The sequence below is a fragment of the Pseudoliparis swirei genome, chromosome 24 (genome assembly GCF_029220125.1).
Source record: "Pseudoliparis swirei isolate HS2019 ecotype Mariana Trench chromosome 24, NWPU_hadal_v1, whole genome shotgun sequence".
Taxonomy (NCBI): Eukaryota; Metazoa; Chordata; class Actinopteri; order Perciformes; family Liparidae; genus Pseudoliparis; species Pseudoliparis swirei.
Window position 1 is genome coordinate 4812025 of NC_079411.1, and position 72089 is coordinate 4884113.

At 43.9% G+C, this 72089-nt stretch overlaps 2 protein-coding genes across 2 annotated transcripts in view; one reads left to right on the plus strand and one right to left on the minus strand.

Moving 5' to 3' along the window:
• The first annotated feature begins 2763 nt into the window (after positions 1-2763).
• On the plus strand, positions 2764-52851 carry mad1l1 (mitotic arrest deficient 1 like 1). Its single transcript, XM_056410096.1, has 18 exons — positions 2764-2840; positions 3291-3457; positions 3555-3695; positions 3803-3982; positions 4699-4823; positions 4916-4997; positions 5435-5565; positions 6093-6207; positions 6623-6684; positions 11991-12077; positions 12737-12881; positions 17236-17376; positions 18463-18519; positions 20085-20176; positions 20367-20457; positions 32051-32267; positions 37172-37365; positions 52140-52851. Exons 2-18 carry the CDS (start codon positions 3314-3316, stop codon positions 52287-52289), a joined length of 2154 nt encoding a protein of 717 aa, XP_056266071.1. The 5' UTR covers positions 2764-2840; positions 3291-3313; the 3' UTR covers positions 52290-52851.
• Positions 52852-71662: 18811 nt separating this feature from the next.
• The window catches only part of elfn1b (extracellular leucine-rich repeat and fibronectin type III domain containing 1b), a 7268-nt gene continuing 6841 nt past the window's right edge, over positions 71663-72089 (minus strand). The window contains exon 5 of the mRNA XM_056410243.1: positions 71663-72089. This exon is cut by the window's right edge and continues 404 nt beyond it. Coding sequence (XP_056266218.1) covers positions 71974-72089 — 116 coding nt within the window. The 3' untranslated portion in view covers positions 71663-71973.

Consider the following 72089-nt stretch of genomic DNA (forward strand, 5'->3'; position numbering starts at 1 on the left):
CTCTCTCTCCCCCTCTCCCTCTCTTTCTATGTTTGCGTACGAGCATGCGCGTCACCCATAAACTAATATTGCTGAAGTGTTCCCTGGGGCTCGACAAACACAGGAAACCTGAATCAGCTATTGACTCTGTCCTCTTTCATTAGAAACAGATACAATCTCCACTTTATAGATTCCTGTCTTTAACCTTTGCCTCGGTTAAACTCTAACTTTGTTTTTCAGTCCTTCCCTGCAATTTCTTTCTTTTCTGTCTCCAATAGTTATCTTCCTTTATTTCCATCTTAGCCCGCCTTCCATCTTATGGACCCATCGTGAAATGCAAATTCCCATTCTCCTCTGCTCCCTCTCATATATTTAATATCTTTTTTTGTCGCTCCCGAAATGCCCACTTTCCCCCTCAGTCCTCCCCTCACACATTCAGAGTTTTCACTTTCGTGATTCAAGCAACACTTTGTGTCCGGGTGACCTTGAAGTAACCTCTCTCTCTCTCCCTCTCTCTCTCTCTCCCTCTCTCTCACTCTCTCTCTCTCTCCCTACCTACTGTGAGCGAAACATGATTGGACTGACTCGCCTTTGTGCATCAGCTCCCGTGAGGAGAGCTCAAAAAACGACAGAGAAAAATAAAAGTGACGCGTGGTAATTGAGTTGAAAGACTTAACTTTACCACCTCAGACGACTGGTGATGCTAAAAGCTGCTTCTTTTTTTAAATGGCTATTTGCATCATTTTGAACCTAATTGCTACCAACAAGACGACAACATAACAACACATCGAACCACTGCAGCCTCCATGTTCATGGGTGGGAAAGCCACTGAATGGAGGATGACTTTCTGCGAGACGCTTTCAAATTTGTTTCACAACAGATGGCGATGAAGGGCACATCTGCAGGCACTTCTGCTGATTTACTTATTATGATGTGTGTGTTGGTGTGTCAACATGTATGTGCATCTGAATGTGTGTGTGAGTGTGTGTTTTTGTGCACATTTTGCGTCATCTTTTCAGCGATCGCTGCATCCAGGTCGACCTCGGGAGGGCCGAGGTATCCAGGTGGAGACGTGGAGGAGGGCACCGGGATACCCGAGAGGGAGAAAAACAGGGGGGGGGGGGTGACTGACTCACACCGTGACAGATGAAGACAGACAGTGGGGCGAGCAAAGTGTCATCGCGCCACTGAGCACGGGGAGATATGGGGTCAAGAGAGGAGCGAGGCCCACGGAATACTCTTGGGGGCGAAGGGATGAGAGAGGAAGAGACAGTGACAACGAAATCGGGAGCTCTGATGTCACTCGGAGGAGGACGTGTCTTTTTCGTCTGACCTTCTCAGGCGAATTCACACCCCTCCTCCACCCCAGTCCCCCTGTGGATCACGCACAACTGCTCTCTGTGGCTCCCTCTAGCTTTTATTCAGTGTGGCCCAGCTCTCTTTTCTCATGAATATTTCCGGAAGGAGGGCATCGGCTCTGACCTGTTGACCTGCCGCTCTCCACGGGAACTTGGTGTCGCGGTTTAGTCGTTGAAGGTCCTTCTACTTGTGCTGCAAATCGCTCTGGATAAGACGGCGAATGTCAAGGGCGTAAAGCTGTTGCTGCTGAACACTTCCTGCGAACAGGAAGATGATTAAATCATGTTAAAAAAAACAACAGAAGTTACTAGATAGATTGTTTTCTTCTTAAATGAGGGATTGTACTTTGGTGCTTTTATTATTATTTCAGGTTATATTTGCCACATTAGCTCAGAGGGGTTTGGGTTTGTCTTGTTGACATTTAACCACCCCGAGTTCTGCTGACCTTTGAGCGATGTTTTATCAAAGATTGTAAATACATCCAACTGTTTGCACATACAGTGACCCGTCTCTGTGGCTGCTTGGGACTTTGGGAAAGACATTTGGATGACTTCTATCAATGTAAATCGACCTACTTCATGTTCTCTCTGTTTATTCTCTGCTTATACAGCGGCTCGGTGTTTAGTATTCTCATCTTACGAGTGCGGCCTTGGTGCTCTCTATGGATTCTGATGCCTCTGGCCATAACATTGTCGCTCAAATCAGCCCAGTTGCCATCTTCAAAACAAGGTTGTACGCGCCAGGCTTGGGTAAATATGAATGCCAGTGCCAAATGAATGCCTGCAGTGCTTTATCACTTTGCAATGTGGGCACAATACCTAGATATATTTGTCCACACTTACTGTGTTTCCTTTTCATAATGAAGAGCCAGTCACAGCTCCCTCACCATGCTGTTACACACTGACTGATGAATATAGCGGTGCTGCTCTCTGTGGGACAATCTATGCAACTACATGATGTCTATTACGTCACATACCTTCTTGTAGCATCCATACAGGTGCCAAGCTGATGTTGAATAGTATTAGTAAATTATTCTAACGTGTTCTGTTGGTCTAATATCTGTCAAAAATGTTGTTGATGGTGATCTTCATTCCTTTAGTCGACTTTGACTCCATCCACCTGAGTTGACTGACATAGAGGCTAAATCATGTTTTGTCTCCTCATAAAAACCTATAAGACTCCCATCACAGTTATTTTTTATCTGGACTAAGCTCCAGAACCCTGACATACTTTTACCTGAATTAATTTCACCCGTTTTCTGACTCATAAACATGTGTTAAGATGTGTAAAACAACTGTGTAAATTGTAAAACGTATTCTTCGTCTCAAGCGGTCTGAAACTGACACTCTCGCGAGACTGCTTTACGTCTCGCGATACTTCACGCATTTCATTTGAGCTCAACTGGAGGGATTTATGTATGCAGTGTGTGCAGCTAGCGTGCTAGCAGTGCGGAGATAACTTATCTCACGTTACAACTCTTCACTCAACAAATCACTTCCTCGGTGAGTGTTTATGCTTCAAAGAGATAACGGTATTCACGTAAATACTAGCTGGTCCTCTTAGGAGTGTGCGCATGCTAGAACCTTCTGAATATCTGTAGAAACTAACATAGCGTTAGCACACACACACTCATACAGATACACACTTTAAATATAACTTAGCGCTACGACACGGGAGCAAGAACAACAGTTTGAACAGATTAAAATGTACCAGAACTACTTTAACGTTTCTGTATCGCCTACACGTTAGCTTTTGTTTTCAGCTCGTTTTAACTTCTGTTGTTGTTTGTGTTGGTGAGCAAGGAAGCATTTATTTATTGTTGGCTAACGGCTATCATAACGTTGACCTTTGACCCGTAGAGCAGTATGATCTGTCTGTCATGTATTAGCTTGCATAGCTATGTTGTGTTTCTATAACTGCTCTCATCTCTGAACTTTCCATTCGTGCATTAGGACACCAGTGGCCCCAAAACAAAATGGATTTAGAAGACGACACCACTGTGCTCACAACCTTGAAGTCCTTCAATTCCTTCATCAGCCGCAATGAGCCTCCGCAACTGCTGTCGGAGCACTCTGTGGGGAAAACACATCTGCAGAGTCGGTACAAACGCAGCATGGAGGTATACAGAAAACTGGCGTCTTCTCCAGGAAGCATTGCGAAGGCGGCGTTAACGTGCATCCTCCTGCACTGACTCTCCTGTCTCTCTCTCCCTGTAGTTGTCGGAGGCAGCAGAGAAGGTTCAATCCAAGAACCGCTACCTTCAGTTGGACCAGGAGAAGAAGCAGATGGAGCTGAGTCACAAGCGAGCGCGATATGAACTCGAGAGGGCTGCGTCTGACAGCGCGCGAGACTTGGAGGTACGGGCCTCACACACACATTCGTATAAAGCAAATGAACGTCGGGGAAGACATTGGGTAAAACCTGTATCTCACTCATTAAAAAAAAAATTGTTTTTATGCGACAGCATGAGGTTGACCGGAGGCAGGATCTCCTGGGACGAATTAAAAAGTTGGAGGAGAGGGAGACTGAGGAAGCTAAGAAACTATCGGAGCAGGTGGAGGGAAATCGTTCTCTACGCAAGAACCTGGACGGCCTGAACAAGAACCTGGAGGAGAGAGATGCTAAACTGAACACCGCTAACCAGGTACACACACACACACACACACACACACACACACACACAGGCACACACACAGGCACACACACAGGCACACACAGGCACACACACAGGCACACACACAGGCACACACACACAGGCACACACACACACACAGGCACACACACACAGGCACACACACACAGGCACACACACACAGGCACACACACACAGGCACACACACAGGCACACACAGGCACACACACACACACACACACAGGCACACACACAGGCACACACACAGGCACACACACACAGGCACACACACAGGCACACACACACAGGCACACACACAGGCACACACACAGGCACACACACAGGCACACACACAGGCACACACAGGCACACACACAGGCACACACACAGGCACACACAGACACACACACACAGGCACACACACACACACACAGGCACACACAGGCACACACACACAGGCACACACACACAGGCACACACAGGCACACACACACACAGGCACACACACAGGCACACACACACACACAGGCACACACACACAGGCACACACACACAGGCACACACACACACACACACACACACACACACACACACACACACACAGGCACACACACACACAGGCACACACACACACACACACACACAGGCACACACAGACATCCACATTTACTGCATTTCTACTCTGATCTCTTATTTTAAGTTGTCTTACTTCTGTCATCTGTTCCCAGACCATCAGTGCTTTGAAGGATGAGATCAGAGAGCAGAAGCAGAAGATTCAAAACCAAGACTCAACATTTTCTCTTCAAACCCTTGAGAACCAGGAGCTGCAGGAACAGTTGGATTTACAACGCAGGTACTGGTCCATACCGAGAGCACCAACTCGCCCGGTTCTGCTTCATACATTACGCTGGCCGAACACTTCTTTCTGCTTGGCTTTATAATCAGGAAGTATCAGGAAGTCTCTCTGCTCTGCCAAAGTCTCCAAGCTGCCCAGTCCACCTGCTCAGAGCACATCCTCAAGATTAAGGTATGTTGCACACAGTGGAGAAGACTGATCGACAATCACAAACCGTGATGATGGACGGATATTGTAAATATCAGGATATACAATGTGTGTTGTAGACAGCAGCATGGTGTTTACATGCTACTCGGAGTGATTATATCTCATATCATTAGAAAACAGTTGAATAAACATTCTCAATGTCACATGTGTTGTTTATCATTTGAGTTATTGGACATGTTGTTTTTTAAATTTTGTAACTTTTTCACTTTTCATTTGCAAATTGTAATATGTTGGTTGGAAAAGTTTTTATTCTTCACACATTTCTAATTGACAACATTCTAATAGCGTCATTCACAGGTGTCCCCGTGTGAAACAAAGGGCGGCGAATGCTTTCGCAGTAGCCTCGACACGCCTGTGCTGTTGATATTCCCCGTCGGCTCATTTCTCTCGTTGTCTTGCAGGAGTTGGAGAGGCGTCTCGCCCTCCAGGAGCAAGACTTCGCCATCGTGAAGAATATAAAGTCAGAGGTGGCCAAGGTCCCAGACCTGGAAAAGGATGTGAAGCGCCTCAGAGAAGATAATGCCTTTCTCAGGTCAAATACATTTTTTAAATGTTTTAATTGCCTTTCAATAGAATAGACCGGCTATCACTTTTAAAGACTACAGCCTGTGCTTCGAACCTCTTGGCATTTCAGTGTGACTTTGGGTCATCATGCTGCGCACTAGGAGGCGTTGGGTGATGTGTAACTCTTGAGGGAAAGTGGGAGAAAAGTCGCGGCACATGAGAAATATTAATCTCATCATAGATGTAGTTTCTGTGATCTCTCAGACGGGTCATCATCATGTCGCAGTGTGAATGTAGCGTAGTGGGAAGTATGCCACTTTCTACACCAGATTTTTTATGTAATCTTATGTTTTTAGGTTTGTTTTATGACATCTCCCTCTCGGGACTACAGATGAAAAATAGCCTCTTGTTTCTAACTGTCACATTTCCAGAAATGTTTTTATTAATGTGCACTGTCCCTTATCAAATAAACCAAAGAAGAAAAAGATACAAAGCCCCAAGCCGTGAAGCTAATTTTGAGTTTTGTTTTCGCTCCCTTCCCTCCCGTCTGTTCAGGGAGAGCAGGGAGAACTGCAGCCTGTTGAAAGAGGAGGTGGAGGGGCTGAGGAGGAAGCTGGAGAGGATGGAGAAAACGAAGGAAGAGCTGGTGAATATGGAACTGGAGAAGGAGGTAAACCCCAGACTACGTGTGTAGTTGTGAGATTGTAAATTGTTGTTGTGCTGGGCATTTCACTCTGTATAGTATCATCATCCCTTCCCACCAGCCTTCACATGACTCCCTTCACAATGAAGACATGTTAATATTGGCTGAATACACCATATCTGGTTTTTAAGCTGCATTTTTGAAGTTTAAAATCTTTTCTTTGTAGTTGGATTTTTAAACACATATATATATATATATTATTTTTTGTATACATATTTATATATATATACATTTTATACACAAATATATATTATTTATATATATTTATACATATAACATATACACACACACTTTCAATTTTTCACAATTATAGTCATACATCTTATATTTTTCTTGCGCTTGGCTGCTGCCACATGTGACCTAATGTCTCTTGAATCCTTAGAGACTGGTGGACAAGCTCAAAGCCTGGGAAAACATTGGGCAGTCTTCTGGCCTCAACATCAGGTCAGACTTGGTCAACGTGTGTGAGTGTGATAGTGACGCAGAAAAACCGAAGTCGCCATGCGTTTGTTTGTTTTTGAACATTTTGATCAGTATATTATTTCCATTACATCTGATTGAGTACCACTAGGTGGAGCTGTGGTCTCTCCAAATAAATGTGCCTCATCACTGTGGATTGATTCTACCCGCCTGTAGAGGTGTGCAAGTGTGTTTGTTTTCTCAAAAGTGGTAATGAGAGAATGATTGCATGTTTCCTCGTGAGCAGCGGAGCCGATCTGACCGATTATAAACACTGCAGCCTTGTCTCTCACATGCATGCAAGTGCACGCTCATCATTTTCATGACGATTAACTCTGGCTGAACTGTAAACAGAATGTTAAATGGAACCCTGTGTGTGTGTCTGTGTGTCACCTTCCTCCATGTTAGGAAGAAAAAAGTAGATGTATTATGAATTGGAAGTATTTATTTAATTTTTGGCTTGCGTAAAGTGTCACGGGAGCCCGTAGCGTTTGGTAAATGTACAGTTATCAAGAGACCCGGGAGGATCACAGGAATGAAATACCAATCTCAGTTTAATACAGGCAATAAATTCTCCGGGCTGTCCATCATTTCTCTGAAAATCGCATGTCAGACTATGGCTGTCCCCCTGGGTAAATTGAGTTTAAAAATTGAAAACCCTTCCTGAAAATTCCAGTCTTCAGACCCCCCGTGTCATTCGTCGGCTGCCTGAGTGCTTCTGCTGAAAAAACAAAAAAGCAACCCAACTGCATTGCACATGCGGCTTCTAAAGGGCAGCCGTACGTGGGAGGCTCGTGCCGAGTAAAGTAAAGGTTAATGCAGCCCACGAATCAAGAGTTAGAAACACCTTCCAGCTGTTTTTCCTGTTTCCTAAATGGCCAACTTAATTATCAGGATGTTGTTTTCCTGGGATGTGGAGTTAAAATGTAAAGCGCCAGTGTTTCATTTAGCGGTCTGTTCACTTTAATCCAACCGTGTGCAACACTGCTGAGGATTGATTCTCATTTGTGCATTAGCGGCATATTGGGATTGCCTTTGGGGCCGTTAAACGGACATTATTATCATAATTTGTAATGTGCTGAATCCTTTTCAGGTACGTTTGATGCGTTTAATGAGAAAGTGGAAGAACGGTGGCGCAAGTGACATTTTGATCGGGATTTGTGTCATTGTGCCTTTTTTTGGGTCTTTTTTTGGAGTTTTAAATTATCAGCAAATTTCGATAGAAGTAAGTTGGTGACACTGGAGCGACGTGATATCGCGCCATCGCCAGTAACGTGGCGGCGTCCGCCTGAGTATTCACATCAAAACAAAGCCTCCTCGCGTTGAGGCCGCTTCTTGTTCCGTCATTAAATATGAAATATCGCATTAGGGCGCCGGTGTTTTGTTTTTTTGCACACGAGTGCGTATTTGTATTATTGATTTGTGAATTATTTTTCTGGCGGGCCCGCGAGTAATTTCTCACAGATGCTCCACACCTTTTTTGTTTTGCTTTAGTTCACATATTATAACTCCCTTTGTGTCGCCAGAAAATGTTGTGCCGCCGCCGTTAATGAGGGGCAAACACATCGGGGCCGTTTGATCTCCTGCAACACAGCATTCGGACATTTTTGTTTTGCCACGTAGAGGAAAAACAAGGAGGAAGAAGAAGTAGTTTTGAGAAGTTTCTCCTCCCCAACAACAATCCCTGCGCCTGGCGGAGAGGGCGAGCTTCACTCGCAGCTCGGGTTTGCCAGCAGTTGGCCGGCTGCCGGTGTTTATTTCCTTTTCTTCTGTTACGCAGGCTGATTCCATTGTGTTGCTTCTGTGTGGTTCACAATTGAATAGAAGAGGGACAGAAAAGGCTTGAAGATATTTTTGGGGAAAATAAGGGTGTTAGGTGGTCACCCGACGGGACGGACGTTGAAGTGTTGGAGGTTTTCTATGAATGAATTTTCAGTTCTGAAGACGGACAAACGGACTGTTTTGGTGCGTTTGGGTCTCTAAGAAAAGAGATAAATACAGATTGAGGTGTGTGTTTGTGTGTTTGTGTCCACAGTATGTCTCGTGTGTCCTTGATCTAGTTTCCCCACCAATATAGTTTTTGACATTTTTTCTTTATGCATCTCTTCTCCTGCTCCCAAAGTAAAACAGTTTGATCCGTCCTCTCGCCAAAAAGGCCTTCTGTTAGAGTTCAGCACGATGTTCCACGCTACCAAATGACCAGGAAATGCAGTTAAGTTTCTCCCGGAGCTTAATATATTGTTTCCTAAAAGAGTAAAGCTGGAATAATGTTCATTTGCAACCATTTTTAATTGATAAAGTCAAAATGCCAAACGACCGGTTCCATTTTCCAACCACTAAAACGTGAGGATTTACTGCCCTTTTCCTGTCATTATAACATATTTTTAGGTTTTAGAGTGTTGGGTGGGGAAAAACAAGCTATTTCAAGATGACAAATCGACGATAATGATAATCATTATTTGCGGCCCGAGAGTGCACAAAGCCTGACGTTGGCACGGTTTAATCGTGTGAAAAAAGGAAACATTTGGTGGAAATGTTAGAATTGCACTTGCTAGTTTAAAAGATAATTTGCTGCTTTGTCCAAAAAACACTTACCACCACAAACCTTTTCTAAAAGAAAACCTGCAACGCTTAAACGACACTTTAGAGTTACTTCCCACTGAAGTGCACTCTTTAGAAACTAGACTCCCTGTTGACCTTCGATTTCCTCGCAGTGGTTAACATCTAAACCAAATATTATCCAACCGGTGGGTTATTTTGCAGCACTAACAGTCGCCGACCAACTTTCATAAGGTCTTTTTGTTGTTGTTGGTTTTTCAGCCGTGGTGTATACCTTGACTGCTCAGCCTTAACTTTCCATATATATATGTATATATACATATATATATATATACACTACCGTTCAAAAGTTTGGGGTCACTTAGAAATGTCTTTATTTTTCAAAGAAAAGCACTGTTTTTTCAATGAAGATAACATTAATCAAAAATACACACTATACATTGTTAATGTGGTAAATGACTATTCTAGGTGGAACGTCTGGTTTCTAATGAAATATCTCCATAGGTGGATAGAGGCCCATTTCCATCAACTATCACTCCAGTGTTCTAATGGTACATTGTGTTTACTAATCGCCTTAGAAGACTAATATCTGATTAGAAAACCCTTGTGCAATTATGTTAGCACAGCTGAAAACAGTTATGCTGGTGATATAAACTATAACTGGCCTTCCTTTGAGCTTGAAGTTTGAAGAACAAAATTAATACTTCAAATATTAATCATTATTTCTAACCTTGTCAATGTCTTGACTATATTTTCCATGAAATGTTCAATTCATTTGATAAATAAAAGTCAGTTTTCATGGAAGACACGAAATTGTCTGGATGACCCCAAACTTTTGAACGGTAGTGTATATATATACACATATATATATATACATATATTTGTTTTTTTGTGTTTTTAAAGTTACTCTGACCTCCTCACCCAGTCGTCTTAATGATGTTTGGGCAAGCTGCGTCACTGTTTTCAGGTGTGTCCTCATTTTACCTGCGAGCCGCAGAGCGTTTCTGAACTGAAGCTCCCCTAATGCACACCCGTCTCGCCGGAGATAAAGAGATAATGGCTTTCGTTTGGACAGAGATTCAAGATTCAAGATTCAAGATTCAAGATGTTTTATTTGTCACATACACACACAGGGTGTGCAGTGAAATGAAAGTGGCAATGCTCAGCAGGAATGTGCAAGGGCAACAAGTACACACTATTTACAATAAAAAACAACACAATATTTACAGTAAGTGTGTGTGTGTGTGTGTGTGTGCCTAAGAGGGGCAGTTGTGTGGGTCTATGTGGGGGTCCTGGTGAGGTCGGAGTTCACAATCCTGATGGCCTGAGGAAAGAAACTCCGTCTCAGTCTCTCTGTTCTTGCAGCGTGACTACGGAGGCGCCTGCCTGACCGCAGCAGCTGAAACAGTCTGTTGTTGGGGTGGTGAGGATCCTTCATGATCCTGCGGCTCTGGTTCTGCACCTCCTGGTGTACAAGTCCTGCAGGGTGGGAGTGTAGTTCCAATAGTGCGCTCAGCCGAACGCACTACTCTCTGCAGAGCCTTCCTGTCCTGAGCGGAGCAGTTGCCAAACCAGGCTGTGATGCTTCCTGTCAGGACGCTCTCTACAGCTCCAGAGTAGAAGGACTGAAGGATCCTCTGGGAAACTTTAAATTTCCTCAGCTGCCTGAGGTGGTAGAGGCGCTGCCTTGCCTTTCTCACCAGAGTGTCTGTGTTTGTTGACCATGTCAGATCCTCGGTGATGTGGACTCCCAGGTATTTATACCCGCTCACCCTCTCCACAGTAGTCCCGTTAATCCCCAGTGGTGAGTACGTCCTCTGTTGTTGTACCCTCCTGAAGTCCACAATCAGCTCCTTAGTTTTGGTGACATTCATGAGGAGGCTGTTGTCCTGGCACCAGAGTGACAGATCAGCAACTTCCTCCAGGTAGGCCTTCTCGTCGTTGTCGGAGATCAGGCCCACCACCACTGTGTCATCCGCAAACTTGATGATGGTGTTGGAGCTGAACCTGGCCACACAGTCATGTGTGTACAGGGAGTACAGTAGGGGGCTGAGGACGCAACCCTGGGGGGATCCTGTGTTCAGGGTGAGGGGGTTGGAGGTGTGTCTGCCCACCCTGACCACCTGTGGCCTGGCGGTCAGGAAGTCCAGGATCCAAGCACACAGGGGGGTGTTCAGTCCCAGCTCAATCAGCTTGCCGGCCAGTCTGGAGGGGACTATGGTGTTGAAAGCTGAACTATAATCAATGAACAGCAGTCTCACATAGCCCCCCCTCTGGCTGTCCAGATGAGATGGCAACGGCCAGGATTTTTACAGTTTGGAGGTCGTGCGGTGCATCTCTGTTCGAGGATGTGACCTTCAGCTTAGTTGCATGCTCATTGTACGAGTGTCTGTGTGTGTGTGTGTGTGTGTGTGTGTGTGTGTGTGTGTGTGTGTGTTGTGTAATCTGTCAATCTCTCCCATGGAGTGAGTTTGTTTTGCAGAACTGTGACCAGTATTTAGGCCACTATCCTCCTCATCTCCCCCTCTGCTGCTCATGTCATTTTATTTCCCAGCTCCCCACTGGCCTGAATAACAAAAGACGATGAAAACGCCGCCGTTTCCATCTGTTCTCCGTCCTTCGCTGCTCTCTCAGTCGTATTGATTTTTCATTGTGTGTGTCTGCGTGTACACGTGTGAATGATAACTGTTCTGTCTGTGTGTGTGTGTGTGTGTGTGTTTGTTTGTTCATAGGAAACCAGAGGATCTGTCCAGGGAGGTGATTCAGATCCAGCAGATCGAAATTTCCCTCAAGGAGCAGAACTACACACTCAATAGCCGGTAACACACACACACACACACACACACACACACACACACACACACGCACACAATCCCTTCTTTAGCTTCAGACTTTTTCCTCTCTCATTCTCTCTGCCTCCCTCCCCATTAATCTGTTAGAGCGTATCTCTGAGAAGTCCTTAATTGTCACAAAGTTAATTAAACTGGTCCTGATTCTGATGGCACTCCTCACAGTAACCACTGCTGTGTGTGTGTGTGAAGGATTGTGAGTGAGAGAGAGGGGGAATTTGCTAATTAAACTTGTCCTGTCTGGGCCGAGGTGACGTCTGTAGGGAGGGCTGCGTGCACGGCGGAGAAGGAAGCTTTCATTAGCTAACGAGCGTCTCTCTTCTGCTCGGTGTATTGGGCTCATTATGAAATATTAGAAACGGCCGAGTGGGAGAGCAAAACGGGTCGGGGGGGAGCGAGCTTGTGGTAATAATTATTGTCCTATTGATCAGACCTGGCGCAAGTCGCTGCTGCAAATACTGCCGCCCGGGAGTTATTTGGCAAGGCTATCGGCGAGGAGCATTGTTTCCGAATTAATTGATTTCTCTCGGCCGGTCTGAACATTCAGCGCCCAAGCGACCCGTTCGCCCCGGTTTCCCCCCGCCACCTGCTGTTAACCCTTCGCACTTTCCTCTGTCTCCTCTCCCCAGCTTGAGGAGCGCCGAGCGGGCGCAGACCGAGCTCCGCGCCGAGCTGACCCAGCAGCGCGGCAAGGCGCTGGAGGAGCAGAAGAGGAGGGAGGCGCAGGACTCCCTCGTCCGCCGGCTGCAGAAGAGGGTGCTGCTGTTGACCAAGGTGCCCGACAATCGCACACCATAAAAAAACCACACACACGAACCCAGAAATGCAGACGCGTTGACGAGCGTGCGGACCCTCGCCGCCGATGTCGCTTCAACCCATCTGTGCCTGCAACCGACTTGGCTCGCCTATGAAAACAAAACTACTCTAACTCACTCTTAACAGTTTGGCTGATAAGTGAGTTTTTCCTCATCATACTTTATATTTCATTTAAATTTGTCCAACGACTAAAAAATTATTGTAAGAAAATGTCTCTCGGACTCTTAAAGCAGCTCAATCAAGTATTTTGTGTCTTTGTGCCCGTTACAAGTTAAACTAGAACGGGCACTCGGTAGAGCGCATACCTTCGCATATCACAAGATTGGGCATTGAATTATGAACATGTTGGCATTAGTTTCATGCCAATTGGATAGAAATTGACCGTGCTATGGTAAAAAGAAGACTTTGACCTTGACCCTTGATCCGATCGATCCCAAAATCTAATCAAATGGTCCCCGGATAATAACCAATCATCCCACCAAATTTCATGCGATTAGGTTGAATACTTTTTGTGTTATGCGAATAACACGCATACAAATAAATAAATAAACTAGAACGGGCACTCGGTAGAGCGCATACCTTCGCATATCACAAGATTGGGCATTGAATTATGAACATTTTGGCATTAGTTGCATGCCAATTGGACAAAAATGTATCGTGCTATGGTAAAAAAAAGATTTTGACCTTTCCATGACCTTGACCTTTGACCCGATTGATCCCAAAATCTAATCAAATGGTCCCTGGATAATAACCAATCATCCCACCAAATTCCATGTGATTCAAGAAGATTTGACCTGTTCATGACCCTTGACCTTTGACCCGATCAATCCCAAAATCTAATCAACTGGTCCCCGGATAATAAACAATCATCCCACCAAATTTCATGCGATTCGGTTCAATACTTTTTTGCGAATAACACGCATACAAATAAATAAATACACGACGATCAAAACATAACCTTCCGGCATTTTCAATGCGAAGGTAATAAATAAATACACGGCGATCAAAACATAACCTTCCGCATTTTCAATGCGAAGGTAATGATAAGATTAGCACACGTGTGCAGTGTAAAGGAAAAGATCACAATGAAGTCATTCAAAATTCTCAATGTTGGCGTTCTTTCCGAATGTTTCAAAAATCCTCACTTTTATTGTTGATAAAAGTATAATTTGTTCTCGTGATCTAAACATCTCAACGGTGTATTGTCAGATACTTGCACAAAGTATGATTTAAGACCAATCGGAAGACATATTCTATGGTGTTTGGGTACATATAGGTTCACGGAGGGGATCATGAAGGCCCTCGAATCTCAAGGCCAGCACTGAATTCCTAATCCGCCCTTTACCCCCCCCCCTCCTGAACTCTGATTGGTCGATGGAAGTCACGTGCCTCCTATCTATTTATCTATCTATCTTGCTTCCACCCGCTCTGCAGTTCCTGACTAGACCGCCCCGTGGTATCGATTTCTCACTGTGTGTAATTCCCGAGGTCAACATACACAGTCTGTTAGTACACACACACACACACACACACACACACACACACACACACATTCAGACACCACCATAATTTACAGCTACAGTTATGCTGAAAATATGACTCAGCCCAAGATTGATTTGGCAGGAACCGCATTCTACCATCTTCCCTTCACGAGCTTTCAGAGGACGTTGTTTACCTTCCAGACACGATGGAGTGAAATATGTGTTTGCTGTGCCGACGATCGCCGAGCCGATCAAAAGTATATTTAGTCTTTTATTCTTCCGTTTTTTCGTAATTACTTTGGTAAGGCTGCAACCAATCGATGCTCTTATTATTGTGTTATAATCAAACACACCTGAAGCTATTGTCATCGTTACTCTCCAAATCAAAGTAGCCTCTTTTTCCACGTGTTCACATCTTGATTTTTAAGACGTAGACTTTTTTTGTACGTCGTACAATAACAAAAGAATGAATGAATGCATTTGAGACTGTGGGTCAGAGGTCAGCAGGCCCGTCTTTGCAATCAGAGGATCGGCGGTTCGGTTCCCCGCTCACGGCCCGGCCTCGTCGATGTGTGAGCAAGACTCTTAACCTCCCCGTAGCTGTGTCTACGGTGTATGACTGTAAGTCTGCAAAATGCAATTCGATGTAATGTAATTTGGTTTCTGCCCAAGTAGGAAATAAAAACAACAGACGGCTGCAAATCCTCACATTTTACAACGAATGGACTCGCACTACAAGTCCATCGACGACGTTGTTATCAACTAGTCGACTAATCGACCAACCGCTTGAGCTCTCTACAGATCTCCTGTCCACACACACACACACACACACACACACACACACACTCCCGCCACCAGTGCCAGGCTTTGGCTCCCAGATCGATGGCGATCGAGCGCCCTGCTCGGCCGCGTCTCGACGGCAGGTTGTTAAGGCAGCGGAGAAGAGAACAAACGTCATCCTTCCCTCGGCGCCACAAGGCTACGACTCCCTTTAATGCCGCCGCGGCCCCTCGCTCGCATGTTTCCTAGAAATCTACTTTTCGGGCGGTGACGGGCTCGCTGACCCGCCGGAGGCACCGTCGCGAGATAAAAACCGGTCGACACCAAAAGCAATATAAAGAAACGGATGATGAAGACGGTAACGGTAGTTTCATCGGGCCTGTCCTCCGAGCGCCCCGTTTTGTTTGCTTTTTAAAATTAGAGTTTTTATCGGGGAGGAGCCGACAGATTTTTGATTTAGATTGGGTGAATTTCATTGCATGTAAATAGACTGTAAATAGCCAAAGGGCCTCGCCGGTTGGAATTGGCAGCATGCACACATACACACTGACCTCTAAACACGCCTCTACCGTTTTGACTTCTGTTCGGCCGGTCTTCTTCCTCTTCTTCCTCTTCCTCTGCCGCCTTCCGAGGTTCTCGCAGGATGGCGACCGAGGCTTCTTCGGGCACCACAACTAATAAAGTTGAATTAAGTATGATTTCACATCTAGTGTTTTTCAATGAACCCGACTGAGTCCTCGCCGAAGTGATTACGGCGCTCTTGGTTTTGGCATCGGGGCAAAACCAAGCCGAATGTGATTAGTGTAATCACGGTTTGTTTTTCAGATGCAATCCTACGAGCTAACGTGATTAGGTTACATCCAGGAATACCAAGGTGCTTTCAAGTCGTTAAAAACGGGGCTACTCTGCAATCCACATGCACGACCTGAAATACTCACCGCCGGTATTTATTCCCTGAGTTTCAATACGCGTAATAATAACAGTCTATGACGGTGAATCAGCATTGCCAAACGGGCTGTATGCCCTTTTTTATACATTCATTCTCTCTCCTCATGTTGCCAGGCAACCAGTGCAGATGTGCTACGCAACGCATTAATTCAACGCGCTAATCCTTTTTATTACTGTCGCAAGTTAAAAATGTTGTCGGGTACGCGCTTCACTCCTTTAATTGATTGTGCAATTTCTTAAATAGTTAATTAATAAGTGGTATATTAAAGTGTCACAGATGATTAACCAGTGGGAGATGGCATTGTTGCTTCACAATATACAGATGAACTATTAGGTAAAAGAAATATAAACTTTTCCTTTCTCCTCAAACTTCAAATGTAAATTTAGTGTGTATATATATATATATATTTGTGTATATATATATACATATATTTGTATATATACATAATTCGTATATATATATGTATCTATACATGATTTGTGTATATATATATAATCTTTTATTTATATATATATATATAAATAAAAGTCTAGTCAGGAGCACGTCAGTCTGATGAACGTTGAAAAAGAAGCACCTGTTTGATGTGTTTTTAAGTAAAACGTCTTTCATTTAAGTATTTAAATTTCTTCATATAAGTGAGATGAGGCAGCATGATATTGCATGCTTCATTTGCCCGTGAGGCGCATCAGATTTAATTTAAAATATATTATTTATCCTTCATCTACAAAGACGTTTGTCTTTTTTTGATTTGAATTCATGACAGGAGGAGAGGGAACCCGGACGAGCTCGACCGTGACGCTCCGCTCGCATGAGAAAGGCGCAGCTGCCTCGTACTTTGTTCCTCATTTACAAAGGCGGTTGCCCGTCCATATTAACACACCAAACGGGCACGCAAACTCAACGCAGGCGAATCGGAAAGGACATCAAAGGGCTTTGATATTCTCATTTCGCTCGCTCTGCGACACGGACTGAAGGCAAAAACAGTCTGCTGAGCCATGACTCGCTTCCTCCTTGGCGCCATGGAAATGTGTTCCGTGTACTGCAGTATTCCCTTTTTGTAGTTTTATATTTTAACGTGTGTGTGTGTGTGTGTGTGTTACAGGAGCGTGATGGTATGCGTGCCATACTGGAGTCCTATGACAGCGAGCTGGCGCCCACCGAGTATTCTCCTCAACTCAGCAAGCGGCTCAGAGAGGCAGAGGACGTGCTGCAGAGGACCCAGAACCACAATACAGAGATGGAGGTGTGTGTGTGCAAGCTTGTACACACACACACACACACGCACACACATTTCAATACGCAGCACTCACTTCTGCGCCTCGAAGCTGCGGGAGAGTTTATTTTGGGCTTTGTGGGCAACACTAGAACGAAAATGAGAGAAAAGGCTAAAGTGTCATTGTTTAAAAATGTAATGTAATTCACCCTTTTGGAAAGAATGCGGCTGCCTCTGCTCCGCGCTCAGCCTCTGATTCTGTCAAGACTTTATCTCTGCAGGATGAGGCCAGGAAGACCTTTTTTTTTCTCTCCATTTGTACGGCTCCGCTCTGAGGACGGCCGTGGCTAGAGGCGCTGTGTTTTTAGGTTGTGTGTCCGTCTGTCTGTCCATCTGGTCCGTTCTTGTGAACGTGATATCTCAGAAAGGCCTGGAGGGAGTTTCTTTATAAAAGAAAAGAAGAAGGATGAATTGATGAGAACCTGGTGGTCGGAGGTCAGGGTCCCTGTGACCTTGCGTCCGTCCCACTTTCGTGAACGCGACAATCGCAGGAACGTCTAGAATCAGAATCAGAAACATTTATTTGCTACGTGTGTTAGACACACAAAGGGTTTGACTTGGTGGCTGGAGTGTACATTAGACAAACGACAACAACAACAAACAGTCAACATGTGTGCAAGAATGTAAACATTACATTTACAATGGAATAAAATAAAGTGCACAAACCCACACAGTGCTATAAACAGGGTGCTGTAAGTGTGTGTGTTAAAGGGACGTGAAATTAGATGTTAAATATTAAGTATATAGAGGAGTGCAGGGGAGTGACCGGAAGGAATTGTCCTCGGTCAGTAAGAGGTATTATCCAAATTGGTCACAGACACCCATGTGGAATCAAGGATGAACCGGTGGGTATTTGGTGGTCAAAGTTCACTGTGACCTCTAAAAAATTAAAGAAATGCTTCCACACACATTTCAAATAAAGTGATGAAATGAAGACTTTTCGGACACGCACACGGTCGATGTTACCTGCAACGTGACTTATGACCGCAAGGCCGTAATTCCAGTTTTGTATTGAACTTTTCTTCAACTTTTTGTTTTGTCCGTTGTTGTTTTTAGGCCCACCTGACCAAAGCGCAGGAGGAGACGGGGACTTTAAAAATTCAACTGCAAACGGTAAGCATACATGTTCACTCGCACCCTCCCACTGTACCACACTCTTTACCAGGTGACCCTAATTAGCTTCTACACGTTCCCCACCAGTTACAAACAACAACAACAAAAGAAACAAGGATGCAACAACAAAAAGGTTTGAAGTGACACTAATCGACAGGCGACGAGATCCATACGACCAATACTGGAAACAGCTCACTGAGGTCTGGAGCTCGATAATTACTTTCTTTAAAAAACCCACCGTCTCCCTGGATCTAAATTATCAATTTTATTCTGAAATCAAAGCCAACAAGAAGATGAACAAAAATTAATATAATATACATATATATATATATATTTATTGATTTAATTCTATATACAGGACTGTCTCAGAAAATTAGAATATTGTGATGAAGTTCTTTATTTTCTGTAATGCAATTAAAAAAACAAATGTCATGCATTCTGGATTCATTACAAATCAACTGAAATATTGCAAGCCTTTTATTCTGATTTATTGCTGATTATGGCTTACAGCTTAAGAAAACTCAAATATCCTATCTCTAAATATTAGAATATCATGAAAAAGTATACTAGTAGGGTATTAAACAAATCACTTGAATTGTCTAATTAACTCGAAACACCTGCAAGGGTTTCCTGAGCCTTGACAAACACTCAGCTGTTATAAATCTTTTTTTTACTTGGTCTGAGGAAATATTAAAATTTTATGAGATAGGATTTTAGAGTTTTCTTAAGCTGTAAGCCATAATCAGCAATATTAAAAGAATAAAAGGCTTGCAATATTTCAGTTGATTTGTAATGAATCCAGAATGCATGACATTTTTGTTTTTTTAATTGCATTACAGAAAATAAAGAACTTTATCACAATATTCTAATTTTCTGAGACAGTCCTGTATATATTCATATAATTTTCAGAATTTAGGGTTTGATTACTGAAGAGTTCCAGTAAAGTAGACTTGCTTTAAAACATGTTATATAACCGGGATAAAGGAGAGAGTTGACACGCGGAACCTAAACGCTCCGACACACCATGATTCTGTCTCTTCTTCTCCGATCTCCCGTCTTTGTCTGGCTCCTTGTTGCCGAGGAGACGTCAACACAGCCATGGCAATCAATATTGACGCGTGAAATCCACCTGCCTGGTAAAGCAGTAATTACTTGTACGTCTGGGTAAAGACCGGGAGGGAGGATGTGCTGCGAGACGGACAGATGCTCTCTGAAGAAGAGGAAAATGGATGTGCAGATGGAAATGCGAGGCTAATTGCAGAGAGGAGAGCGAGATTGAGGCAAGAAGCAGAAGGACCCAACAAAAATAAAAGCACTCTGGGAACAAGATGGGGGACATCGTGAAATGGGAAAAATGAGTCGGTGGGCTAATGGTGTCTAAATGATACGTCTGTTTGTCTGGAGCCCCGTCTTGAAAAGATAACGGCACACTGGAGACCTCGGGCTGTATCTGCAGCAAAAAGGAGTCTGCAAGACACACACACACACACACACACACACACGAAGGTGATCTGATGTCAGTGCAGCAGGCCCATCTTCATCTTCATCTTCCTCTTCTGTCCCAGGTGGAGCTCGAGCTGGAGTCTCTCAAGAAGCAGCAGGCCTCTGCTTCTGATGGCAACACTTTAGCGACCACAGAAGAGGTCAATTTCCTCAGGTAGTTGGAACACACACACACACACCTTTTGAAACCAATTCAACACCTGAGACATGAAAGATTAATGCATGTGTGACTAATGACTATATATATATACAAGGGCGGATTAACTATGTGCAGAACTGGAATAATTTACCGAGTCATCAATTTGCGTAGTCGCTAGAATAATAATTGTGTGTGCGTTTTATAGACAGAAAATTGAAGATTTGGAGGCAGAGCGCCAGCATTTGGAGCAGCAGAACAACATTCTGGAGATGAGACTGGAGAGACACAACCTACAGGTAGGCCACTTCCTGGCAGCAGTTTTTATTTTTTATGTGATGGATTTACTCCATCTGGCACAAAGGAACCAATTTGAAATCCCCAAGGGCAGCAGCCGAACCCGTTTGACAGTGCAGATTGACTCACACACACACACACTCGCCATATCTGACAGTTTTTCAAGCACAATTGGACCCGTGTGTGTTTTCAGCGGTCTCCGATCGAAAAGTTGCGGAACCTGTGACTGATTTATTTTTTTCTCCTGCTTTCTTGGTTGAAGGGATTAGACTGGCTGGAATTAAATTAATCCTTCTTGGCAGCCACCTTTACATATCTCACACAAACACACACACACACACACACACACACACACACACGCATGTTTGTGTGCATCTAATCCAGCTGCTCTCCTCTTGCAAAGTTACTTGATGAACTCCTTAAGTTATCTCCGATCCCATCTCCTTTTAAATTGGCTGTGTGTGTTTCTCATCTCAGTCAGGTCCTCGAACTCCCCTGACTCGTACTGTTCTAAACTAAGCCCACCCAGGGCACTTTAATAAAACGTGTGTGGGCAAGCGCGTTGGTTCCATTTAGCCACGGGGTCAATGAAATTCATGTGTTCTCAAGCATGACCACCACTTTTAAGGCAATTGGGTGTGTGTGTGGGGGTGTGTGTGGGTTGCGCGGTCAATGGATCAGGTCAGTTCTCGGGAGTAATTTCATGACTCCTCCGCGGTCTAGTGCACACAAAGAGACCTCTACGTCAGACAGAGTGAAGAGATGAGTGACTGAACGGCGAAGCGTTTGAAAGGGGAAATGGATGCCTGAATGAAAAGGCATGAAAGGTGGAGAATCGAGCGCTTGAATGACTTGACAACGGTGTTTTTTGTGTTTTTTTTTCATCCTATCAACGTGTCAGTTTGTCGTTGAATAACCCGTCGTTTTCCGCCCCGTCTTTATATCGAGATCACACTGACGAGTGTGACTGTCGAAGCCCTCGGATCACCAGCGTAATGAGACCCGCGCTCAGTCATCCATCCTGATATCAGTCATCTGCATTACAAGTGTATATTGCACAATAGACGTTTATAGCATTTGAAAGAGATGCAACCAATGCATCGGATTCAATCGTCAGGGCGACGGCAGTGGAACATTTTCATGCCACAATTATGTAACCTTAAGCACAATGGCAAATGAAATTATGACACTGCTGTCGGATGTATCTGTAATAACTCGAAGTCACTCCTCCTACTACTATATTATAATCACTTCACAGGCAGTAAAAGGTCAGAAGTAAAATGTCAGAAGTCTATAAGACATTGACCCAACTTCTCGCTTGATTTATTACCTCAGAAATAAAAAATAACATTGTGACCATTTACGCTCTCATTTGCTCGTTTAACGTCTTCAATACAGCGTGATGTTCATTTTTAGTAAATTCTGGTTTCACGTAGAAAAAACACAAACCAACGGATGGCGTCGCGGCGCCAGCGGTCCACTTGCTATCGCCGGCCTGTGGTTACAAACCTGAAATGAAACCGTCATGACGGGAATATCTAATTGATTGACGCCTTCTTGAGGCAGCCGGTCTTCTTCACTGCCCGTTGTGGTGAAATGCATCCTCTCTCTCTCTCTCTCTCTCGCTCTCTCTCGCTCTCTCTCGCTCTCTCTCTCTCTCGCTCTCTCTCTCTCGCTCTCTCTCGCTCTCTCTCGCTCTCTCTCGCTCTCTCTCTCGCTCTCTCTCTCTCTTATTTATTTATAATAGCCGGACACGAGCTCCAGCATGCAACATGAATTTATACAAGTAATCAAAACAAAAGCCAAATGGGTATATTATCTTCTGTGTGTGTGTGTGTGTGTGTGTGTGTGTGTGTGTGTGTGTGTGTGTGTGTGTGTGTGTGTGTGTGTGTGTGTGTGTGTGTGTGTGTGTGTGTGTGTGTGTGTGTGTACACACTGTGCAGTGGTCCTGCATTGTTCGCGTTGTCACTGTCCTCAGAGGCTGCGTTAAAGTACCAACAATTCACCACTTGTCTGAACCTTCCGACTTGACGTGTGTATTTTGGGAACATCTTTTTAAAGCAGTCATATTCCTATATTTATTTTATTAGGGAAGTGTAGAATTCATCTCGCCATTCAAGTCGTCCGATCTGTGCCATTTTTCTTTCAACTGTATTTTTCTCTCAATTACACGTGTCTCTAGGCAGCTGTCTTCTTCTTCTTCTTCTTTTGTTGTTGTTGGTCCTCTGATGTATGGTTGCGGCTGTTGGTCACGCAAACTAATGAGTGGGGGGGGGGGGAGATGTCAACATTAAGATTAAAGTACGCATGTAGGGGAAGAAGCAGAGCGGCAACGCTTTCATCTTTTTTTATTTCCAGAACTACCAGATTCTCTTTGTTGTTGTTGTTTTTTTATCCCGAACATTCATTATCGACGACGGACGAGTAAACGCATCAGGTCCCGTTTGAGTTCCACCACCTGGAGGCTTCACGAGAACGCTTTGGGTGCCACTAGTTGTTGTTTTGTGGCCGCGGGGAGAGAAATATACACCTGATAACTTCTTGCTCGCTGGGCTAAAAAAACGGTGACAGCGGAGCTTTGAACTGGATGATTGTCGTATGGATTTTTTTTCTAAAGGGTGCTTTTAAAGACGTTTGCTCCAAACATGTGTGACGTGGCCGTCTTAAAGAAAGCCGCTCGACACGCAGTCTAATTCCGAAGAACAATATCGTCTCTCCTCGGTGTGCGTTTCATCTTGCTTTAGAGGGCTCCTCTGCGCTTTGGACCCGGCTTACTTTCTGGGGAGAAATCCTGTATATCATCATCATCATGGCTTCTACAACAGCTTTACCATTCTATTCCAATTTATTTTGTGTGATTTATTCTCCGGTTTTGTTTCCCCGCTGCAAATGGTGTTTGACTTTTACTTTGTCTTTTAGCTCCAGCTGTCACGTCGCTGTCTAGACGAAGATAATTGATGCCATTGCAAGAGATTGCATCAACTTGCCCTATTATACTCAAAATTATGTTGATGTGTCTATTGTCGGATAGAAAGATAAATAGACCTAATACTAGCTGAACAAGCTATTCCTATTTGTATTTGTCGCCCAGTTACGGTTTTCCTTCAGTCTCTCAGGACGTCTTTTGGCCAAATTACAAGTAAAACGGACACAAGGCGTCACCACAGCAGGAATTTTTAAAACCTATGGCCTCTGGTATAATGAGGTATTTATTTTATTAATCTTTAAGCAGATTGTATCGTGACAAAGTTGTTTTTATTTGGAATTTAAAAAAAAAACCTGTTGGAAGTCCAAGTTTACATTTTAATGTCATATACAGGACTGTCTCAGAAAATTAGAATATTGTGATGAAGTTCTTTATTTTCTGTAATGCAATTCAAAAAACAAAAATGTCATGCATTCTGGATTCATTACAAATCAACTGAAATATTGCAAGCCTTTTATTCTTTTAATATTGCTGATTATGGCTTACAGCTTAAGAAAACTCAAATATCCTATCTCTAAATATTAGAATATCATGAAAAAGTATACTAGTAGGGTATTAAACAAATCACTTGAATTGTCTAATTAACTCGAAACACCTGCAAGGGTTTCCTGAGCCTTGACAAACACTCAGCTGTTATAAATTTTTTTTTTACTTGGTCTGAGGAAATATTAAAATTTTATGAGATAGGATTTTAGAGTTTTCTTAAGCTGTAAGCCCTAATCAGCAATATTAAAAGAATAAAAGGCTTGCAATATTTCAGTTGATTTGTAATGAATCCAGAATGCATGACATTTTGTTTTTAATTGCATTACAGAAAATAAAGAACTTTATCACAATATTCTAATTTTCTGAGACAGTCCTGTATATATTTATATATATATTTTTAAGCTGTTGGAGGTTTACATTTTAATGTCAGTTACCTATTTAAAGGTTTAATCAAAGCTGAAATCATGAAAGCAGTTTAGGAAATGTGTATATATATATATGGGGAAATCTATTCACTGCATACGACCTCGAGGCTGCATTTGAGCCGTTTCCCTCTAGTCGCAGGGCTACAAATATAGTTAATCCTGAATATGTATTTTTATGGCAACGTGGCAAGTGTGTTGCCAAGACGTCTCGTAATGTTTGGCAGGTGGACACACCCGGTAATTGCCAGCAGCTGACACACCACGGAAAACAATAATTCGTACTCCATTAATGCAACAGGTCCTCGTGACAGCACTTAGCATATTCATAACTCATTTCCTTTGGGAATCCTTGTCCCTTACTCTATTTCACTTCACTTCACAAATATGTGGAACACGCTATTGTTCCACATATTTTCAAAGACGGGCGACGTGCCAATGCCCTCAAGCGGCCCGCCGGATCCTTAAATTAATGAGGCTGTTGCATCCTGTGGACAGCGGAGCTCAGATTGATGATGATTGGTGGCTGAAGGGCAAGGAGGAGGCGTCTCCTCCATCAGGTGTTGCTCCAAGTGTCCCACATTGCAGCAGCCTTCCCTTGTTCCAGCCTTATTTTTCAATTTGTCTCAACTTTTGAGAGCCTTCCCACAATGGCGTTTGACGCTTTTCCCCAGTGTTCGAAACTCCGTAACAACTGCCACGCCGTTGACTGAGCTTAGTTCCCACCAGACGGCGTGTCTCTCCATCACCCGTCACGGCGCTGGCATGCGGGGCGTTGTGTGCACCGGCAGTAAGAAACAATCTTGACGTTTTTCCTGTACGAAATTGCAAACAGCCGTCAGACTTTTTTTTTTTGAGCCAAAGAGATGATATCAGCGCCGCTCCGTTCTTACCCAGTAAATCAGGAGAAGTGATTTTGAGACGTCAGGAAAGGAGTACCTCATTCCCCCCACACACACACACACACACACCCCACATCCTCCTGCCGTTCCGCCTGCTCAGCGTAAGATGCAATTTGAGAGTGAAATGGAAGTAATGACGGAGGAGACGGACGGGTACACGGACCGCTGCCGGCGCCGCGGAGGCCCGTGCGGGCGCGACAGATTGCCGGTACGCAGACGTCCGCACAGAACCCGGCGCTCGTGCCCTCTGATGACAAAATGTACGTCACGCTGGCCCCCCACTCGGACGTGCAAAGTTTTGCTTTATGGGGATCATAGATTTCATTCCACGGAACGAAGCGTTGCTTTTGCTTCTATAGCGAGACTTCCAAAGGGGAGAAAAGATAGGAAAATGTGCCTTTTTTACAACAATGTGTGGCCATAATCGTTGGTTTCTTGACCCGACATTAATGTCTCAAGTCTTTAGGAATCAAAACATAGAAAAGCCATCTGCCCAACGGATGGCGCAGCAACAACAAAAAGACGCAAAGGTCACTCCCAAAACTTGCTTCATTCAGGTGAGATGAGATGCTTCAATGTGACCGGAGTTTGATGAAGAAGAGAGGATGACATATTGCACACTCCAGTTCCTCCTCGGGGGCAGAGTCTGTCCAGCAGCTCTGGTGTAATACTACATGGCATGAAGAGCTCTTCAACTCCCCCTTTCAGTCCAGCGTCCACTCTTTGACTCTTTTGTAAAAGGCGGACAGGAAAATCTGTCCCCAGGCCTTTTCCTACTTCTGGGGACTGAGTGATTGATCTGTGGACCCCGAGGACGTAGACAGACATGCGGCTGCTGCCTTTTAAGATCTCTTTGCTGAGCAAAATGGAGATATTCATGCCCTGCCAAGTGCGACTGACCCGGTGACTAGGTTTACGTCACGGGAATCGGAAATTCACCTTCAGGCTTTTTACACAGTGGGGATGTTTAGAGGAGGAGGAGGAGGAGGAGGAGGAGGAGGAGGAGGAGGAGGAGGAGGAGGAGGAGGAGGAGGAGGAGGAGGAGGAGGAGGAGGAGGAGGAGGAGGAGGAGGAGGAGGAGGAGGAGGAGGAGGAGGAGGAGGAGGAGGAGGAGGAGGAGGAGGAGGAGGAGGAGGAGGAGGAGGAGGAGGAGGAGGAGGAGGAGGAGGAGGAGGAGGAGGAGGAGGAGGAGGACTTTCTCCGTGTTCACTGGCTGCTGTTGCACATCCATCGTCACTCTTCGCTTCAATATTTCTTTTTAATTTCTACCGGAGACATCTGTGCTGCAGCTCGCTCGTCATCCTCAAACGTTGCCTCATGCAGGACAACCCAGCGGAGTGTTGCCTCCACCCAGCCCCCCCCCCCTCCACGGGTTCCTCGTCGCCGTGGGGACGGAGGTGCCATACCTGCTTAGCAGCTGCTCCACGTTCACACCCGGCACATAGCGCAAAACCCCCCCACCACAGTGGGATTCCTGCTCGCGGTGATTGTTCTCTTATTGACAATCTCACTGTGGTCAAGCAGCCGTGATCCGATATGAAGTGGACCGTCTATGTCTGGAGACGGATGACGATATTCACGTTCATTTTTATAACAAATCTTTACGTACAATCCTAGGAGGGGTTTTGATTAGATTTACGTCAAATGCAGTTTGTTTACAACTCAATAATTCGAATAGGATTATTTCAAGAGATCCGTGAAGACCATATGTTGCCTCTAGGTTTAATAACGAAAGTAATGTTAGAAAAAGTCATTTTTTACTAATCGATTACAAAAAAGGGTCACATTTCAAACGTGCATGGAACGAAACAAGAGGAAGGCCGTACCCAGAACATGAGGGGGTCCGGGCCTGGTTTTTATCTCGGGGTGATATGGACATCGAGGCGGCAGAGTAGAAAAAAAACTCCCAATCATTATTTATAAAATAGAAAAGAAAGAAATGGACACTTTTTTATTTTATCCCCGTGGGAAGCATCGGGGGGGTCAGTGCCTTGCTCAAGGACGCTTTGACATGCAGCTATGGGGAGAGCGGGGAATCGAACCGGGGACCTCGTGGTTACGGGTCGACCGCTCTCCCCACGAGAAGCATTTACTGCCCTTTTGATTTTTGACGCTTTTGTTGCAAAACAACCTGTTATTAAATGGATTTCGTAGACTTTTTTTGTGGACTGCCGTTTCGATTCGGCTGTCGCCATCTCGGATTATTGGATTACGGCCGTCGGCAAAACACATCATTTACTAAATGAACATTGAGGCCATAAACTCATGTTTACTAAGGTCATAAATCAAAAGAGGTGTCGGCTCATCTTCTCATCGACATCGGAATTATTGCGCGCCGCTGGTCGGTCATGAGCGTTAAGACATTCACTTTTTCATTTCACTTCACCAAATGTGACTATTTTGTGTGGCTCTCTGACATCAAATAGTTGTAATGCAACAACAACAACAACATCTGAACACCAGCGAGCTGAATACTTTGGCCCCGTTCAGTTCATTTGTAAAGGAGAGGGGCCCCCGATGGGTTTTTAATGATGTGCCTCAACAGAAAGAAGTGTGTCTTTCCAATTCCACCTCTCACTCCGTCAGTTCACCGGGTTTACAGTCGAGCCTTTTTCCTTTCTGTTGTTTGTCTGATGCACTGATGGCGTGTGAGCAGAGGAGTAATGTCACCTGTTCCATCGGTGACCCCCGTGGTCGCTGCAGTATTTAGTAATAAGTGGTTCTTTCAGAGCGATTTATTCAGCGGTGGTAAAAACAGACATTGTTCCCTGGACTTTGATCCCCCCTCCCTCTACACGTCCCTCGTACACTCTCCCTCTCTTTCTTGTCATCTCATGCTCTTCTGCCATCTCTCTCTCACTGCCTCTTTATATATATATATAAATGTATGTATATATGTGTGTGTATATATGTATGTATATGTGTATATGTATAAATGTATGTATGTATGTATATGTATATATATATATATAATAGACTGTGCTTCCTGGTATTAGATGCGTTGTTATTGTTCCATGAATAAGAGATATGTCGCCCTGGGCACTGAGAACGTCTCTCCACCTTCCTGCACTGTAAATACTGTGGAAGAGCAGCCTGAATATATGCATGTAAATACACACACACACATAAAATAGGCCGTCTGTAATATGAAGCAGTTTGCTAACATCTAATTTGAAGCTCAGGCAATTTGGCGTTTTTTCTGATGCTGCGGCGAAGAACCAAATTATGATTTATAAATACGCGGTGCAACGCTTTCTCTTTTTTTCCCCTTTTTTTTTTAACGCCGACTCGCATGTAAAAGTGAAAGGTAATGATACTTGCCTGCATTTTATAAATGAGTGTGCCCATTTGTACTTTCAGATTTAACATTTGCTATTTCACCGGATGACACTCAATCACCCGATTTTCCTTTTTCTTTCGCCTCTCGGAAAAGGTAAAATGAACGAAGACGGGAAGAGATGCACTTTCTCTCCATTTTCTCACTTTATCGTGATACACGAGGAGAGTTCAACCAATTAAAAACAGATTACGCTCCTGCTCGGCTCGCTCTGAAAGCGATGCGCTTCAATGCCAGAGAGAGATGCATTTCCTTTTGTTATTGCTGTTGAGCAGTCAATTAAAACGTCGCCCCGCGGCTCGGTCCAGGCAAGCCAGAAAAAAGTGTGAATTCCACGGCCAACTCATTCTTAATTTTCTTCCGCTTGGCTTAATTTCAAGGAAGTACGCTCGTCTGAGTTTGTCTCTCTTTGACAGCGCGTCGCTGTGGGCTGCCGTTTGGAGGACTTGACTTCTGTTTTTTTTGTGCCGCGTGTTTACGGCTCTCATCTACATATCTGTCTCTCACTATCTGTCTCTCTCTCTCTTCTATTTTGTCTCTGGCTGTTTATCACAAACACACCCATACACAGAGATCCTTGAAATCCCCCCTCCCCTTCTCCCCTCCCCCACGTTCACAGATGTAGAACCTCAAATGATTTGCGCAGGAAGCAATTAAGCATTGACTTTATCTGGCTGTGTGTGTGTGTGTTTAGTCCAGTTGAAAATGTTGTGACATTTATTCTATTTTAATTTTAAATTTATTTAACCAATAAATGCCTCATTGAGATTATAATCTCCTTTACAAGTGTCCTGGCCAAGACGGTAGCAGTAGCACGTCACGCAAAGTTTCAGACAATATAACATAAAACAGTGACAGACAATATAATTAAAAAAACGAAAAACAAAATCACAGCATGAAATAAAACCAAAACTAAGACTCAAGTCAACACAACCCAGCTTACACAGGAGCACATACCTCCTTCATAGAAAACATTTACAACTAGATGAATTTCCCTCCAATTCTTTCAATCTATTTTTAAAAACACCTAAAGAGAGAACCGGTTCCCGGAGACCCAGGTCAGTCTGCAGACATAAATACACATGTTCTCATTTTGGAGAAACTCCTGTCTCCCCCTTTCTTTTTCTTTTTTTTAAAGCGTTATTTCGAAACGTGAGAGGCATTTATCTTTTGTTCCCGCGCTGCGTCTCCTGCTGTAGGCGGGGTCGCCCTAACCCTCATTGTTTTTCGGTGTGTCTCCTCGTCGCCTCCTCTCTCTCCCGCACGCCCGTAGTTTATTTTGGCAGCAGTCGCCCGGGGGCCACATGGAATCTAATTTAGCCAGTAATCAAGAGCTGAGATTGTGTGTGTGTGTGTGTGTGCATCTCCTTTTATTGGCATTAAGCTAAGATAGACTCTTCTCATTTACCCAGACCTTATCGAGTCAGAAAAGAAGGAAATAATGTGTTTTTGGGGGGAAACAACAACAACAAAACATTGCCCATTTTTGCTTTTCTTCTTCTTCTGTGTTTTCTCATTGGAGGTCAGGCAATTTTCCACGAGTCTGTTTTGACGGTTACATTTTGAACTTATAATAACGGGGTCAAGTTCTAACGACACATGAGCTGAAACGCTCCCGTTGCCATCAATTAAATTTCACTACAGTGATTCAGGTATTTTTAATTACTTATTTATTATACATGTCTAGATGTGACTTTCCCGTGTGTGTTTCTGGGCTTAAAGCACAACGGCACTTTAAATCCTACTTGCACGGGCAGTAAATCGTGCCGGGCTTTTCCGCCGCCGCGGCTCAGAGTAGCACGCTGGGAAATAAAGCGGGCCGTCGGCGAGATGCTCATAACTCCAGCGTCGGCGCCCGCGGCCTCCGGAGAGAGGACGCTCGCGGCAGGCTGGGCAAAGCGGACCGGTCACGGGTCGAACGGGAAAAAAATTAATATCTTTGTTGGAAATAAGCCTGCTTTAAAAAAAAACATGAGCCACAAAGCGGTTTCATAAATCGATGCTTCGCCGTGTGAAATGTGGAGATGTTTGTGAGTTTACGGTGTTTTTTAAAGTGTTTTTTGTTGTTGTCTTCCAGATAATTTTCCACAAACTTATAAATCCATGCTTAGCCGAGCTTAAAAAGTCAGGGTTTCAGTAACTGAATATTTTCTTTTGCTTATTTCCGGGAACATTTTGATAACATTTGGCGCCGGGCGTCCGCGCTCCTGCTCTTGTTCCTGTATCTTCTGAAAAGTGAACGTGCGAATGAGAAGATAACCTTTTGTGCAGCGTGCAGAATGTTTTTACGCTTCCTGCGTTTATTTCTTTGGTCGCAGTTTTGTCCCATAATCCGGAAAGATCAGATTTATAGTGACCTAAAGTACGAAAAAACAACTTTCATCCCCGAAAGAAAACTAGTTTTTAAGTTTCCCTATCCACAATCTCCCAGTTGGAAACCGAGAGCATGTGCACAAGGGCCATATATACTCCATCCGCCAGCGCAGAAGAAGAAGAAGAAATAAGAGCGTGAATGGCAAACAGAGTGCTTTTATATTTCAAATTGTACGAGTCTTCTTCAGTCCTTGTGTCGGGAAGCACGGTTTGATTTCCCGGAAGCCACTTCACCTCAGATCTCCTCCGGGAGTCTCATTCGGCACGGCTCTCCAACCCGAGCCCGGACGTTTCGGACGTCGACTCCGAACGAGCGGCGTCGGTTCCAGCCGACGTATTTAGTTTATTTGTTCCCGTCGCGTCCGTGCTCCGCTCTCTGCGTTCAGCAACGCGAGGCATTTGACACTTTTCTCCTCTGTTTTGGTTTCATCGCGAATGGATTTTCTTTGGAGTTTTGGACAGTTAGTCGAACAAAACGAGACATTTCTGGGACTTTGAGGAACAGCGAGCGTCATTTCTCGGACTATTTCCTCACATTTTTTGCACAAAATCAATTAAATAATTGTGCATTTAAATAACAAAGTCACGGCCCGATCCGTCCGCGGTGAAGCTCGAACCCCGAAATGGGGAAAGAAGCCGTTTAAAAAACACTTTTGTCGACGCACGGGATTTAGACCCGGTCTGAGTTTCCTGCCATGGAGGGAACGTTGACATCCTGGCACTTAAAGAGAAAATAGTTGAAACAGCCGACTGCTGCCGCAGGATGTGCTCTGCTGCACGACGCAAATTGTCAGTATTCCCCTCAAAGAGCAGGGGAGGAATGTGAAGCTCTTTTCAAAGTCAGAACTAACGACTTCCATCCACTTAATACTTCATTTGACTTTACGAGGATTCGCTTGTGTACCCTGCTCTTTAAATAGTTGTTGTACTTGTTTTTTATATAATCCCAATCCATAGTGTGTCACGTCTACTCTCATAGATCATAAATCTTCAGACGTCCGCAGTTTTGAGAATAAAGTATTCCACTCTTCAGAGACATCTGGAGGGAAAGCTTAGCACCTAACTGTGGTCCGTCTCTCCGTCTCTCAGGGAGACTACGACCCCGTCACCACCCGAGTCCTCCACTTCAAAATGAACCCCACCGCGGTCGCCAAGCAACAGCGGCAGCAGGACGTCGACGCTCTCCGGGAGGAGGTGGCGCTTCTCCGGGAGCTGGTGCGCTCGCTGCAGGGCGGAGGCGCCGCGGCCCACACGCAGGACGCCGCCGCCGCCGGCCTCGTCCTGCCGCCGTCCAAGGAGGTTCTGGGTGAGGCCAACGGCACGGACGCACATATACACACTCAAATCTGACTCGGTCACTTCCTATGACCGTCACCAGAGTGTCCGCTCCAGGCCCCGGTGAGCCAGACTGAACTTATCTCTGCGAGGATTCAACCCGCCGTGAGCAGCGCGTCGAGGCGGAGAGATTTGAACGCGTCGCCGAGCCAGATTTAAGAGTTTCTCCACCGCTGGTTGGGTATTTAAAATGCATTCGCACAGCGCGGCGCATCGATTCACTCCTGTGGTTTTTAACGGCTTCTTTTCGCTCCCTCCGCCGCCGCCTTGAAATTACACACACGTCCTATTTTTAAGATTCACGGAAAAAGAAATAGAGGAATTTGAAGTTCCATCTTCTGTCGGTTATGATTCCATCACTTCTCCTGATGTTTGAGGCTTTTTTTTTTTGCCGAGGTATCGCTTCAGTATCCAGATAGTTTTGGCAAGTATCGAAGTGATAACTGGCATCGTGACAACGCGACGCAGCTAAAATTAGGGCGCGACCTTTCCCCTCGGCTCCGCGTCGGCTTAAGGAACGATCTGGCTCGTCTTCCTTCTGCTGCAGCGGGACAAACACACTCTGGTCTGTTTGCACTTCTTCAGTCGCTCGCAGTCGTCGCGGGCTGCAGCCGTGGCGTCCTTCCAAACTAGCGCGGGAAGGGGAGGAGCCAGCTGAAAAAGGCCTAAAATCAGAGCAGGGTCACAGTAAACATTTAATAAACTAGAACGGGCACTCGGTAGAGCGCATACCTTCGCATATCACAAGATTGGGCATCAAATTATAAACATGTTGGCATCAGTTGCATGCCAATTGGATATAAATTGACCGCGCTATGGTAAAAAGAAGATTTTGACCTTTTCTTGACCTTGACCTTTGACCCGATCGATCCCAAAATCGAATCAAATTGTTCCCGGATAATAACCAATCATCCCACCAAATTTCATGCGATTCGGTTTAATACTTTTTGACTTATGCGAATAACACGCACGCACACAAATACACGGCGATCAAAACATAACCTTCCGCATTTTCAATGCTACGGTAATCACGGCCGACACCGACTGCATTAATGTGGGCCGCAGCGAGTGTGAAGTACGGTAATTGGGTACTTCAAAGTTATTCGATGCTCAATAGAAACCGCTGCATTCATACGTGTCACATTTGAACAGTTCGTTAATATTCGAACGCTTATTTGATCTAGCAAGGTGGTTGAGGTCAATACGGGTCAGAGGACATCGTAACATGAAGTTAGTGGGGAAAAAACTAACTTTTTTTTGGTTCGTCTTATGTAAATATCTATGTGTGTGTATTTATGTGTGTGTGTGTGGTGTATGTGTGTGTATTTATGTATGTGTATGTATATATGGGTGTGTGTATGTGTATATATATATAGGTATATGTATATGGTTCTCTGAAATAAGTTTTTTCGTGAAATCATAGGTTAGGGCACTTATAAGCTTGATAGCTTCAGCCTCGACCCTTTCGGTTAGCCACTTTCTTCTTTTGTTGAAATTTAGATTTTTGTATATTATTGCTGATCGAAATAAATTAAACTAAACTAAAAAAAAACTCCGACGCCCTCTACTGGCGGAGACCGCCACCACAAGGGAGCCGCTCCGCTGCTCTTCAAGGCCCCTCGAATGGACACGCCCTGGTCCTCTGAGGTGTGCGTGTGGACGGGGGAGGCGTCGTTATGACGGGGTTAAATATTTAATTGGAGTTCAGGGCGGCGCGGCGGCGGCGGATGTCTGTTGGCTAATTCTTCTTCTCTGCTCTGGCGCAGATATCCACTCGTCTTCTGTCGCCTCGCCCCGACTCCAACTCCTCTCCTCTCGCTTTACAACTTCCCACCCTGTGTTTTTTTCACTTTTTCATTTGCACTCTCATCTTTTCTGTCAATTGTGCGGCGTCCTCCGGGCCCCATTGTTCTCCCAAAATGATAATGGAGTTTCTCACCGCGGTGCTCCATTTAACTTCCAGCTCATAATCCAGACTTAATGTGAGATATCTGTTCTTATCGCCGCACCGGGGTCAAAGCAAAGGGACGTCTGAAAGGGAATCAAAGATAACGACATGACATTTATTCACTTTGCGATTTGCACAGACTTCTTATAATATAAAGTATTATTTCATATATTCCATGTGACGAGACATTAGTTATAAACCCTGTAGAATCTCACCATGAAAGTCACTTGTGCAATTAAGAAATTAGAGATATCAAACAGACTTTTTAAAAGCTATTATCACTTCTAAATAACAGAGATCCCTTAAAACGTGCTGCAATGAATTGTGGAGGTTTAAGTCAGTTGGATAATTTTTTATATCACTCGAAATTAGTAATTGATGTCTTATTTTCCCTATATTCTCAAACGGTAGCTCTTAAAAGTTTTTTAAATGGCTCTGTTGTGAGCAAAATAAATGCACTAATGAAATGTGCATTTACATTTTAAAGAAGTCGAGAGGAGATTTTTAAATGTGACCCAAAAAAATTTAAATAGACTGCGATGTTTGTGTGTAACTGCTGCCAGTGACCTCAGAGTATGCTCTACTATTGAGATTTTAAACAATTAAAGCAACAGGATTTATTCTTTAATTTGTCTAATATTTGCACTAGAATACCCTTTAAAGTGTTATTATTCAACCAGTGAATGAAGCGGTTGTTGTGAGGTAGTATTCTTACCTTTACGTTGTGAGCGGTGGTTTTTTCTCGCGCTGCATCCTGAGGGTTCCTCTGCAGTGGAAAGTGAAAAATATGATTGAACATGTTGCTTTTGAGCTGGAGGGCTTTTACATAGATGTTGCTGCAGTAACACGTTTTATTTAGAGGTCTGTTCTGTTGCCGGGAACTTAAGTGGTTCCCAACATTTCGCCTTGAGGGACGACTTTTCCATCAGTGGCTAAACTGACGGCCGCTGACCAAGTCGTATGTTTAATGGATATGTCATTTTTAATGAACGACTGCACAATCAGCCCACACGGGGAACATAAACTCCGATGAGTTTAAATATTATCTTGCCTGTTTTATGGTTGTTGTTTTTTTAGGCTGTTTAGCCTTTAGAGAGAGAAAGGATCTGTGAATGTAGCTTCACTTAAATAATAATCCACATTTTTAAAAGAACAAGTTCATGTCGTTTCCTTCACAGAACTGAATGAAATAGTGAAAAGTGGTCTCCCCCTATGACCAGTGCATTGTCCAGGCCATAGCTCCCACTTCCTTTACCACTATAACCCCCCCCCCCCCCCCCCCCCGTCTCTGCTTCATTTAAAAATTCCATGACTTTTCCAGGTTTTCCATGACCGTACGGACCCTGTTTTGAATAAAGGGTTGAAAATTAATGTTTTTTTGTTTTTTTATCCGATTAATCGATAGAATAATCAACCGATTAATCGATTATCAAAATAATCGTTAGTTGCAGCCCTAATATATATATATATATATAAATAAAAAAACATGTCAAAAAATTCTGCGAGAGGCTCAGATATAATTTGTGTATATATGAGATTATAGCTGAGCGTCAGAATTTTTTGACATGTTTTAGGAGACCCCCCACAGCCCTGAAGCCGCAGAGACCAATTTAGGGCAAAAGTCAGAAATCCCTATTTTTCTCAACTTCACAGCTGGTGAGAGAATCCTCACACCCGGAAGCTTTGAACTAGAACGCGTGTTTGTGTGTGTTTAATAATGTGTTTAGTAATGTGTTCATTTCACAGCGTTTGTGTCCGCATTTTTCTGCATGTTTACAATTTTAAACAGCGTGTACTTCCTGCCGTCACTCGAGATTTTACAGCCGTATTCGGGGCCGTTTGATCGCTTTCCAACGGGACAGCTCTGTCACGACGCCGAAGTCCTGAAGCGTTATTGAACGGCGCTGACTGACTCTCGAGAGGAGCCCGGGAGACAGCCGGGCTCACAGACGGACTCTTGAGTTTATACTTTGTCGCCGTTCACGTGTTTGATGATGACGCACTAAAATATAAGAGGTGAGATGCAGGAAGAGAATACATGAAGACGCCCGGCCTCCTGCAGGAGCTTTGAGACGTATATATTTGTCATGGCACAAGATAATTGTTGACTTTTTGTTGTGTGCTGCTCTAAATAAATTCCCATTTTAAAAGCTTTAGTGTTTAATAAGTGAGCCTTTTATCAGCCTGTTTTTCACCCTTTCCCCCGCCCCCGGTGCACCCCCCCCCCTGTTCTTACATGCTCTTGCATTAGTACTTAATCTTTTCTATCACTTTGGCAGAAAAGAAAAAAAAGCCAACATACAGCAGCGTTTTGTAACCAGCGGAAAACATGATTGAAGAAATTGCTCGCCGACTTTTTTTTCTCTTTCCGAGCACTTTGTTTACCTCCGATTTCTGGAACGACAGAAAATAGCACTCAAATGATGTTCACCGTTGATGAACCCTGCCGGTGGCTTTAGAAACTGTAATGTGTGGATATCCTCATCACTAAAGTTACTTCCGTCTGAAATCAAGTCTTCCAATTAAAGTCGTTATATTTTTTTCCCGGGGTGCAAATTACAGTCGAGCCTCGCCGCCGCCGTCCTGCTCCTCCTCTCCGCGGATCTTCTCTGCTCCTGGGTTTTTCGGAGGCGCAGCTGACTGCTTTAGTGTGACAGTGTCGAGTTGAGCCCGGAGTGAGCAGATGGAGCGCCTCGAGGAGTGTGTGTGTGAGTGTGTGTGTGTGTTTGTGTGTGTTCGATGGAGAGCATTAGCTCCGGGGGTCGAGTGTGCGCCTCCGTGGAGAAGAAGTCTCGCACGTGTTGCAAATCTGAGGGGGGTGGGAGAGGGGGGGGATGGGTGATAATCATGTACATGGGCAGTGATGTTATGAACAATACAGTGAGTGTCTGACTGTATTCTCCCATATGTGTGTGTGTGTGTTTCAGATTTGCGTAAGCAGATGGGGAGCTCCGAGCTCAGGAACCAGCGGCTGAAGGAGGTGTTTCAGAGGAAAATCCAGGAGTTCCGCACCGTGTGCTACGTCCTGACCGGCTACCAGATCGACATCACCACCGAGAACCAGTACCGGCTCAACTCGGTCTACAGCGAGCACATGGAAGACTCCTTGCTCTTCAAAAAGGTACGTGGACACACACACACACATCACTTTGTTTATATGACGACATATCACATGTAAGAACACGGCCAACACGTCATGATGAACGTACACGACACGCATGGCTGTGGCGCCGCAGTACGTTCTGATATTCGGAGTAATATTAATAAGTGGTATTGGGCGTCGCTCTAGTCTGTGAGTATCGGGAGTCTCCGCCTCGTGGACGCACCGGCAAGGTGCAGGCGGGTGTGTAGGGAAGCCATCCAATAATGTCACCTGCGCCCAATGGAAGGCTCGAACAGAGGTTTTTATCTATTTTTTTTTTAACCGTCATTTTATTTATTTCTTATTGATTTATTGCTGTCTGGCAGTAGAGAAGAGTTTTAACACGCATAGAGGGTTTTCGTCGGGGACGAAAGGGGGGCGCTCGAATGCGTCACATTTTGGGCCGGAAGCCGGGATACGTGGGCTTCAGTTTCCAGTTGTAATATATGATCCGGTTTCATATAACGGCATCAAAGCATCTCCGGCGGCGCCGCGCGTCTGTCTAACCTCCAGGCTCGCCGATATCTGATGCTTCCCGAAAAGCACGCGGTCGTAAACGGACACTCGCGAAAGTTGAAAGGGAAACGCTGCCGACGTTCCTCCGGGCCGAGTGAAGATATCCGTCTCGGTGGGATGTTTTGAGGAATGCTGCGGGAAGCGCACATCTGACCTTGCAAGGTGTTTTGTTTTATTCGCCTGTTTTTAATTTTTTTATTTCGTTCTTCTTCCCCTCGCAAACACATTTATGCATCATTTACACCACGTTGTAGCCGACTCAGCCGTGCAGGCAGAGGATGAGAAAGCCGACGGGGACTTCTGTGTGTGTGTGTGTGTGAGATGACTGGGCAGTGCCACAGGGTCGGGCTGCACTAATCGATCAGCGCTCCCCGAACACTCATTGAGAGCCCCGAAATAAAACCTTCACGTGGGTCTGTGCCTCAGCTGTTGAACAAATCTTTTTAAAAATTTTTTTTAAGTAGCTCTCCAGTGAAAACACCTTCCCGTGCTCCCTTCCCACTCGCCTCCTTTGTCTCCTCCTCTCCCTCCTGTCCTCTCCCCATCACCCTGTTTTCATCCCCCTCTCGTCGTTTACCTCTCCGCTGCCCTGCGATTGGAGTGCGGAGCGTTGCCGGTACGATGGGAGGCCTCTAGCATCCACACCGCCGTGGTCGAAGGCGGCGGCCGTTATCTCGGCAGGGTAAAGTGCCGGGGCGATTTGCGACTGCTGGTTGCTGCCTTGCTCGAGGACTCGCTTGAATAACAGAAGGAGGGGGATTTGAACTCTGCGTGCGGGCGTACGCACTTATTATTTTATTTTTTTGCTTCTCTTCTCGCCGGCGTGTCCAATCTGCTCCGTCGAACCCACCTGCGACCCTGCCAGAAGAGATAACTCACTGTCAATATTCATTAACCTCAGACGGCGTCCATAGAACACACACACACGCACGCACGCACGCGCGCGCGCGCACGTATGCACGCAGTCGTAATACCCTCCTGTCACACTCAAATGCACACACTCTCTCTCAATCCCCACTCTCCGTCATACCCCGCCCCACCCCTCTCTGTATGCACATGCATACAGATGTGCAGGGAGACACACACACACACACACACACAGACACACACACGATAACGATGCGAACCCTTCCGGTGTTGGTATTCAAGGTGTTCTCTACTGTGTACGACACACTGGCATGGGAGCAGAGAGTCCTGTCCTCCTAATGGAATACTACACCCACACTTACAGGAAACCACACACACACACACACACACACACATAACATGCTCTTTACAAGTTTGTGTGAGTGTAATCTGAGTTCTGAGAGTATAGATGGACTAAGTGTGGCAGGAGGAACGAGTGAGTGGAGAGCAAATGGAGGATTTTATACAAGGAAGCAAGTCTTTTTCAAATAGGATTCTAATGTTATTCACAGGGTTGCCAGATAATCCTGCTAATTTGCTCCTCTAGCAGAGGCACCCAAATCCCCCCTCCTATGGCGTAAGCTGTTTAACCTGCAACTGTCACGTTCCCCCTCTCCGGATCCTCTCGCGCGTTCGCTCATTGTGTCGCTCCCTCGATTCAAACGATTCCTTCGCCCTTTCTTCGCGTTCGCCGCTCGGCCCCGAGACGCCGCTCCCTCGCTCGGTAATTGAAATGTTTCAAGTCTAAATGAGACGCTTTTCTGTCTCCGTCGCTCAGTCGGCCCTGCGTGAGTTTAACCGGGGGGGAACGGCGGAGACACAAAGGCGACGGTGGCGGTAATTATGACTGCGAGGAATGTATTGTTCACTTTGTCGTTCAGAGGTTGAAAGTGTGAGATCAAATGTCGCGGCGGCCGAAGTCGTTTTTTAACGTCGCGAACAAGAACCAGTGAACGTGACTCAGTCGGAGGTCGTGTGGATAAATGCTGTTTGTCAATTAATAATGGATGAACGTTATGTTAAAACATCTGTGATGACGGAATTATTTAGACAAGGGGGAGGGTGTGTGTGTGTTGGGCGAACGGGAGCGCGCGTGTGTGTACTTTATAATTTTAGCTCCACCCTGGGTGAGAGGGCTGATTAGCATCCGTGATTAGGTATTTATGAGGCTCTGCTAATCAGCGAGACGAACGTCTTCGCCGTGGGAGCGAGCGACTGCATTTACGTTTCCCAGCAGAAGTTTCCCGCGGAGGGGAAGCGGCTCTGCGGCGTTCACGTGTCTCCGCGTCGACGTTCCGATGAACACGAGGTACAAAAGTCAAGTCTGAGAAAAACAGGATGAAGACTTTGTTTGATTAGTTTGCTTTAACCCTTGTGTTGCCTTAGGGTCATTTTGACCCGAATCAATATTACACCCTCCCCCCGCCTTTGGGTCATTTTGACCATTTTCAATGTTTCACCCTCCTGTACTCCTGTTACTTACTAACATTACTATTTTTTACCCTTTGGGTTCAATTTATTAAAACCTCAAAAAACCAGAAAATTATTAGAAATTAATATTGTTTTTTAAGTTTAAGTGTGAGGCACTTGTTGTTTTGTTGTGAACACTGAAAGACACATTGAAATTATTCATTGGGGTCAAAGGCGGGAGGTAAGGTGGGGTTAGGTGAGAAGTTTTCTAGAAAACAAAAAAAATAAAGTCCTCGAGCTATTAGAATAAATTACACACTTTTCACCCGAATAACGCTGACGAGGCGCATTCTTTTACTGTAGAGGGATAAACAACTCTTTTTTAAAACTCACCAACAGGGTACATTGCTGACAAGTCATACAGGTTGTGTGTCTACGTAATCTCCAGCTGCAGACCCTCTCCCGGCCATACACACCTCGACTATTGATTAGCTCATTAACAATCAAACAAACACACACACACACACTCCACAGCGGGGACCGAAAACTTCTCCAAACTGTTCCCCATCGACCGGTTGACTCTTCCGTCTCTCTTTTTTAGTTGTTGTTGTTCCTTTCCCTTCGTCCCCTCTGCTCCTCCTCCTTCACTTCCCTGACACTCTCTCCTCACCGGCGTTCCCTCCCTAATGAAAGGAGGAGAGAGAGTCTCGGGGCCAGCTCATTAACGCACTCTCCCAATTAACTGTCAACCTCCAGAGGGACGGAGGGGAGGAAAGAGGATCCGCGGAGGAGGAGGATGTTTATTAAAGAAAAAGAACCAAACATAATTTGCGACTGTGCGAGAGAGCGGGACAGTTAATAAAGTCGAGTTAATAAAGTACAGTTTATGAACGCTGTCTAGTCGTAATGACCCGTCTCTGTTTTCATCCGCCGCTGGGGGGGGGATGATTAACGCCATGTTGGCCCGGGAGTGAGCGCGGGACGGCCGAGTCGTTTGTCCGTTTCAGTTCTTTCAAATAACATTTAAAAAAGCACGGCTCCAAACGGTCAGGGTCACCGCGAGCGACGGGGGCCGCATTTTCAGAGCGATCGGATTGGATGTCACTCGAGCGTTATCACGATCAGAGCCTCCTGAGGTGTGTTTGTCCCCCACCGCCATGTTTTTATTTAGTATTGAATAGAGAGTAAAGGGAAATGAGTGAGCTCAATTTAAACCGGATGCCACGTACTGCACCACATCAACACGATTGACTGAAGCCAGTAGGTTGTATGAAGAAAAAAAAATCGTTATGCCGTTTTTTTAAAGGACAGTTGGCGATCCATCAATTTATTAAAGTCTTTGTAATCATCGTTTTGGACATAATGGAGTAGAGACCGGTGCGCTTCTAGAAGAACGCTCCGTTGACATACTGAGCCGGTGTTTGTGAGTTTGTGGATGAATGTTTGTGACGATCTTCTTTTTTTGTTGTTATTGAAATAACAGTGATCATGACTTATTAGTTCTCCAATGAAGAAAAGGAAGGAGGCTCGCCGGGACCTCACCACTGAAAAAAAAAAACTGCGCTGGTATATGTATGCTGATGGGATGGCTATAAAAGCAAGCAAAAGCATAAAAAAACAAAACACAAAAACTGAGATGGGAATACGAAATACATGAATACATGCTTTTTTTTTTTCCCCTTGAAAACGAGAAAAGAGAGAGTTAGTTTGTTAGTTAGTTCCAGAAACTTGACTCTCCAGACAGTTTCCTGTCCTGCTTATACCTGCTTATACTTGTGTGTGTGTGTGAGACAGTCAGTCACTGGCTCCTCTGGTCGATCGGAACATATGCCTGCTGTCTCCATGGTAACGTGATACCACACTGAAGTCCACCGGAGCTCGTTCCCGAGCGGAGCGGCGGACTCGCACATCGACGTCGTCTTCGTAACTCCACGCTCACCCGTCAGCCACATCATTAAAGCTTTTCACATCTCACGTTTTACAAGGCGGGAAAACACAATCGTGCAGATGTTTCTCACCGAATATATTTAAAACAAAGACGCTGCACGCTGTTCCCATCTCTCAAAGTCAGATATATTTATCCATGCGAAAGGTTTTAGTGCACAGAGCTCCTCAAGGTTATTTATTTATTATCTCTTTTATCACCAACGTCTCACACAAGGTCAAAAACAATCCACTACGAGTATTTAACCCTCCTGTTGCCTTCACATTTACTCACATATTTTACCCTCGGGGTCAATTTGACCCCCGCAATTAAAACCTCCAGAAAATTATTAAAATTAATATTGTTTCCCAAGTTTAAGTGTGAGGTACTTTATGTTTGTTTGTTGACTACCTAAATAGCCCTTTAAATATATAAAAAAGTTGATATTTCTTATTTGTTTGACACAGTGAAAAACAGCCTGGGGTCAAATTGACCCCAAAGAACACCGACGTTAAACATTGAATGGGGTCAAATTGACCCGAAAGGTAACAGGAGGGATAAACCCAACATGCAACCAAAAGAAAAGATAGCTTTCACAACATGTTGGTTACGTGATGTTGTGGTGAGCCTGAGATACAAGACCCAGGGTTCACGGCCCACGGCCCACATTCACCTACTCAACGAAGAAATGGCCAACAAGCCTCGACAGTACTTCACCGTGTGTGTGTGTGTGCGTGTGTGAGCCAATGAGATGCGTTCATTGCCTTAACGACTCAAAGCAGCAGCAGCTGTGTTCTTGTTGACGGACACAGGACGGCGGCAACACTCACGGTTGGTTCAGGAACGCCCAGCTGTTGCAGCGCGTCTCAACCTTTTCCAAACGAATGTTTCCGTTTCTCTGCTCGGGGTCCACTCTGCTCGCAGCACATCGTGTGTTTTCCTTTGACTTCTGGCTGTAAATCCCCTCCACATTAAAAAAAACACGTCGCCTGGAATGTTAACGGGGAGAACTCTAGCGCAGCCTTTTGTTTTAATTCTTCACAAAGGTCGATCACTCGTCTCGTAACCAGCGGACTAATAACCTGTCAATCAAAGGTGGCGTTCAGGGCCCTAATGTGGAGTTTGAAAGGAGAACGTATGATGAAATTGCGGCTTAAAGGCTAACGGGGGAGGCGCCCACAATCATGATAAACCAGGAGGAGAACAAAGCACTGCGAATGTTTTTCATATATCCTCTGCATGCCAAAACGGGTTCATTTAACCTCCTGTTGCCTTCACATTTACTCACATATTTTACCCTCGGGGTCAATTTGACCCCAGCAATTAAAACCTCCAGAAAATTATTAGAATTAATATTGTTCCCCAAGTTTAAGTGTGAGGTACTTTATGTTTGTTTGTTGACTACCTAAATAGCCCTTTAAATATATTTAAAAAGTTGATATTTACCTTCGCATTGAAAATGCGGAAGGTAATGTTTTGATCGCCGTGTATTTATTTATTTATTTGTATGCGTGTTATTCGCATAACTAAAAAAGTATTAAACCGAATCGCATGAAATTTGGTGGGATGATTGGTTATTATACGGGGACCATTTGATTAGATTTTGGGATCGATCGGGTCAAAGGTCAAGGTCATGGAAAGGTCAAAATCTTCTTTTTACCATAGCGCGGTCAATTTTTATCCAATTGGCATGCAACTAATGCCGAAATGTTCATAATTCAATGCCCAATCTTGTGATATGCGAAGGTATGCGCTCTACCGAGTGCCCGTTCTAGTTCTTATATGTTTGACACAGTGAAAAACAGCCTGGGGTCAAATTGACCCCAAAGAACACCGAAGTTAAACATTGAATGTGGTCAAATTGACCCTAAAGGTAACAGGAGGGTTAATATAAATGTTTCACTGCAAAAGAGGTGGAATTTACGGATATTGTGACGCCGTGTCGGAGCAAGCGGAACGCCGCCTCGTGTGTGAAGACGTAAATGTGATCTTTAACTTTCAGACGCGCGGCGGTATGCGGCAGGTGGACTCGGCCGTCGTGTCCTCACGACCAGCTTTCAGGAAGACGTAAATAAATCATTAAGTTTGATGTTAAATTAATTACCGATACAGCTTTAGATGACACACCTGATATTCAAGAGTCCACATTTAATGATCCCATTAGGTAGCACCGTTGCGTCGCTGGTGTTAACTGTCATTAGATTATTTAGTTTAACTCGGCTTGTGTTTACTTTTCGATGTAATTAACTTAATCGGCCGCGGGGCAGACGGCGTCTCCGCGGGTTTGTTTTGGGAGGTTAGCGGCTCTAATGGAAGTGTGTAAGACTGCACCTCAGCTTCCCGCTCTCCACGTTGTTATTAGAGGACAGATGACAAAGCAAATGGATAATATTTAATTGGCAAATTGTTGCAAATCACTGTTGATTTTCTTTATTTATTTCGAGGCCCACGTTTCCCATTTCGGACATATCGCTTCGGCTATCGGGCACGGAAACATTTCCTCTGTCTTCCCAAAAGGACGAAGTCGGACGTCGAGCCCTGGCGCTGTTAATGAAAGAAGACCGAAATAAAGCCCGGCTAATGAAAACTGATATCTTGATTTAAAAAAACTGCAGGACTATAAATGCGTACGAACAATGTCTTCATTTATTCAGCCGACATCACGATGAACTAGTTTTACATTTGCATGGATTTTGAGGATCCGCGAGTGCTCGGGAAAAAGTTGGGGCAAACATTTCTTTGAACATTTATTAACTAATCACCATGTTTAATGTATTTATGCTGGTGAGGATCAGGTTGATCAGTCAAATATTTCCCTGTTGGATGTGCACGGCCATTTGTTAATTACGGCCCGCAGACATGAAGAATGCTTTTCACGAAGGTAAACAAAAAGCTCATTAGAATATAAATATGGATAGAAATAAATAAGAAATTTTGACTCTCTCTTTCTGTCAGCCTCTCATCTCTCATCCATCCTCCTGCAGAAAAATGCCCAAATCTGCATTTAAATTGAAAGCTATTCATCTGCATATTTCTGATGAACAATTAATTTTGGCTTCTGTTTCTCTTTTCTTAATTCTTTCCAAGCCCACCAGTCGGCAGCCCTGACATGCAGTGGAATTGTTTATTTTCGGACATCCATAGACAACCGGGTATTGGGGGCCGGGGGTCGGGGGTCTGGAAGGAGCCAAAGGTGTAAATGAGCATCAGATTGGACACTTTTTGATTTTTCTATTCATCTCCGCCGACACTTTGAGATTAACTGGTGAGAAATCAATGCGGGGGGTGCGGGGGGGGGGGGGAGGAAGGGAGGGGGGGGGGAGACAGAGACAGGCGCTGTCTTTAAGGAGCCTGGGAGAGTTCAAAAGTGAATTGTGGCAGAGCGGTGATTAATCGTTACCGTCTCAGACAGCCACCGCCGCGGAGAACAGAAGCGGCTCATCAAATATGGAGATGTGGATGCGGGGCGGCTTCTCCGGGTTGTGTGCTCTCTTGTTTTTCTGTGGCTGATGCCGTTTTATTATTTATTTTTTCATGCGTCGCAATCATCCAAATTGGTCCCATAAAAAGTCTCCACAGTCTGTCATATTGCCGTGATTAATACGGTGTCATTTAATCGGGATCGGTCACATTTACATTAACAAGAATAATGTCATGATTGGTGAATATTTTAAAGGGTGAAAGAAGCAATGGTTTATTACCGGCTGAGAGTACGTTTACAACAGTTACTGTCACAATGCGGCCCTGTCTCACCATCAAAATGAAATAAATAAATATATATATAATTTTTATATTATATATGTATATTTCAAAAAAATGTATATACAGATATATTTTTTTATATAGAGATTTTTTTTATATAGATTTTTTTTCTATACAAATATATATATTTATGCATATATGTATAACAAATTATATATGTATATTTAAAAAAAAAATTTATATACAGATATATTTTTTATATATAGATTTTTAATATATAGATTTTTTCTATACAAATATATATATTTATGCATATATGTATAAAAAATTATATATATATATATAGTGTTAAAAAATGAAATGCCACTTTCGCCAGACAAATTGGAAAGAAGGCCATGTCTCGCATGGCGGTTGCCCCTGGTAACCCAGTGCTTTTTTGGACGAAGCCGAGTGTGGCAGACGGCAACGAGGAAGGGAGGGAAGGAGTGGGTGATGATTGACAAATAGATTGGTAGAAGAGAAAGTCGTCTGTGTGTGTGTCGAGGTCTGCGGGCTATTTATCTGGCTGTCGTCGTCGTCATTGTGTGTGTGAGACGCCGCCACGCTTTTGCGTGGCACTTTTTCAAATTGGATCCTGCAAAGACGTGTGTGTGTGTGTGTGTGTGAGAAATTAGTGTAAAAACAGGTGCGCGTGACGGATACGGGAAAGACTCGCCCGTTAATCCTTTTGATCTTAAGCTGAGATCAGACTGCTTTACTGGCCTTCTCGTCACACTGCCATTGATTTTGCCATTTCTTTTTTTATTTCATGCCGCTGTAAATGCATCCACTCGGCGCCGAGATCTTAAAAGACTCTCAAACCAACAACAACACACAGATAGATTTCTCTATCTGGGCACTAAAAGGATTTAATGCGGTTCTCGTTGGACTGGAGAGGTTTCAGAGCTACTCGTGTTATTCCACCTTTTCTTGGTTCACGGACATCGCCCAGAGGGGGAAAAACAAACGCATTACGGATAATAAGCGTCGAGGCAACGCTCGCTTCAAGGTCAGGGAATCGCGCGGCGTCGGCGCTTATCTTCCTCGGCCTCGGCCGCGTGTTTCCACTTATCTTCCCCGGCGTTTGTGGCGAGCGCCTCGACTCTGACTCTCGTTTTCCCTTTTTGGGGGAGAGGAGCCCGATTGTCATTCGGGCCGCGTGCGGCTCCTCGGTTGGATGAGGTCACTGCGAAGCCCCGCCCCCCATCTCAAGCCAGGTGGCATCGATTTCCTTTAATTGGATGGGCAAATGAAAGGAGGGGGAAGCATGGGGGTGGCACGCCTCGCCTCCATTATAGAGGTCTACATCTTTGATTCTTACCGCCGATCCCGGGTAAACAAAGAGCTTTGTTTTTATTTACATGACGGAGACACTTTGGTGTTCCCTTAAAACCCCCAGCGTACATTTATTTTCCCATCTATAAACAGAACCTTGTTGTTTTCATAAAGGTCAGATATTGTTAAGAACATCCAGTAAGGAAGCGTGAATATGCAGATGCATTGATACGGTCAATATTTGAATATTGCTGATTTATAAAAAAGAAAACTCCTGTTTTTACCAGCTGACAATATATTAGTAAAATGAATTAAGCCGTACTTGTGTTGGCTAACCTCCCTACAGTCATTTCGGCAGCCAGGAAGATATTGTTGAAAACGGTGTGAACCTTCTCTAGGACACGCAGGCTAACTTTATCAGTTATGTGTACCGGCACTACCCACTTTGTATTAAGAAAGAAAGATATACTGAGACATTATAAATGTGTCTTTTTCGAATTGTATTATTTTGTTTTAAACAACGTGGCACATTTACTCCATTTACATTTACCCCAAAAAAGCCGTTTCTAATGACTGGCACACACACACACACACACATGCACACTAGGGCTGCAACTAACGATTATTTTGATAATCGATTAATCGGTTGATTATTCTATCGATTAATCGGATAAAAAAACAAAAAAACTTTAATTTTCAACCCTTTATTCAAAACAGGGTCCGTACGGTCATGGAAAACCTGGAAAAGTCATGGAATTTTTAAATGGCTATTAGCAGGCCTAGAAAAGTAATTGAAAAAAATAAAATCCCAAAATATTTGGAAAAGTAATGCAAATTTGTTTTATTCACATTTTAATTTACACGGTATATATACGGTATGCTTTGGAATTCTCATTGTTAGTTTAAATACTACATCTTCTCACTTTGTCACATATAGACAGAGTTTTCACAAAATGTTTAATCATGGAAATGTGGTTTAAAGTCATGGAAAGGTCCTGGAGACCCACTGGTCAGCATGTGATGAACCTGTTCACTGGTCACCATGGTGATGAACCTGTTCACTGGTCACCATGGTGATGAACCGTCACAGACTGACAGCTTTCCTCTCCTGAGCAGTGGTCCCCATGTGGCCCCCTGAACAATATCAGAGACGCGTTCCGATTTATTATTTTTTTCACCTGGCCCGCTGCCGTTGAGATTGCAGTGAGACGCGGAAAAAATGTGAAGTGATGCTCTTCGCAATAAAACATCTTTGATGGGACGTGTCGCGTCTCGGCCAATCAGCGTTCAGATGTCCACAGCGTTTGGGAAGTTGGGTTAGCTTGAATGTTAGTCCGCTACATCTGCTGCCGTCACGCTGCACGGTGCAGCGATACTAACAAAGTACCAGTATGTTAAAAACGATGTGATTTAGCATATTTTTTGTATCGATACTTCATTTAAAGAGCGATCAGAGCGCACGCGCTGCTCCGCTCCGTTAAATGGTGTCTGCACGCGCAGCGCTCACAGCGAGTCGTGGCTTATCTCCGTTGCCTTTCTCCATGGAAAAATATGTTCCGCTATCCGCCACGGAATAAATAACCACGTTTTCTACGTTATACTCTTGTGGAAATGCCACACACGTCGTGACATGTAGCGCCCTGGTGTCTGGGTTCATAACGTCACCCGGAGGCGCACTTAGCTCCGTGAATGTCTCGACGACGTGAATGACTTCCGCATCCAGCGCCACGTGAGCAGCAGCAGCCAATTAGATTCATCAACAGAGGAGCAGCTCAGCGCTGATTGGCTCTCACAACGCAGCGTTCCGTCTCTCCTCTCTCTCTCCGCTCTTGTTTCTCCTGCGCCGCTCTGCGCTCAACTCAACTTTGTTTATACTCCGTGACGTATTGAGCGCCGTAATAATCGCGCGACACAACGAATCGATAATGCAATTCGTTGCCAACTATTTTAATAATCGATTTTTATCGATTTTATCGATTCGTTGTTGCAGCCCTAATGCACACGCACACTCGCACAAGCTATATGATGAGCGCAGCAGCCTGAGGATACGGCGGCGTCACGGCGGCGTCACACGGTCTGTCGCGCTCGTGTGATTTGAGATGCATCGAGAGAGTCACGGCGAGAGGAGTCTAGTGAGGAAGGTTATTGGAGACGCCTCGAATTATTGGACTTCTGTCGAGGCCCGTTTAAAAAAACAATATATATATATTTAATTTCCTAAAGATAATAGAAGGTGTCTAACCGGCTGAATGTTGAATAGATTTATGGAGGGGAAACATTATTTTTTTAACGGTGTGAAACGTCGCCATAGTGCAGCAGACAGAAGATGGTGAACAGATGAATTACACACATCTCAAAGTAACTGAGATCGGATCAGATTGTTTACGTGACGTCTAACAGAAGAGGCAACTTGTCCTTTTTTTTCCTTTTCTTTTTTTTACATACAGGGTTCGTACAGTCATGGAAAACCTGGAAAAGTCATGGCATTTTAAAATGGTCATTTCCAGGCCTAGAAAAGTCATGGAAAATAACTTAAATCATTAAAGTCATGGAAATGTTGTTATATAATCACATGTTCATTTACGCCGAGTTTGAAATAATTAATATGTTTTTTGAAAGAAAGACGCTCAAAATATAAGCCAGCGTACGCTCTCGATACGCAAAATGTTCTATATTTTTTATGTTTATACCGAGATTTCAGTTTGGTCATGGAAATTTGTTTTAAAGTCCTGGAAATCCATTGGTCAAAATGTGTAAGAACCCTGTCCATAAAAAGATTCCTAACTTTTTGATAATGAACCAATTAAAGGGGGCCGGCGTGCTCATTTACATCTCTAAAGTAGCGGTGTGGTCGTGTGTCATGGCGGCCCAGTCGTCTAAGGCGCTTACCGCACCACCGAAACAAATCCGGCTGCAGTCCTGTGTGTCATCCTCCGCCCTAATCTCTTCCCTCCATCCTCTCGACTGCATACGATCACGAAGGGCCAGTAGATGCTGAATAAGGAGGAGAGGCGGCGCTGCTGCTGTATTGCCTGTTTTTAAAGGCGCAATAGAAATAAAGGTCATTTAATTATAATTGTTCCGCGGTAGCATTGAGTTCAGCAGCGAGCGTGATGTCGCCTTGTATTTCGGGATGGGGGGTAAAGGTCGACACATGTAAACAGCTGGTGCACTAAACACTAAAGAGTGGAATCAATAAATTATTTATTAATAATTTAGATAATTCTTTAGGAGAAAAAAATGTCCCCTTGTGTTGCCTTCGGGTCAATTTGACCCGATTCAATGTTTCACCCTCCTGTTAACTTTATATTTACTAACATATTTTACCCTTGAGGTCAATATGACCCCAGCTATTAAAATCTCCAGAAAATTATTAGAATTAATATTGTTTTCCAAGTTTAAGTGTGAGGTACTTTATGTTTGTTTGTTGACTCCCGAAAGAACACCGACATTAAACATTGAATCGGGTCAAAATGACCCGAAGGCAACACAAGGGTTAACTTCTGTTTTCAGTGACAAAAAATGGAGATTTCTTGCTTTTTTTCTCTCATATATATCTTTTCAACTTAGACCATCTGTAATTTTATTATATATTAATAATTTAGATAATTCTTTAGGAGAAAAAAATGGCATTGACTTCTGTTTTCAGCAACAAAAAAATGCAGATTTTTTCATTTCTTTTTCATATATATATTTCAGCTTAGACCGTCTGACATTTTGATCAGTTGTTCTAGAAAATAATCGGCAGATAATGACAATAATCGCAAAGTGTTGCCCCGGTTGAATAATAGCATAATAAAGTGAGTTTAGCCGTCGTCCTCTAACTCGACAAACTGGATGTAGTGTTGAGTTATTCTTTGAGAAGACACCACGGCAGCGGAATGAAGCAGCGACGCTCCCGTTTAACGGAACCACCGGATGAACCGGCACGGTTGACGTCCAAGTGAAGACGAAAAGCGTCGACTCTACGAGGTGCACATTTATTTTTTTGGAGCGGCGAAGTCTCAGGGCCCGTTTCTCTCTCTCGGCGTCTGGCGTCGCGCGGTCAGCCGGCGAATGTCATTAGTTCAGTTCTCCTCTCGCCGGGGAGATTTATCGCTGCTCTCACAGAAGTGGACGTGTGTGTGTGTGTGTGTGTGTGTGTGCGCGTGTATGTGAGAGAGAGAAAGTACGCCAATTGGTTTATCAAGTAGGTCTTACTTTCTTTCTTTCTTTTTAAATTGTTTCTTTCCTGCATCAGGAATTCCCTTTCCAATGTCATATAGCTAAAGTCTTTTTTTCAGTTTTCAAATAATAATGCTTGCTGAGCTTAAGTGGGATTAATATGTATATTTATATATATACAAAAAGAAACGTATTCAGCTTCAAATCGCACCGTGAACATTAACTTAGTTAGACTCAGTAAAAAAAATCTGGGAAATTATATAATGCCATTACATTTACATTTTGCAGACGTTTTTTAATGATTTTTTTGTTTTGTTTTTTCACTTCCTGTCTATTTCCCTCCGCCGTCTGTTTTTACGAGCCTCCTCGTGATACTCGTCAAACCCAGATCTACGTGTCTTCTCGCACATGCCACGGGACGTCCCTCGGTCGGTCTCCCTTTTTCTTCCCAGCATGCCGTGGGACTCTCCGCGCTCCTTCGCTACCTCCCTCCATCCCTGCGATGCTTTAATTACTTTATCCCTCGTTCTCTCGCTCTCATCCATTTCTCCTTCACTCCATCGCCCCGAGCTGCTCCTCCGTTCCTTTTAATTAATCCACACAGATTTAGACGCCTCCACCCTGCTGTGAAGGAGTAGCACACGCACACACACACACACACACACACACACACACTTGACAATCCCCTGTAGACAATAACAACTTTAAGTGTTCTTGCTTCAATTTAAAAAAAATTCTCTGGAGATGGATGTAAAAAAAACACGTCTTATTGTTTGATAATGTCTTTTGATAAGTGTGTGTGTTTGTGTGTGTTCAGGGCTCCAATGGAAGCATGCAGCTGATGGAGACCGAGTTCTCCAAAACCCTGGGCGAGATGGTGGCCCTCCACCTGCACCACCAGAAGAGCATGCCGGCGTTCCTCTCCGCCGTGACCCTCGACCTCTTCAGCCGACAGACGATCATCTGAAGTCACTCGACCCGGAGATTCAAGGACGGGATGAGTTTTGTCACTTCCTGTTTTCCCTGCTCTTTTTTTCTTGCTTTTTCTCTTCATATTTTTCCCTCGGCGTCGCGTCAGACATTCAGAGCGTTTCATATTCAGAGTGCCGTCGCTGCCGTGTGTCGTGGAGGATGAGCACCTTCTCCGACGGCCTTTAGAAAGCAGCTCCCCGATTTGTCCGCTGAATAATTCATCAATGAAACATCGAGACATCTTTTTATTTTATTTGTTGTTATCTTAACATGACAGAAGTGTCACTAACATGACTCTGATATGTTCACAGTGGGACAGTTTGAAGTCCGCTCCCCACCCAGTGAAACGCAGTGTGCAGAAGCGTTCATGTGGTCCTCTGGATCGGCACCAGGTGCATTGTGGGTAGTCTTTGACTCTTTTTATACTCTCACTTGAGACCTCATTTAACCGGTTGTTCCCGGTCCAATCCGGTGTGAATACAACATCTGTGGATTATGTTGTCTCCTTCTTCTTTCCCTTCTCTCTTTGGGATATATAAACATTTGAATTTAGTTTTCATCGGATTCTGCTAAAAGTTTTCTTGTGTTTTAAAAAAAATCGTTTTGTTCATGATCATTTGATTGAATTGAAGATCAAATCTGAACTTAAGTGTTGTGTCCTTGTCTCTGTCCTTTCCTCACCGCTAAGGACTCTTTTGCCGCTTCTAACGAAGGTGAAAATAAACAGATTATAAAATAATAAAAACCCTTTTTCTTTCATCACATTGCAAACCTGACCGTGAGGGAACAACAAGTTCAGTGATGCATCTGCAACAACGTCACCAAATCCAAAGTGTCCTCACAGGCCTCCAGCACATTGTTCATAGGAGCAGATCACCAGGCGGGCTTTTCACGAATGGAACGCACCCCTTTATAACCTTTTATAACCTTTTCGTGACACGGAAAAAACTATTTGGTTATGCGGCGGATTTGAAGGAACTGTAGATTCTCCCGGTTTTTGATGATGGGGAGGAAGCGTAGAACAAAGCCACTTATCACATCGACGCTGTAGGAACTCCAGCTGGTGCCATATGTCTCGCCAGGAAACACTTCCTCCTGCTCGGTCAATGCCAAACACACGCCTTGTTTTTGTTGTTTTCTTTCACACTCATTCTAATCCACAATCCACACACACCCACACATCCCTCACCTCGGGGTAATATTCCAAGAGGGCTTTAAATAAACTGAACGTACGCCGCTCTCATTCGGGCAGGGCGGGGCTTCCCGGGGCTCGGTCAATACGACCGCCGTCCCTCCCGATTGGTTTACGGTCGCAAGGCAAATGTGATCAATAAATATGCGACCTGAAGAATATCCATGTTGCAGCGACTCGCCTGCTGCACCCACGACCCCATGTGGGGGCGAGTGGCGTAATTATGGGATCAATATGAAATAATTTTGAGCAAATCTCTTAATGCTGCACATCAAATGAAACAACGGGAATAAGCCTCTTCAAACGCCGAAGATGTTTCTAAGGATATAATAATCATCACTCTGCATGCTTCCAGACCGAGCTGTCTGTACTAAAACGTAGCTAATAATGTCAGTCAAACATTTCAGAGAGAATGTTCACATTGTGCAATATATTATCGAGAAGTTTAAACATTTCAAAGTGTTTATTTTTATTTTTTTGTGGGCGAAACTAACTTATTAATGTTTGCTGTGTGCCACCGTCATTTACTCTTTAACCCTAAAATTAGATTAGATAAAATAATCCTTTAATAGTCCCACAGTGGGGAAATATCAGCGGGTGCACATTAGAGCATTAATAAAAGATAAAACACAAAACACAATAAAAGTACTAATACTAAAATACTAAATATACAGGGGAAACAAAATATAAACACAAGGCCGTGACCAAAGTGAATTTGCATGTAATCTCATGTATTCTCATGTATCTTTAACATATAGACTGATATTATTTACACATCTGAACAACAGATCACATGTATGGCCTTTTATTTTAACGCATCAAAAGTATTCAAATAGCCCTTATGGTTGCATGGAGAACCCTTTTTAATTTTTTGTCATGCTAATTTTCAAGCAGAGGACTAAACATGTTTTTTAAGAGAACACGTCCGTATTTACCGTCTGTAAACGAGTCGTCTCGATCGCTTTTTACCCTCCGACTCGGAAACTTTTCTTCCGTCGTCCAATTTTTTTCTGCAGCTTTCCCCCCCCTCGCTGTGGTTTGACCCCTCGCAGCCACCGTAGATGCGAACGCTATCATCCAAGTCGGCGTCCGATGAGCCGATTCCGCTCCGTTCAGTGTCGTCCGTGTGCCGTTGAAGCGACTCTTCATCCTCTTCCACACCTCTAATGTTCACTTCTTTTGGGTTCGTCCCACTTTTGTCCCCCCAGCTTTCATCCAGATTGCCCCCCCCCCCTCCCCTCCCCTTTCACTATTCCTCTACCTGTATAACCTTAATTTTCATTCTTCCCCCTCATCGCTTCTGCTCATCCCGCTTCTCTCCTCTCTCGTATTCATACCTTTATCGTTATTTCATCAGCCCGTCGTCTCGGTCGCAAACAATTAGAGCCCCCGCTGCGATCTCATCAACTATTAATGAAGCGGTCGACTCGGATTGGAAAATGCCAACGCTGAGCTTCGTGAACTCATATTTCTCACACCAATCCTCATCAAGCGGTAAACAATCATTTTGACGGGCGCCTTTTTTTTGTCGTTGTTTTTGCAGCAGAAATCGTTTTCGAGGCGGCACTAAATCTTTAAAAGTCGCTCTCATGCATGTTTAATTTATTTTTAAAGGGTGGGAGTGACATTTCAACTCCATCGCTCCGATTTGTTCTCATCATTTTCTTTCACCGCAGAGAAAATATTGATAAGCGAGACCCGCCGCGACGACGCATCGGCGCTCCGGAGACGAGTCTGGGCTGGAAGGCGGAGAGAGAGAGAGAGAGAGGGCCTCTGGGACGGAAGGGAGAGTAGCGCCTCTCTTTCATCTCTCATCCCTCTCTTCTCCCTCTCCATATACTTTCCTCGCGGAATTCTTCATCGGCCTTTCCGAATCTCACAGGAAGCTCCGTTTCTTTACCTCTGAAGTGGTTCGTTCTCTCTTTTTTTTTTCTTCTTTCCCGCTGCTTTAAATCCCCGAACAGACGGAGACGGAGCAGCTGTCACACTTCAGATCTCACTTCCTGTTCCACTTCCTGTCCCTCGGGTTTCCCCGAAGAGCAGCATGAACATGATGCTGTACTCGCTGAGAAAGAGGTGTGTGTGTGTGTGTGTGTGTGTGTGTGTGTGTGTGTGTGTGTGTGTGTGTGTGTGTGTGTGTGTGTGTGTGTGTGTGTGTGTGTGTGTGTGTGTGTGTGTGTGTGTGTGTGTGTGTGTGTGTGTGTGTGTGTGTGTGTGTGTGTGTGTGTGTGTGTGTGTGTGTGTGTGTGTGTGTGTGTGACACAAAACATGGCCGTGTACATACAGTAATGTAAATTGCAATGTGTTGTTCTTTTGTGCATGAAAACTTAAAATCAGGCTCTTTCGCTCACTTCTTTACGATAAAAGTAAGTCACTCAGGACGATATCCACAATTATCCCGCTAATAAAAATTCACCGCGATCAACTCATTGTTTTTTTTGTTTTTGTTTTTCCAACAATTAATGTGGAATCGGTGTGTGCTTATGCCAAGACGTTGTCGGACACCGTAATTTTCTCTGGCCCTCTCCCAAATTTGCAGACAGACGAATTGTATAGCCGAATGTCGTCTTTCAACCGCTGGCTGTCGAGGTGGTGCCCAGCGAATAATGTGGGCTACGTAGACAACTGGAAGACTTTCTGGGGAAAACCTGATCTGATGAGGAGAGACGGCATTCATCCCACGTTGGACGGAGCGCGTCTCATTTCTGCGAATATGACCAAGTTGATCACCGGACTTAATCCATGACAACCCAGGGTTCAGATCAGGAACCGGGAGCAGAGTTGTAGTTTAACACCCTTCTCTGCTCTTCCATTCGAGCAGTTACCCACCCTTGACTTTAGAGTAGAGACTGTGTCTGTCCCACGGCCACTTCAATTAAATAAATCAAAAGTAAGCAGAAGAGGAGTCGTACACAATAACCTTATACAAGTTAACACAATTATTTCAGCAGTGCAACAAAATAGGTCTATTAAATGTGGTCTCCTAAATATTCGATCTCTGTCATCTAAAGCTGTGTTACTGAATGATTTAATATCAGATAATCACATTGATTTATGTTGCCTAACTGAAACCTGGCTGAGCCATGAAGAATATGTCTGCCTGAATGAATCGACTCCTCCAAGTCATATTAATACTCACATTCCTCGAGGCACCGGTCGAGGAGGTGGAGTAGCAGCCATCTTTGAATCGAGCCTATTAATTAATCCTCAACCAAAATTACACTACACCTCATTTGAAAGCCTTGTTCTTAGTCTTTCACATCCAACCTGGAAAACACTACAGCCAATTCGATTTGTGATTCTGTACCGCCACCAGGTCCATATTCAGAGTTTATATCTGAATTCTCAGAATTTATATCAAGTTTGGTTCTTAAAACCGATAAAGTTATTATTGTTGGAGATTTTAATATCCATGTGGATGTTGATAATGATTGCCTTAGTGCTGCATTCATCTCCTTGTTGGACTCGATTGGCTTCTGTCAGAGAGTACAGAAACCCACTCACAGCTTTGGCCACACGCTTGATCTTGTTCTTACTTATGGCGTTGACATTGAGCATTTGAACGTCTTCCCACAGAATCCTCTTCTGTCAGACCACAACCTCATAACTTTTGAATTTATACTACCGGAGTGTACTCCGTTAGTCAAAAGTTTCTACACTAGATGTCTAACTGATAGTGCTGTAGCTAAATTTAAAGAAGCGATTCCTTCTGTATTTGATTCGATACCACGTCTCAATATAACAGAGGACTCCTGGTCTAACTTTAGTCCGTCCCAGATTGATCATCTTGTTGACAGTGCCATAGGCTCTCTGAGAATGACACTGGACTCGATAGCCCTCTGAAGAAGAAGACAGTGAGGAAGAGGAGGTTTGCTCCTGGTATAACCCTCAGACCCGCAAACTGAAGCAAGCGTCACGAAAGCTTGAACGCATATGGCGTTCAACTAATCTCAAGAATCCCGCTTAGTTTGGCGAGATAGTCTTAAAACATATAAGAAGGCCCTCCGTAATGCCAGAGCAGCCTATTACTCATCAATAATAGAAAAATAAAACAACCCCAGGTTTCTCTTCAGCACTGTAGCCAGGCTGACAGAGAGTCACAGCTCTGTGGAGCCGAGCATTCCTATAAACCTTAGTGGTAATGACTTTATGAACTTCTTTAATGAAAAGATTTTAACTATTAGGGACAAGATTAATAATCTCTTGCCCATAACCAGTGCCAATCTGTCCTCAAGTGGAATGGCCTTGGAAACCGCTGTATGCCCTGGTGTATATTTGAGGATTTTCTCCTATCAACCGTGACCAATTATTTTCAACGGTTTCTACTTGAACACGTCTACCTGTCTCTTGGACCCCATCCCGACGAGGCTGCTTAAAGACGTTTTGCCTTTAATTGGCGGCTCTCTATTAGATATTATCAATGTGTCTCTGCTAACAGGCCACGTACCACACTCCTTCAAGGTGGCTGTTATTAAACCTCTCCTGAAGAAGCCCACTCTGGATCCAGAGGTATTGGCTAACTACAGACCGATCTCTAACCTCCCTTCCTCTCCAAGATCCTTGAGAAAGTGGTCGCAAATCAGTTGTGCGACTTTCTACATCATAATAGTTTATTTGAGAAATTTCAATCAGGATTTAGAAAACACCACAGCACCGAGACGGCACTGGTGAAAATTACAAATGACCTCTTAATGGCAGCAGATAAAGGACTCCTCTCTGTCCTGGTCTTGTTAGACCTTAGTGCTGCATTCGACACCATTGACCATGACATCCTGTTACAGAGACTGGAGCAGTCGATTGGCATTTCAGGCACGGCACTAATTTGGTTTAAATCCTATTTATCAGATCGATCTCAGTTTGTATTTGTAAACGATGACGCCGATAACCACCAACGTTAATCACGGAGTTCCACAAGGTTCTGTGCTTGGACCAATTTTATTTACCTTATACATGCTTCCTTTGGGCAATATTATCAGGAAACACTCCATAAACTTTCATTGTTATGCAGATGACACTCAACTATATTTATCGATAAAACCAGAGGAGAGCAACCAACTCTGTAAAATTCAAGCATGTCTTAAAGACATAAAAACATGGATGACCTGCAACTTCTTGATGTTAAACTCAGACAAAACCGAAGTAATTTTAATCGGCCCTGAGCACCTCAGAGATCAATTATCTGGTGATGTGGATTCTGTAGACGGCATTGCCCTGGCATCCAACACCACTGTAAAGAATCTTGGCGTTATCTTTGATCGGGACTTGTCCTTTAACTCCCACGTAAAGCAAATCTCAAGGACTGCATTCTTTCATCTACGTAATATTTCAAAAATCAGGCACATCTTGTCTCAAAAAGATGTAGAAAAATTGGTTCACGCGTTCGTTACTTCGAGACTGGATTACTGCAACTCCTTATTAGCAGGCTGCTCTAATAAGTCTCTTAGGTCCCTCTAGTTGATCCAGAATGCTGCAGCTCGTGTTCTCACTAAAACTAGGAAAAGAGATCACATCACTCCTGCACTAGCTGCTCTGCACTGGCTCCCAGTAAAATCAAGAATCACTTTTAAAATTCTTCTCTTAACCTACAAAGCCTTGATTGGTGATGCTCCATCATATCTTAAGGAGCTTGTCGTACCATATTGCCCCACTAGAGAGCTACGCTCACTAAATGCGGGACTACTTGTAGTTCCTAGAGTCTTAAAAAGTAGAATGGGAGCCAGAGCCTTTGGTTATCAAGCTCCTCTTTTATGGAACCAGCTTCCAATTTCAGTCCGGGAGGCAGACACAGTCACCTCGTTTAAGAGTAGACTTAAGACCTTCCTCTTTGACAGAGCTTATAGTTAGGGCTGAATCAGGTTTGCCCTGGTCCAGCCCCTTGATATGCTGCTATAGGCTTATAGCTGCCGGGGACGTTTAGGATGCACTGAGTACCTATCTCCTCTTTTTCTCTCCTTAAGGATGAATTTTCATCTCTCAATCACACGTTACTAACTCTGCTTTCTCCCGGAAGTCCTTTTGACTTTACGTCTCATGGGGTCATCGGACCCTATGAGACGGCATAGATCCTATCTGCCTGATGGATCGTCTGGGTCGTGGAATTCCTGCTCATGACTACGCCACTGTCCTGTTGAGACTTCGCCCTCCTCCTCCCCACCGCCATCTGCCTGATGGATCGTGGAGGTCTCCATCGTGGAATATGCCTACTATGAACTATTCATACACTCTGTCATATTCATTGAATGTATTTTAACTCTAAATCTGTCCTTCTGTACACATTACATCTATTGCATCTGTCCATCCTAGGAGAGGGATCCTCCTCTGTTGCTCTCCTGCAGGTTTCTTCCTTTTTTCCCCCTGAAGGGTTATTTGGGAGTTTTTCCTGGTCCGATGTGAGGTTTTGGGGCAGGGATGTCTATGTGTACAGATTGTAAAGCACTCCGAGACAAATTTGTAATTTGTGAAATTGGGCTATACAAATAAACTGAATTGAATTGAACATGATCTTCGAGGAAACGTTGCGTCACACCAACAGTTGTTTACGAGCCAACAGCCTGAACCTAAAGGCCAAATTGAAATGTTGGCTGTATTGAGCGTTCCCGATAAGCCGTGGCTAATGGTGCGATGACGCTCTCTGGATTGGTTCTGGACGAGGAGAACACCGCGGCAGAGTTCACCCCTCTGGTGATGGAGAGGGTCCATTAACGCGGAGCCCTCCGTTCATTAGCACGTTTTTGGAAACGCTGAACGGCTGGCGAGTGGAATTCTCCACAGCCTCTCATCCTCACTCCCATCCCATTAAATTGTTCATGCAACTCTAAAAAGCATGTGTATATCTGTCTGTGGGGTGAAACAGTGGAATATTTTAACTGAGGACATCAAGGAAAGTAAAAATCTGGTGATATTCAAGAAAAAAATTTAAAGACACGACTTTGGAGAAGTACAGACGTATCAGCATTGATGAAGCATCATAAGTAACGGTTAATGGGGACAATTTTTGTTGTTTTGTTTATTGTTTTATGTAAATATGTATGTGTGTGGATTTATGTATGTGTGTGTGTGAATGTGTATGTATGTGCATGTGTATATATATGTATATATACACGACCGTTCAAAAGTTTGGGATCACCCAGACAATTTTGTGTCTTCCATGAAAAATCACACTTTTATTTATCAAATGAATATAAAATATAGTCAAGACATTGACAAGGTTAGAAATAATGATTAATATTTGAAATATTAATTTTGTTCTACAAACTTCAAGCTCAAAGGAAGGCCAGTTGTATAGCTTATATCACCAGCATAACTGTTTTCAGCTGTGCTAACATAATTGCACAGGTTTTCTAATTAGACATTAGTCTTCTAAGGCGATTAGCAAACACAATGTACCATTAGAACACTGGAGTGATAGTTGATGGAAATGGGCCTCTATACACCTCTGGAGATATTTCATTAGAAACCAGACGTTTCCACCTGAATAGTCATTTACCACATTAACAATGTATAGAGTGTATTTCTGATTGATTTAATGTTATCTTTATTGAAAAAACAGTGCTTTTCTTTGAAAAATAAAGTCATTTCTAAGTGATCCCAAACTTTTGAACGGTAGTGTATATATATATATACAGGACTGTCTCAGAAAATTAGAATATTGTGATAAAGTTCTTTATTTTCTGTAATGCAATTAAAAAAACAAAAATGTCATGCATTCTGGATTCATTACAAATCAACTGAAATATTGCAAGCCTTTTATTCTTTTAATATTGCTGATTATGGCTTACAGCTTAAGAAAACTCTAAAATCCTATCTCATAAAATTTGAATATTTCCTCAGACCAAGTAAAAAAAAGATTTATAACAACAAAACAAAATCAAACATTTGAAAATGTGTTTCCAGGTGTTTCGAGTTAATTAGACGATTCAAGTGATTTGTTTAATACCCTACTAGTATACTTTTTCATGATATTCTAATATTTAGAGATAGGATATTTGAGTTTTCTTAAGCTGTAAGCCATAATCAGCAATATTAAAAGAATAAAAGGCTTGCAATATTTCAGTTGATTTGTAATGAATCCAGAATGCATGACATTTTTGTTTTTTTAATTGCATTACAGAAAATAAAGAACTTCATCACAATATTCTAATTTTCTGAGACAGTCCTGTATATAGGTATATGTATATGGTTCACTGAAATAACTTTATTCGTGAAATCATAGGTTAGGGCACTTATAAGCCTGATAGCTTCAGCCTTGACTCTTTCGGTTAGCCACTTTCTTCTTTTGTTGAAATTTTGATTTTTGTATATTATTGCCGATTGAAATAAACTAAACTGTGTGTGTGTGTGTGTGTGTGTGTGTGTGTGTGTGTGTGTGTGTGTGTGTGTGTGTGTGTGTGTGTGTGTGTGTGTGTGTGTGTGTGTGTGTGTGTGTGTGTGTGTGTGTGTGTGTGTGTGTGTGTGTGTGTGTGTGTGTGTGTGTGTGTGTGTGTGTGTGTGTGTGTGTGTGTGTGTGTGTGTGTGTGTGTGCTGATCAGAGGGCCGGTGGAAGTGTGCGGGCAGGTCTCCAGGCTGCCCGAGAGTGACAGTTTGGCTAATTAGAGCGCTTTTAATTTGCACCGCCTTGATCTTTCGTCTTAACCTCCTTCAATCTGGGGTGTGTGGGAGTGTGCGTACGCTGGTGTGCGTTTGTACATTTCGGAGCAAGTTGTCAGTGTCTCCTTGTACCACTTTTAGACAAAGTGTGAGAGTCCGAGGAGGAACGCCTCAAAGGAAGAACATCCGCCATTTCTTCTTTCACGACACTTCGTCCATCCTCGACTCCTCGACTCCTCGTTCTCTGCGTATTCATTTAGTATAACAAAGTAATATATGAGTGTGATTCAGTTCATTGCTCTCACCTGTTTTTCTCCATCTGGGCCCTAATTATCCACGCCTGTACGCGCTCCTCGGACTCTCCAAATGAGAGCAGATGACTTTCAGGGTCAACACGCTCCAGCGAGTTGTTCATTGGGTGTTTTAAAACTAAACGCAATTAGCCTATATATATAGATATTTATATATCTATATACAGTCACGTGCACAGATAGAGCCCTAGTGGTGCTCAAGCACCAGCCCCTTTGCCCTGGATGAGAAAAGTGCCCTTTTTCCTGGAGACACATTTTTTTAATTCATCCGTATTTAAGAATAAAAGTTACTCTCTCTGTCATAAACTCCCCCCAAATGTGTTTTAATATCCGACGGGGCATTTATTTGAGTTATTGTGAGAATTTCGCCCCGACCGCTCCGCGCTCACGAGCCCCCTCCCCCTCCCCCCGCCGCACTCCTCCCTCCTCCACTTCCTCCTCCGCGCAGTGCTCCTCGCGCCACGAAACGGATGCACCTCCTTCTCCTCTGACCCGCAGCACCAGACACACAGGTCATGACGGTGTTTGTCCCCTGACGCTGTTTTGTGATAAATCAACCACAACATTAGCGCTGCTGAAAATATGACGTCACAGCTGGTCCGACGTTTCCTAAAAAAATAAATAAACAAAAACTCACGAAATCCGTGATTTCAAAGCCTCGTCCAGCTGTTTACTGATGTTAGTTATGTTTAGAGAATAGAGAGAGAGAGAAGAGAGAGAAAAGAGAGAGAGAGAGAGAGAGTTCTTATTCCGTTCTATTTAACAGGGGCTAGTCTAGGATTTGCGTGGCCAGACTGAAAAAAAAATCATAAGGCCTCTGGTATTGTTCAGAGGGCCGGGCCAAATGTGGAGGCGGGCTGTATCCGGCCCACGGGCCTTAGTTTGAGGACCACTGCTCTTGGCTGTTGATGTCTATCAATATCGCTCATTTTGAAAATGACGTAATAGGGCAATACGGTTCCATATCAGACCAGGAGGGCAATACGTGGCTGGCATGAAGACCCATTAGCCAATCAGAACGCTTGTACTGTTGTTGCTATATAATAATTCATCTTTATTCATAAAGAAAATGTAAGCTAGCGGTCTGATGCTGCCCAGAGGAAACGCAGGTCGAGGACAGCATCATCAGTGTATTGATGCTGATGCTTCAACTCTGTCAGAATTTTTTTTGGGCATTGGGTGCCCTTTTTTTTGGTTTGAGCACCTGCCCCCCGAAATGTCTGTGCACGTGCCTGTCTATATATATATATATATATATATAACTATATAAATATACACTACCGTTCAAAAGTTTGGGGTCACTTAGAAATGTCTTTATTTTTCAAAGAAAAGCACTGTTTTTTCAATAAAGATAACGTTAATCAAAAATACACTCTATACATTGTTAATGTGGTAAATGACTATTCTAGGTGGAAGTGTCTGGTTTCTAATGAAATATCTCCAGAGGTGTATAGAGGCCCTTTTCCATCAACTATCACTCCAGTGTTCTAATGGTACATTGTGTTTGCTAATCGCCTTAGAAGACTAATGTCTGATTAGAAAACCCTTGTGCAATTATGTTAGCACAGCTGAAAACAGTTATGCTGGTGATATAAGCTATAACTGGCCTTCCTTTGAGCTTGAAGTTTGAAGAACAAAATTAATATTTCCAATATTAATCATTATTTCTAACCTTGTCAATGTCTTGACTATATGTTCTATTCAATTTTCAATTCATTTGATAAATAAAAGTGAGTTTTCATGGAAGACACGAAATTGTCTGGATGACCCCAAACTTTTGAACGGTAGTGTATATATAAAATATATATATATAATATATATAAATGAATAAACTCCTCCCCTTGGTAACCCCTGGTTACGTTTCTACCACTCTCACACTCATTGACTTAGAAAAAGAGCGGAGTTGGTGCCTCCTGGCCCCTCCGGAGCCGACCTGTGAAATCTTCCTTTCCGCTCCCTCCGGTTTCCCTTCACAAATCATACAAGTTCGCTCAAGACATGTTATTCTTATGGTTAGTAAATCTATTAAACAGATACGGCAAAGTTACAACAATAATGTAAAAATGCAAAGTACAGAATGCACTTGTTTATACTCTATTTCCTCATACTTAGTGTTCCTTCTGTTTCGGGCAGCTTCTCTGGGATCTCAGCTCTACTTGACACTATATATATATATATATATATATATATTTATATAAACTGCTCCGCTTGGAGATCATATCTCCTCGATGGTTGGCCCTCTTAAGACGGTTAGATCCTTTCATCCGGTCAAAGATGAGATTACCGCTGTATCCGCTGACCTAATAACTCATAAATCATGTTTGCCTCTCAGCCAGCCCCGACCTTTCCACAGTGTTCTCTCACTCACAATGTACATTATTAATGCTACGTAGCCTATCGTGTGTGTGTGTGTGTGTGTGTGTGCAGTGAGACACGGGCTCCTCTTTAGCGGGTTGATTTTAACGTTGCGATACATCGGTGAGAATGTTCCCCGTTATGCCTCCTAACACCGCGCTCCATCAAGCCGCCTCCCCTTTACGGGCCGACCCACATTAGGCGCCGACGGCGAGCCCGATTCCCATTTTTAAAAAGGTTATTTCACCAAGACAACCCCCCGGGGCTCTGAGAGAAATCCAAATAACCGCCGTCTCTCTGTCTCTTTTATCTTCCTTAGCCCCTTATTCTTAATTCAGTTTCCTGCCTCTTTCTGTTTCTTTTGTTTTTTCTTCCTCTAATTCATTTTTTCCCCGCTTCTCTTTCTGTCCTCATATCTTTTCTACCCGCCGTCTCTGCCGGACGTGTCACTGCAAATGCCATGTGGAGAATGAAAGGAGGGGGGCGTTATTGTTTGTGCCTGGGGGGGCCTCTTTTTGGTACTCGTGGACGGCTGTAGAGTGAGGGAGGGGGAGGGGGAGGTGTGTGTGTGTGTGGTGGGGGGGGGGGGGGGTGAGAGAGAAGGGCAGCACACGCATTTTAAAAGAACGACAATGTGGTCACCGCGAGCCTGACAACTATACTCGTGTTCCCGCCTCTCGGCGTCGGGGCGAGCTGGAGGCTCCGTCCCAAAAAAAGGAAATGTCAGGTTGAAGCAACGGCGGGCGTCTCGTCGTCCCCGGCAACCGTCGGCGAGCGCGAGGGGAGCTCCCGGTATCCGTCTGAGCCTTCGAGAGCCGGGGGAGAGATCAGAGGTGCCGTAAAGGAAGGGAAAGGAGTTTGGGTTGGAGGGGGAGGAGTGGGAGAGAGGGGGGGTAGAAAGATGATGTAACCGTGCAGACATACCAGAACTCACCTGCCCTGGGTTTTAAGAAAAGAAAGAAAAAAAACACCGGACAGATAGGAGATGTGAGGCTAATGAAAATAGCCTGTGAGGAGGACACACTCTGGCCTTGAGCTAAGCTAATCTTTCTCATGCTGAGACTTAGTTTTACTGGTATCTGTTACTAGTATATGGTACTGTTATCTGATACTGATACTGGTATCTAATACCGATATCTGATACTTGTATCTGATACTGATAGTTTTACTGTTATCTGATACTGGTACTGGTATTTGGTATCTGGGACTAGTATCTGGTACTGGTACTGTTATCTGGTATCGGGTATCGGCGTGTTCCTGCGCTCATTTATTTGACCTCGTAATCGTAACTACTCCGATTCACCGATACCTCGTGTTGGGCTCGTGCAGCCATTCGTTTAGCCGAGGGGTCGAGAGGCCGGAAAAGAAAAGCTTCAATAAACGTTAAAATGAAAGTTGTATACATCTTCTAACTTCTTACTGATGCCATTAATCACTCAAACTTCTCCTCATGTGTAATTACCTTCGCATTGAAAATGCGGAAGGTTATGTTTTGATCGCCGTGTATTTATTTATTTATTTGTATGCGTGTTACTCGCATAACTCAAAAAGTATTAAACCGGATCGCATGAAATTTAGTGGGATGATTGGTTATTATCCGGGGACCATTTGATTAGATTTTGAGATCGATCGGGTCAAAGGTCAAGGTCATGAAAAGGTCAAAATCTTCCTTTTACCATAGCGCGGTCAATTTCTATCCAATTGGCATGCAACTAATGCCAAAATGTTCATAATTCAATGCCCAATCTTGTGATATGCGAAGGTATGCGCTCTACCGAGTGCCCATTCTAGTTTAATGTGTTATCGTCTGAAAGCATGTTTTATTTTCCTCAGGTATTCCTCACTTCAGTCACATTCGGCACTATAACGTTATTAACGACTCATACGGTGTCGTAGGTACACCCCTACTGAGTAGTATATACATAATATATAGTACGGATAAGCAGTCGTTTTTTTGTGAGGGGCATTTAGTATTTTTCAGTTTTTCTTTTCGTTGCCGCACCATCGCTGCAGATTATATTTCTGACACGTGCTCGCGTGAAGCTGGCGTCACTTACCTGCTTCATGCACAGGAACGCACGCTTCTTCGTTAAAAGTCTCCGGATGAAATTGGGACGATGTAACTGAAGAAAAATGGCTGCGTGGGAAGAAGAAATATCAAGTTCAAGAGCCCTTTTTTGTTTTGTTGTATGTAAAGGAAGCCTCGATTCTAGAGGACGGTTCAACCACGCCCGACCTCGACGTAGACCTTCACGCACACACAAATAAACAGCGTCTCTAATTTGATTAGATATTCTATTTTAAAAGTTTAAATTTTAAAGTTATTCTAAATTCTACATTTACTCGGCCGATTAAACACCACATTTCAGATCATGTGCGCTCTTCTTTCGATGGATCACTCGCTGCTGTCAAATAACAATCCAGCAAATCCAGTAAAATAATTCATCTCACCAAGGACACGCGGAGGCCTTTCATCCTCCGAGCCAACGCAACGTCACTTGAAGTCTTTTTTCAAGCAGTAATTTGACTGTCTGGATGAATTTTAATCCAAGTTTAGCTACAACGCATTTGGGCCCTATTTACATTAACCCAGTTTTCGCTTTGATGGAGACGAAACAAAAAATGAGTAGATATGCCAAAATATTTAAAAAAAATTAACGTATTTTACATTTATTTAACAGGATTATATTTAACTACAAGCCAAAAAAAAACTTCACAGATACCAATCAGTCATGGATTAACCAATATGAATTATTAATGATTGTGATGTTTTCCTGTTGTCTCTTATGACGTTGTGCAACCACAGAGTGAACCACATATCAAATAGCAGAACGATGCCACATTAGTTCCCCCGCCTGCCTCCAGTCGGAGCTAAATCGGCCTATGGGAGACAATTCTAAACAGATACATATTTGTTTCATTTTTTTCAAGCCGTGCTCGCGGCTCTACGTTAAGCGACGTTTCCTCTTATCTCGTAAAACACCTCGACGTCTACTCGGATGATCTGCGCTCCGTCTTGTGCGGAGACGTTTGTCGAGAGTCACAATGCGTCCTCGTGACGTTTCAGGATGGATGGTAACGCCTTCTGGAGGTCCCTCAGTTCCTCTTCCAGCTCCGTCATCTGGTTCGGAAATTCCAATTTGTCCAGTGCTTTTGGTTTATGAGCAAAATACCTGCGAAATTACGGGTTTTCCCATCAGCCTCAGGACTTCACGGCTATACTCAAACCTGACTGTTAGGTTCAATTGAGCTCAGGTTCAACTAAACCGGGGATCTTAGTCAGAGAACCTCAACTTCCCTTCTCTGGAATAATTGTCATCCCCATTTCATCTGCTAATATTGTTTCTTTCTGCTGGATAAACCGGGTTCAGATTAAACCTCTCAGAGGACGCAGCAACGGGGGTTTAAGTGATCATGTTTAAAACCTTAAACTACAGCTCCGCTTAATTCTGAAAGAGCCGCGGCATGACTCGAGGCTTATCGTCTAATTGTTTGGCAGTTTTTTTTATTCTTCGGAAACAGTGTCCCTATTATTTGGGATGTAATCCCGAATAACAGGGACACTGACTCTCAACGCTTTCCATTGGAACTACTTTAATGCCATCCTTTGGCATGTGTGGCCTGTGGATTGTTCACAGCAACGGCGACAGCGATATGGAAAGAGACGTTTCTGCGGTTGTTGTTTTAAACCTAACGTTTCAACACTGAGCACCACATTGTATTTCCCCTGGGTTGTGTGTTGTGGTGGAAGCAGAAATTTCAGAGTGGTACCTAAAAAAAAAAAACCCCGTAAACAACAACTGTCCATTGCTTAATACCTGCAGGTTACCAAGCAACCAAATGCAACCAATCAGACACAGTTGAAATGTGAAAGTCCTGAGTGTGTTTGAAACGTGCGCCACTCGTATGGTTTCTCCAGGAAAAGGAGACGGTGAAAGAAAAGCTATTTTATTGTGCTCATTTGAATTTTTTTTTGACAAGAAAAGAAAGAAAGCCTTGGAGAGATCCTATGGCAGAGCATTCTCTCTCTCTCGCTCTCTCGCCCCCTGAGTCATTCACGAGAGGAATGTAACACAAGCATCCGATGAGGATTTCCTCGCGCCGTGGCTCCGTTGTTTCCGTCTGCCGTCGATAGGACCTCTATTTATTTCCACTTTCTAGCCATTGTAGTTTCAAAAAACAGTTTATGTTCTTCACGCTTCAAAGAATAGCGGCGCCGATGAGGGTCACTGGATGACCGGTCGCCTCAACCGCCGGCGTGTTGTTGTCCCGATTCCAGGCGAGATCCGCTACTCTCTGACGCGTGAACAAACTCAGGCCATCATTGTCCATAAACAGAACAAGAAGAAGAAAGAAAAGAAAAAACAGTACTATAATACATCGCTACATTGATATTACTGTTACTCAAAGAATGCTCAAGTGAGGCTTAAGAATCAAGCAATTAGAAAATTGCGGGTCAGGAAAAGTATAAGTTAAGAAACCAGGAAAGTCTTCGATATTTTTCAAAGCTTCGTTTAAAAAGATGAAAGGAACATCGAATGTTTTAAGGCTGTTGTTAAAGTTAAAGCCACGATCTGGGAGGTGTGATGCAGAAACAAACCACGGCTCATCACCATGTTTGGATCGGAGCTGGATGGACGAGCCGTCGCACAGCTGCTGCAATATGAGGAGAGAGAGAGAAAAGTCTTCTTCTTTTTTTAACCACGCTAATGAATGTGCTTTTACAGTGCGACAAACGGCTGCGGTGATCGCACTGACCCGCGATCGTGGCTTTAACCGGGCTTAATGACTTGAGCATTCTGAACTCATTACAGCAGAGAAACAGTTTTATACAGTGTTTTCCATTCACCAATCAACATGTCATTGTTTTGCTCAGCGCTGTCGTTCTCATCAGTGCTTCAAGGCTGCAGTTTTCAATTCAAAGAGTCCTTCTAAGCATGTGTTGTTATAAATAGTGTTGTCAATGCTGTGAAAACCTCAAGCATGTTGACTTCAAAATCCACTGAATTCAAAATGTTCTCGACTCCTGAGAACGTGTCCTCTGAAATATATATTTATTTATATATGTAGAATAAACAACAGTTTATTCTTTATCACATTTTACTCCTCTTTTCCACCTCCAGTATTTCGTTCCCGCGGATATTGCAGATATACATGTCGTCTCTTTTCACCACGTTTTACTACAACACGTCTAATATCCGGAACATTTTCTCTTGAAAACCTTCGATAAGGCAAAAACCCCCATCGCTATTACTTCAATAGACGTCTGCGGTGGCAAATTTGGGGCTTCTTGTGGCCAACATTTGGTTCAATTGGCGACACAAACCGGCGTGAGGATCTGCCCTGAGCGGTCAGATCTAGCTTCTTCTTCTCTCTTTTTTTTTTAAGAAAGCCAAATATTCATTATTTATGTCCAGTTCTGACACTGTTGGAATACAACTCGTACATCAGAAAACAAGAATTCCAGCCGCGAAACAGTATTAAATCCTCTAAAGAATACATTCATCTGTGTGTGTGTGTGTGTGTGTGTGTGCGTGTGTTGTTTTGTGCGTACACTTGAATGTGTATGCCTGCGCTAGACTTGTTATTGTAAGGATGCCGGTGGGGCCGGGGGTCGGGGGCTATAGAGGTCAATTTACTACCACAGTACTTTGGTCTTAGACATGATTGGAGGAGAGCAGGGGAGCAGTGAGCCAATGGGAGTGGATCGTTTTGTGCAAATTGTCGTTGGTGTGTCGATGTGAAGGAGAAGAGGTCTGTAAATAGTATTTATAATACTCCTTTGTGATTTGTCATGTTGGCACAATGGCACCACAGTGGAACCAGAGGGAATCCCCCCCCACCCCTCCCCCCTAAAAAATAAAGGAGCAAAAAACCTGGGAGGTCTGGGAGGAGGGGGAAAAAAATGAGTTGTTGATAAAAACACAGTGGAGCTACAGTGTATCGGGAAGCTGAGAGTGTTTAGCTATTTTCCTAAGAGTTTCCTAAGAGTGCAGATCCATGTCCCCTCCCCCGCCCTGTGGGAATTCAAAGACATTCATTTGAAGATTAGAATTTCTTTTCTTCTTTTTTTTGCGTGTTCGATTTCCAAAAAAATCTGAAAACGTACCGTTGTAAGTGAGCAGGTAGGTCACTAACTTGGGATTCTGGTATTCAGGAAAAAGTTCTGAAAGATTTCAACAACAACAAAAAAACATGTTACAGCCACCTCTGTTGCAAATATAGAACCTCTCTCATCTGTACAGCGGTCCCTCCTTTAGGAGGATGAGGAGCAGGTGTAGTGTGGGAGGGGGAGGGGGGGGGGGCTTGGGCTCGCAGCACGTTCCTCTTGGTAGAAAAGAAGAACTGGAGTGTCTCGTCCGTGGTTCTGTCCGCCTCTGATGAGAAACAGTCCAAACACGGTCACGCGACAGAGCCACGCCATTTTCAAAATAACAGGATATTCATGATGTGTGGAGCATAGGAATAATAAGAAGACCAGTAATGTAGTAAGAATAATTAATAGTAAATAACATCTCATTCTAGGTTTTTTTTAAATTCTCTATATAAAAACAGTGGCGAGGAGGAGTTGGTACGACCCCCTCCCCCTCCCCCACGCGGGGGATTTGGCACATTCTACTCACTTCCTGGTGAGAGCTACCTACTCATTCTCAGCACAGTTGAATAGTACTGTTGCCTGGCGACCCATCCGGAATGTGTCATTCGGATGTTTTAAATCTCCCGAATCACGGGAAATCTTTCAAAAAAGTATTTCTTTCTTTTCTTTTTTTCTTCTTTGCAAAAACCCCCCAAAAACATCATCAATCCTCCACGGTGATACGAGTTGTGGAGGTTAATCTGCCGTGGTCAGGTTTGATGGACGTCAGTCTCGAGGCAGATCCAAAGCGTAGCCGGGCTGTTCGGGATGGGTTGCCTGGCAACGTTTATAAGGTTTCCATTTTTTTCCCTCTTCATTCAAAAATAGCTACATAAGTCTGAGCTATAATGTTTATTACATTACAAAAAGTAACTCAGTCTCTCTATAAGCTATGTTTTTTGTTCAATATAATATATTTGTTTGGTCCTTCTTCATGTTCTCAGAAGCAAAGGCTTGGTTTGTGTAAAGTGTGTGTGTGCGTGTATATGTGTGTGTGTGCAGTTTGATTCCGTAGATCCCGTAAGTCGTGTGGTGTTTGTGTGTATTTACACGTCGTTTCTGTGTGTGTCCTTATTTTCCATCTTCTCAGTTCTGGCTTTCAGCTCTTCTGCTGGGCGGACACGCCCTTCCAGTAGTCCAGGATGTCGTGAAGATCCTCGTCCTTGGCGAACTGAACCTTCCGCCTCAGGGCGTGTCCGGCCGCCATGTAGCCCT

What these genes read in the sequence shown, in the direction of transcription:
- mad1l1 (XM_056410096.1), top strand. Translation starts at nt 3,314, where the DNA reads ATGGATTTAGAAGACGACACCACTGTGCTCACAACCTTGAAGTCCTTC. An exon ending in ACAGCGCGCGAGACTTGGAG is followed by an intron (nt 3,696 to 3,802) that starts GTACGGGCCTCA and finishes TTTATGCGACAG; the next exon opens with CATGAGGTTGACCGGAGGCA. An exon ending in AACTGAACACCGCTAACCAG is followed by an intron (nt 3,983 to 4,698) that starts GTACACACACAC and finishes ATCTGTTCCCAG; the next exon opens with ACCATCAGTGCTTTGAAGGA.